At 38.9% G+C, this 66,389-nt stretch overlaps 2 protein-coding genes across 7 annotated transcripts in view; both read left to right on the top strand.

Moving 5' to 3' along the window:
* Nucleotides 1-7,486: 7,486 nt before the first annotated feature.
* Nucleotides 7,487-60,369, top strand: ATP13A3 (ATPase 13A3). 6 transcript variants are annotated; one of them, XM_064666272.1, is made up of 34 exons: nt 7,487-7,624; nt 8,737-8,790; nt 26,068-26,161; nt 28,060-28,233; nt 28,997-29,167; nt 29,482-29,552; nt 32,177-32,257; nt 34,020-34,089; nt 34,942-35,076; nt 35,883-35,955; nt 36,691-36,822; nt 37,815-37,994; nt 40,957-41,114; nt 41,778-41,966; nt 42,865-42,926; nt 43,528-43,678; nt 43,767-43,883; nt 44,905-44,922; nt 45,012-45,165; nt 45,251-45,371; nt 46,570-46,694; nt 47,534-47,712; nt 48,175-48,297; nt 48,380-48,459; nt 49,122-49,164; nt 49,257-49,366; nt 50,223-50,319; nt 51,007-51,079; nt 51,896-52,073; nt 52,735-52,922; nt 53,361-53,449; nt 53,623-53,703; nt 57,414-57,503; nt 58,961-60,369. In XM_064666272.1, exons 2-34 carry the CDS (start codon nt 8,753-8,755, stop codon nt 59,156-59,158), a joined length of 3,843 nt encoding a protein of 1,280 aa, XP_064522342.1. In that variant the 5' UTR covers nt 7,487-7,624; nt 8,737-8,752; the 3' UTR covers nt 59,159-60,369. The 6 variants fall into 6 exon arrangements, with proteins under 6 accessions (XP_064522342.1, XP_064522345.1, XP_064522347.1 ...); XM_064666274.1 differs by lacking the exon at nt 7,487-7,624 and adding an exon at nt 7,648-7,663; XM_064666275.1 differs by lacking the exon at nt 8,737-8,790.
* Nucleotides 60,370-64,711: 4,342 nt separating this feature from the next.
* The window catches only part of LOC135419647 (platelet glycoprotein V-like), a 4,751-nt gene continuing 3,073 nt past the window's right edge, over nt 64,712-66,389 (top strand). Inside the window, exon 1 of the mRNA XM_064666280.1 lies at nt 64,712-64,817. The gene's annotated coding sequence lies outside the window, so the exon portion shown is untranslated. The remainder of the gene's footprint in view (nt 64,818-66,389) is intronic.

Below are 66,389 nucleotides of genomic sequence, written 5' to 3'. Positions count from 1 at the left end.
GATGGTGGGCCAAATGACCAGACAGTGTAACCTGCCTCATTCTCCAAGGCGCCATTTCAGGGGAAAGAGCTGAACACAGGCCTCAGCCCCTGTCCTGTCTGAAAGCAAGGCACAGCCCAGCCTTGCTCTGGAGAGTATGAAGCAGAAGAAAGGCTTCCCAGCACTCTGTTTTGTTGTAACAGCAGCGACCGCTGGTCTGCCAGTGGTTTCCCAGGAGGTGCTGTGAGAACAAGGTTGCATAAGTCACTTCACCAATAACTCTTGGTCTTGATCTGCTCTGGATCACACTGTTAAAACTGTGTCCAGTCTCCAGGCACAGCAAGGTATAAGAGTTGTTCCTTAACAGGGCAGGACAGGGGCATCTTGTTTTGGGATCTGTGATGAAGACCTGGAGAAGCTGTGGATACCAAACGCCTCCTGTCCTGCCCATATTGCAGTCCCCAGTGGTGCAGCAGTAATAGGAAGATTTGTGTTTGGATCTCTGATCACAGAATCTCAGAATATTCTGAGTTAGAAGGGGCCCACAAGGATCATCAAGTCCAACTCTGAAGTGAATGGCCTGTATGGGGATTAAACCCATGACCTTGGCCCAGGATGGCTGCAAGATCTGCTTCTTCTCTGCACGTGATGTTGAAGGACATAAGGTGAGATCAAGAGTTCCATATGCTATAAAAATCAAATCTAGGATTTTTATTTTGGTTCAATAGGGGAACTTTGTTATGATAAATATGTCTCAGAAACTGGGAACCCAAACAGCAATAGTTCAAAGACATTTTTCCAGTGCCACACATCTGAAGCTGCTCATCACAGCACAGCTTTGCTGGGTGAAGTGTTACAGGGATTGTATCCTCACTTCCTAGCAAGGGTATAAGAGCAAGACACTAAATTGCAGGTCTTGAAGAATGTGACAGTGGTATTTCAGCAGCTCTAATGCTCTGCAGCCTGTGAAGACTGCACAGTAACTGAAAGGAAATATCTTTGTTTTTATTCACTTGGCTTTATTCCTAATTCACTCTTTGATGCCATCAGCCTGGGATAATATGTTTTCAGAGATAGGCTTGAAATTAAGGAAATGAGTCTGATTAAGTCCTTTAAACATACTTTGAGGGAGAAATATACAACAATAGAGATATTAAAGGCCTTATTTTCAAGCAATTCTATCACAAAATCAAAACATTGTGCTGCTAGATGGTGAGATCCATTAGCAGTGTGTGTGCTTTCTTCAGTTGGAGAGGATATCGCCTTCTTCAGCTAGGAAAGGTGCCAGAGAGCTTGAATCTGTCCTCTGTGCTGGGTGGGCAGTGAGAGGCAGATTAATTTCACAGTAAAATACTTACAGCCAAATAATAAACGCACAAGCACTTGCCCTTTGCCAGTTGTGCTCTGATGGGTAGAACTGACAGCTTCTCAAGAGTCTCACATTCAAGGTTTGCGTGTGTGTTTTTTTTAGCTCTGTTTAGATAGTTGCTTTAATCTTTTTTAACTGTCTTGGGGTAGTTTAGGTTACCCAGTATAAGGTTTATGCTGTCTATTGGTGTGAGTGGAACTCCCTTCATCTAGAGTACTTCCCCGTGAAGTTATCAGCTTTGCAAGTACCTACTGGGTCCCCTTGGCAATTTTTCCCTGTGGCTGGGACAACTGCTACCAAACTCAACTCTCCTTCATGGTGTGGCAGCCTTTTTTCTGCTGTTACCATCACCAGTGCTGATGTGGTGCCCGAGGATTTCAGTCCAGTCCACAGACTGGATGTGACAAACCCTGTGCAAGCCACAGGAGACTGGTGTGTCCTTGGTGTGGACAATCCATCAGTGAGATTCTGTGTGTGTGCTGCATGGCAGCATTAAGAAATAATATGGTGGAGGAGTGAAAGCAGGTAAAGGCACTCAGATCCCACTTTTCTTTAAGTATGATGTGGGCTACGTAAAGGCTGACAGTCCTACTGACTGGAAGACTTCTGCATTATTTAAAAAAAAAAAGAAAGGAGAGGGGAAAGGGACAAGTAGCAACAAAAAGGGTGCACTGAGTAGCTGCACAGTCATTCTGTTACAGCTTTGTGGCATCAGGGAGCCAGGAGAGTAGAGTGGAAGATAACTTCTGGGGAGGGATAGTCTTTAAAGGACCTAAGAAGTAATCTGGAGAGTTCTTCCCATGGCAGTTGTTGAGCTAGCAAGTGCAATGGGAAAGCACAGTATTATTTATTTCATTACTATAAGAAATGACATTTTATGATCTTGTTCAAGTAAATGGAGCAATGAATTCTCCTTTCCCTCTGCTGCTGAAGACGTGACATATTAGACATGTTGCTGTTGTAATGGAAATTACTAGCCAGGCTATTTTAAACTGAGAAGAACTGGATATCTGGGAAATGGGAAAAAGGATTGGGTGGCACAAGAGAAAAGAAACTTAATCTGTGACAATCTTGGGCACTTTGTACAATTTGCCCTTTAAGCTGTTTCACAAGCTCATCTGGCAGAGAAGTGATAATAAATTGTTCAGCAACTCAGGCTTGCCAAAGTAGTTTAAGGAGCTTTCAAAGAAGACTTCTAAACACTTAAATGGCTTTCAACTGCACGTGAATCATCTTGAAGAGAGAAACTGTAATTGCAAATTGCTAAGCGCCGTTTAGTGGGTCACCATATACCTGTCTGTGTGTTCATGTGGTCTGGCACTCAGTTCAAGAGTCAGATGTTCCTGTGCAGATCCCATGCCATGTCTGAGAGCCCAGCACGGCAGGGATGCCACTGCTGTTGCCAGCCTACTGAACTTGAAAATCTCAGCTGGCAGAGCCTGCAAGCAACTTAGGTCAGGGAAAAGAAATAAAGGGAGGAGGAGGAATGTCATGTCCACACACAGCCAAGGCATGGAGCTTTATCCACTCTCAACCCCTTTTCTTATGAGGCTCTTTTTGTTTGCCTAAGGATATATGGGGATTAGAGAGAGTGGGCCACAGGGATTTCATCCCCTAAGCATGTAACACCCTTGCCAAGAAAGTCAAACATACAGGGCCAGAGGTGTCCCACAGTAGGCCCCACAGCTGTCTCCAGGAAGGGCTTGGTGGCACAGGGCTGGCAGGGGTGTGCTTGCAGCATTTGGGACCAGATGTGGCCAGCTGGGCACCTCTGCACTGCAGAGGTGGGTCCCGTAACCTCCTCTGAGCTAAGGCACATATTTATACAGCCCTACCAGAAAAGGCAGGGTGGAACACGCTAATATATACACATTAAAGAGACTGAATAAATAAACAGTAGGTTTTGATTTATTTTCTCTGCTACTTGGATATCTTAGTTTTGGCACAAGATAGATTTCATACACAAACGTGATCTCCAGATAGGTTCTTGTCCTGGCTGATTTAGAAACCATGTGCAAAGGAGAAAATCTTAGCAAATGTTCTCAGAGCAAAATTATATTTATGCTGTTTATTGCCAAAGTACATAAAATCCTTGGCTCCCATCAGCAAGTAATATACAACTGGTAACAACTGTTCTCTGCCCTAAAGGATTTACAGTTATAGATGAGAGATAACAGTGGGTACAGTCAGACAGGGAAACCACATAAAATGTGATTAGTCAGTCTGAGACTCACTAAATGCTGTACACTTAATGAGCACTGTTCAGCCTCACCTGGGAGAGCGCAGGGTTTGGTGGGGCAAAGCTGGATGCGGAAAATGCGGCGTACGCCCTGGACACTGGGGAAAAGGTTGTGGGAGAGAGCACTCGAGAAATGTCATGGGTAAAAAATGTTCTGGTGACAGAAAGTTGTAAAGGAGTTGTAAGTTTTATTGTGGGACTTGTACCCAGATCAGGTTCAGGTGGAATACATGTAATTGTGCAATCAAAATAGTCATGGGAAGCCTGTTAAGAAAGGCTGCAGGACTTACTGCTCCTTCTGTCTTCAAGCCCCAAGCTGCTTACCTCCTCCCACAGTACTGAGCAAAGTCTTGAGGAATTACACTGGCTGTGAATGGCCATAGCATTTCCAGAAGCAGTGACAATGCTGGATTGCGTTGCCTGCCTCATTGCCTGCTAACCAGTCTCACTAAGGTCAACTAAACAGAGAAAAACTGTTGTTTCTCTTGTAATTTCTCTTGCAATTTATTTTCTTTCCTTGTTTCTACCAGGTTAAACACCTGATGCTTTAAAAGCACTGTGATTTCTTAGTGTATACCTGGAAATAACTCATGATGCCCTGTGACCCATCCCTTCCCTGGGGAAGCTGCAGCCAGTGATGCTGCAGGAGAGCAGAGGTTGCCAGGCGCTTCCAGCAGAACAAACCAGAGTGACGCCAAGAGAGCTGGAAAGCAGGGAACGTGCCAACCACAAAAATTAATCTCTGAGTTAATAAAAGCCTGCATGGTTTGAGGTTTGTGAAGCAATAAACGAGTTCAAATTTGCCAGTGACTGAAAAAGAAAAGCAATTAGGTGTTAAGGGGAAACCTTCTAATGGGGATAAAGATAATACACTAGAATATGCAGTGGGTTGAAAAATGTGATGAGAAATTAATCTTTAATTGAAAATTACTAAAGGAATTTTGATGAAGAACATAGAAATGGATGTATCAAAGCAAACCTTTTAACTCTTTTTACTAATAGGGAACAGCAGAATAAGAGCTTCTGTTTAATAGCACTAATAACTTAATATTTTTTCTTTGAGTCATATGGTAGGCTCTTTTTACCAGTCAATTCTTCACTCAGAAAAAAAAAATCTCCTTGGCTTCTTCTCATCATAGTCATTTCTAGGTCTGTATGACCTAGAAAGCTATTTCTGCTTATGTGTTTTACCCCTGTTTTTCCACCAATGTCCGGGTGGAACAGTATCAATTTCAATCTCCCTGCCTTCCTATGTCTCTACTGGGGACACTGCAAGTTTGCAAGGCTAAAAGCAGTTGAGAGCAGAAGTGAGCTTAAGGAAATACCTCATTGTGATCCAAATGGAAACTGGGGGAGTCCTTCATCAATGTGTTGTCAGATGTCTCAAATGGTCACAATCTTAATGACATCAAAGGAGGTTTTTTTGATTTTAAAATGATACATCCTGCTCAAAAGGGTAGGAATAGGCCACAATAAAGACATATATAGATGGGAATTTGGCAAGCTGATAGCAATGGGTAGTTTAGCTGTTTGTAAAAGGGGTAATTAATTAGGGAAATTCAGTGAAGAGGTATTGGCCAGTACCATTCATTACCACCCAGTGACATTTCCTTGAGGTACAAAGAAAACTCTAGCAGTGATTTAGGTTGGATGTTGGACGGTGACAATTACAATTCAATGAAAAAAAAAGCGCTGAAATTATTCAGTATTTTTTTCTGTTCTTTGTTTGGAAAATGGACAAAACAATGTCCCCACATTTAATTGGAGGTATTTTTGTCCTCCACATGTAACCAGAGTGAATAAAAACCACTGCTAAGTACCCATCTTTAAAATTGCATGCAAAAGTATTTTAAAAGTTGCCTAAGAAGATCACCAAACACTTAGTACTGATTTCTCCACAAATACTGTATCACTGAATTTCCAGAGAATCAGAGGAAGTAACTGTTGAGTCATTATATAAAAACCAGTAACTGACGTGTCCCGGGTAAGCAGGGACAGAGGCTTGGCCAGGCTGACACCAGCCTTTGGCAAGAGTGGTGAGGAGGTCAATGAAGTGTGCACTCAACAGAAAATTGAACTGTGACAGTCCTAGAGTTAGCACATTAACAGAAAATAGATGGTTAGAATTTTTTTTTGAGCAGAAGGCGGCGACCATTCTGATTTGAGTCACAGCAGCCCAGTATTATGCCTGATCTGTGGGTGGCTGCTAAAAGGGGCAGTTTTGTTTCTCATTTTCTTTTCCTCTCATTCCTTTAAATAGTGGTTACATGCCTGCCCAGTGAATCAGTTCTCAGTGGGCCAACAGAAAAATATCTATTTTCTTTTCTTTTTTTTTATTGTCAGAATTTCCTGCTGGGTCCCTGTGCTGGGCTGACTCACTCCTGAGCTGTGGGATCACTGGAGCTGGCACAGGAAGCTGACAGTGCTGCTGGGGATGTGATGCTCTGACAGGTGGATATAACCCCTGTTCAGTCACTGCTGGGGTTGGATGCAATGAGATGTAACAGTCAATGGCTCCCTTCATCTGCAATGGAGGAGAACTACTGGAAAAAATAGTAGTGTGTGAAAATAAATATAATCCCTACCTACTGTGGTTTACAGATCCCCTAAATTCATTATGGTGCTCTTCAAAATATTTAACTGATGCATCTGAAAACTTAACCCATCATCTGTCTGAGGGCATGTTTAGTGAAGTCACACAAGTGTCCCTTCTTGCCCTTACAATATTGATTATCTTTATATGTCACCTGAAAGTAGTAGAATTTCTGTCACAGTGGCTGTGGAGGTGTGTGAGTAGGTGGGACAGTGAAGGAGTGGGCAGTTGGCAACGCCACCCCCATTGGCTTTCTTGGCCAGGCACTTCTCAGCTATGCAAATTTTATAAATTTAAACCCTGGCTTCTGGGCACTGAGAGCAAAGTGCACAGAGGTCCCAGCTGAGCACCCCGTGGAGCACAGTGAGACAAGAGAGGCAAACAGCTGGTAGCTGAGCGCTGGGCACATTCCTGGGCACTGCTACATTTCCAGAGAAGTGTCTCTTTAATGGGTGGCAAAGGCAGTTGACAGAAGCAGGGATGGGTTATGAAAAGCAGGTGTAGACTGGACAATAGGAAAGACCCCTTGGCACTTCTGTCAGGCTGAGGGGAGGAGGAGCTGAGTGACCCACTGGCTTTTTTAACCTGGGGCAACTGGGTCGTGTCCCACAGCTCAGCTGGGTGGTGCCTCTGCCCAAGGCGCTCATCCCTTACAGGGTTTTCCATGACCTGATGCCACCCTCTCTCACCACAACATATGCAGTGGTCACATTTATTACACAGTGTCCTGCTCCTCTGGCACCTTGGTTGGCTGTCAATCCCACCATGGTGAGTATGCCTGTGCTGGGTGGAGCACATTTCTCCAACAGTGGCTGTTAAAGTCTTGGCCCGGTGCTGTTCCCCATCCCATGGCAATGGAAGCCTAGAGGTAACTCTGGAGGGTAACTGGAGCAGTGGCCCTGATTCCACAGGGATGTCTTCCCTGCCGCTTTTAGGGGCAACATCCAGACCCCAGTGCCTGCAGGACACGCCAATATCCATGTTCCCCATACCCAAGTCCCGATATCCATATCCTCATATCCATGTTCCTCATAGCCCTGTCCCCCCCACAGCCAAGTCCCCATATTCCTGTCCCTATACCCCTCTCCCCCCATACCCCTGTCCACCCCATGTCTCCCCATGTCCCCCCATCGCCCCCCCGCCTCCTCGCAAGCTCCGCCCCCTCCCCGCTCAGGCCCCGCCCCCTCCCCGCGCGACACCCGCTCTTCCGGCGCGGGGCGGGGCTGGCGCGTGCCGCTCCGCCGTCACTTCCGCGCGCGCCCCGCCCCGCCCCGCCCGGCCCCGCCCAGCGCGGCCGGCGCGTGCAGCCGGTTGGCGGCGGATCCGCGCGCGCCCCGCGAGGCAGCGGCACCGCGCGCGCGGCGGGCGGGGTGGGGGGGGAGCGCCGGTCCCGCGCCGGTCCCGCGCCCGCCCCGCCGGCGATGGGGCTGCGCTGAGGCCGCCGGTGAGTGGGGGCCGCGGGGCCGCGGGCACGGCCCGTCAGGTGAGGGAGGGTCCGCGGGGCCTCCAGCGGTGCCCGCGGCCCCCACCGGGTCGCGGCGGGGCCGCTGCTGGGTCGCGGGTCCCGCGGCCGGGGTAGCCCCGCCGCCCGGGGATCGGAGGGGGCGCGGGGCCGGGGCAGGGGAGCGGGCGCCCGGCGAGTCCCGGACACGTGCGCGCCGGCCCGGCTGCCCCGCGCCGCCCCGGGGCCGCCCCGGGCTTTGGGGCTCCCTCCGGGCAGTCTCCAGCCCTCGGGCAGCGCTCCCGTGGCGCTCCCTCCGTGCCCTCAGCCCAGCTCCCGGCGGGGCCCGCGGTCCCGGGCGCCGAGCGCGTTCCGCTGGCCGGGCACACGTCAGCGTGTGCTGCAGTGCCGGGGCCGGTGCGGAATGTCGGTGCTCCTGCACCACAGAAAAACTTTCCCAGCACAGGATGAGGACTCAGTGTGTCTCGTCCTTTTTTCGGCACATGAGTCAATGCGTTCTGCTGCTGCTGACAGAGGTTACCGGGTGCTTTTCTGTCAGCGGAGCTCTGGAGATGGGGATCTCGCACTGCAAGCACCTCTGACAGCCACTGCGTCATCCCAAAGAGGAGGCCTGTTTATGCTTGTTCAGGGGTAAACAGCTAGTGGGTGAATTAAACACTGAGAACTGAAATGGAATTGGTACTTAAGGTGAAGAAGAACTTGATGAGTATCTGCAGTATTGGCTCTAAAAGCTTGCTGCTACCACCAGTGCTCTGGCTTGCCTGCTGGGATCAGTGTGTCCCTGCAGGTGCTGTGGTTGGAAGGCAGTTTTGGAGCCCTTCAAGAAGCTGAGATAACACAGCCTCCAGCAGTGGGAGATGGTGAACTCCAAACTGTTCTAACATGAGTGCTGAGGGTTGTCTGGCCGTGCTGGCTGGTTGCTTCCTCTTTGTTTGACGTTGCTGAGAGTTTTATTCCAGCTTTAGAGTTGGTTAATGTGGTTTTTTTTCAGTGTGCACTCATTAGGACTGTACGGTATTTTCTTAGCAAGGGCAATCAAGGTTACGTTTCATTTAGCCTATTCATTACCCTGACTGTTATTTTTTTTATTGTAGGTGACTCAGACGTTGTATGTATGAGATTTGTCCACACACTGGCTCTTCAGACAGGTTAGGGATGTTTTTCTGCCATCAGTTCCATCGTGTCTGAAATAATTGCTACTTTTACCTTTTCTTAAAGTAAAACTGACTTTTGTACAACACTGTTATGTCCTGTAGAATATTGATTTTCTTGAACCTGTGAAGAAACAGCTTTTTTTTTTAGCATTATTAAATTTACTCTGTGGTATAAGTCAGGCCCTCATAAACTTAATGTCTGTGTGACAGTGTAATGGGTGACAGCAATAGGTCTTTACTGAACATACACTGAAGGGATGTTTCTCTCGGTATGTGGCATGACAGTGAGGGCTACATACTGCTACTCTTGTAAGCTGCTTTTGCTTGTTGCCTAATTACAAATACGTTTTTACAAAGTTTAAAGAAAATATACTGTGTAAACTTTGAGCTCAGCATGGAGCCTTGCAGTGTGAGCACCTAGATCAGCAGGGAAAAACTCATGTGCTCCGAGGTTATCAGCTTGTAAAGTGCTTCAGAAAATGAGTGGGAGAGATCTTGTTAACTTTGTTTTTGGCCAAAGCTGACTATCCATGACACAGGGAGGCAAAAACAGTGAAAGGGATCTGAGCAGTTCTGCAGGCTCTTCTCTCCAGCAGAGGTGCTGGACAGCAGCTGCCACCTTCTTGAATACCTCCCAGGAGCAGTGGTGCCTCCAACAGTGCTTTCTAGACTTTGAGCTCATTATACTCTCAGCCCTTAATTTTTTTGTTGGTTGTCTTCTAGAATCAAGTGCCTATTCCTGTATTTCATTTGTTTCTGCTCTAGGGGGGACTTCATGACTTGGGCAGGCACTAATTCATCCCTAACACGGAGAGGGATGAAACGTCCATGCCCGGTCAGGCAGCTTGCAGTGCCTGGCAAGGGAGTGTGGGGGCTGCTGAGCAGGAAGGGAAATTGCATCACGATGGCTGAGTGATTGAGAAACTTTGTGATTCAGTCCTGTTCTGCTGGTGTCCCATGTGACAGGCATGGTGCATCAGACAAGCTATTTTGCTGTGGTCCTAATAAATTATTTTAAAAAACAAATTAACAAAAAAACCGTATTGATGTGGAACCCTCAGATTAATTTTTCTCGTTTGTCTTGAGGAGGTAGTATCCTCACTGTCTTCTGTGTGGACTATAAAACAGTCAACAAGACACAGATTTTCAGTCATAAGGAAACAAATTCCATTTGTTCTGTGCGAGTAAAATACCTTTTTATTGTTAAAGCCAAGTCCAAGTGGGTTGCCCAGGTCATAGAGGAAATCTGACATGGAAAGGTCAGGTTTTCCTCAAGCATTTTGACCATTGCACCCTTGTTCCTTTTTCTGGGAAGTTTCAGATACGGTTTGCTTTATTTCTGTAAGCAACAGAAATCTGGAACAAGGGATTACTTTGACTTAGCTTGTCCAAGGTCTGTTGTAGAAATTATTACTTCTGGTGTGATAAATGTCTGAGTTTAGTGCTGTGCAGGCCAGGCAGAATGGTTGTAACACTTTCCTTGTTTAATGTCTGTGTGGTATGAACCTGATGGTAACTGGCATGGAGAGAAGAGATTTCATTCCTTTCTTACCTTGTGAAACAAAGTCCTTCAGTTAATTATTCGAATACTTTGAGTTTTGGAAATTAGAAAAAAAAAGTTTCCTTAGATTTAATTTTCTCAGTGCCAAAACAATACCAATGTAATATGAAAATGCTTGTGCAGCGTGTGTTTAAACTCACGTTTCGAATGTCTGCAAGAATTGCGTTGGAGAGCAGAGCTTTTATTTAAGTGCATGCATTTTTGGGGCAGAGATTACTGGTCTCCACAGCATGGCATCTAGTATGGTCAAACCTGCTTTGGGTCTGGAGTTGTGCTGTTGTGCAGATGAGTAGGTTTTGTGTACTTCGAGTGGTGAAAAAAGCCCAACATTCTGACTAGTGCTTGGGTCTCATGTTTAGCATGTGAGAGTTTTCATACAAAACAAATCCTAGTCCAAAAATCCTAATTTCAAAATTAAGCATTGAAAAGAAATGTTTTAAATAACAGTAAAGCTAAAATGTTTCCCTTTCACTGTTACACAATAGGCTAAAAATAGTTTTCATTCATAAAAAAGCTGCTTCCTTTGTTAAATAATCTGTGTAGCAGAGAACGAAAGTTCATTTTCTAGTAAACTGTGATTGTATCATAGCTCCAAGCCTGACACCTTTATTCCTGATTGAAATAAGACTGTAAACTTTAATCTGTCATTGCTGAAAGGCAGGCTTAAATAAAAAAGGATGAGTGATTCACAGTTTCTGTTCAGGAGTTATGGATGTGTCTACACAAGAAGCTGAAGGACTGTATCTTGCTGCTCCTTTTCTAAAATGTACAACTTCAGCACCATCTTTGTGGAGCTCTGTGTGTGGGTTGGGATTGGGAAGGGGTCCTTCTGGCCATGGAATCTAGCAACGTGATCTGAAGTGGTGCAGTGTCAATGGCATTCGTAATCCTATCAGTCTTGCCAGAATTAGCTGCATTTTGCATTCATTCTGTATTTTCATTGTGTATTTCATTTGAAAGAATTTAGCCCTTTTTTTTTTTTTTGTGATTCTGGTTTATTAGAATTGTGGCGTTGCATCGTTCATCTTAAAGCAGCTCTTTGGAAGAGGACCAGGTACTGAAACTGGTAGCAAGTCCATTACTTTTTTTAATTGGATTGAGCTTTTTATGTGGTATTTAAGACTAAAAGACCATCCTTCAAAATCAAAATACCCAACTCTTTATTTTTTGACCTTTAGCAAAGTTATATGAAGGTGATATTTTCAGTTTAGAGGGTACATATAGCAACAAAAATGGGAACTCCTTTAATTTTTATTCTAGCTAGAAGATGTCAAAATGAAAGGTGATAAATGGCAAGGCCTGTGAAATCAAAGCTCTTGATTCTTTTAAAGGGTAGGAGATAGAACAGTGTAATGGAAGGGATTTTGAGAAGCAGAGAAAGTACCAGCTTATATTATGAACTTTTACTGACTTTGGATGCAAGATTGAAATATATATAGGGTGTGAAAGTAGGTCACATTATGAAGAACATGTATAACAGTCTAGTAGAGACAGATATTGCAAAGGCCAAAGTGCAAATGGAATGGCAACTAGCAAGAGGCATAAAAGCCTTTAAAAGTATGTTAACAGTAGGAGGAAGATTGGGAAATGTCTCACTTGGGAGGGTATGTATCTACAGAAGGTGCAGAACATTTGAAGTTCTTAGTGCCTGTTTTGCTTGTCTTCTTTCACACAGTGTCATGCAGGTGCTTAATCTTGTTAATACTTGTGATAAGGTAGTATTTTACACTGCAGTGTACTTCCCCAAGATGTTTCTCTGTCTGCTGGCCCTGATAAGCTGCACTGTACAATTCTCAAAACAGCTCAAAAATATTGTTTAGAAATACTCAGAAGTAGTAGAAGACTGGCAAAGGATGAGTCTTCAAACAGTTACAATGGAAGAGAGATGAGGAAGAGGAGTTGAAATCTGACAGTTTCCTTTGTCAGTCATGAGTTGAGATTAATAAATAAACATTCTATTTTCAAGTGCTTGGAAGATACAGCGGCATGAACTGATCTGTGGGAAAAGTAATTGTATCCAAAGTCTTAGTGTCTTTCTACTGCGAAGCAAAAGGCTCTGTGGCTATGGCAGAGGCAGTGGAGGTTCTGTCTCTTGATTGATTGATTTATTTATTTAATAAGATTTGCCTCATTTTAGTGGTCTCATAAGTAAATGGATGCATGATCTGGGGGTAGATAAACCTATTTGGAGAACTGTAATTAACAATTCGGTGTTAAAATGAGAGGTTATGTTGAAGGGTTCTGTCCTGGGTACAGTTGCCTTTAATGAAAACATCAGTCAGCTGGCTGATTAAATGTACTTATTAAATTCTCGGGACCTATGTGTTGGAGGCCATGATGAGAGTTCAAAATAACCTCAAAAATAGCATGGCATTCAATAGGGACAAATGCAGAGTACTGCACTTAGGCAGGAATTGCCAGCTGTGGAATTGCAGGGTGAGGAATAACTAGTTAGCTACTAGAAAAAGGACCTGGGGGTGTACTGGATCACAAGTTGAACATGAGTCAGTGTCATGCTGTTTGCAGAAAAGGCAAATATCTTCCTGGGATGTTTAAACAGGAGTATTGTCTGAGAGATGTAAAGTTTAAATCCGTTGGCTTTATTTGCTGTTGGTATACAGTCAGTGTGCAGACAGCATCTGTTTTGGATGCCAAAATTCAAGAAGAATTTGGACCACTTGGAAAGAGTTCAGAGTAGAGAAATGAAGTGATCACAGTTCGAGGAAACAACTTCATAAATGTGGAAGAAAATCCAAGTTATTTTGGCAAGAGATGAGGAGTTTAAGGGGAATGCAAGAGATTTCAAGTATTTAAAAGATTTGTAGGAAGGAAATGCTATTTTCAGTGACCGTGATGGGCAGGTTGAAGTGGGATTAAGTTCCATCAGGGAAAACATCGATTAAGCTTTTAACATTTCTCAGAGTAAAAATAGTGCTTGAAGAAGTCTTTTACTGGTGGCCATGAAGAACAGGTTTGTATTGAGAAAGACTGGTATATGGTTTAGGTTGGAGAATAGACTAAACTGACTACTGATGTCCCTTTCATCTCATTATATAAGATTCTAGTTTTAGTTGGCGTCAAGTTTGAGGCAAGGCGGGAGAAATATGCATGATTCCTTTTGTCCATCTCTTGGTTGTACCATTTGAGTTTAGACCTTATAGAGGTTCAAATGGTTAGAACCGTGGTGCTTGTATTGGTTTGGAAACATGTGGTGGTCTGGGTGTTACTGTCTTCTCTTGGATGCTGCCTCTTTCCAACGGAGCAAGTTTTCTTGTGCTGTCAGGATGTTCTACATCTCCATGGTGGAGTTACTGCGTGGTAGCAGTGTGTGTGTGAGTTAAGCATAGCAGAGAGCTGATGAATTTCCATTCATTTTAGTAGTCTTAGTAGCTTCAGATTACTGCTTTACACTCAGGTGATAATTCTATAATGCACAGTTACAGAAGTCCAGCTTTGGCTTTGCAGATCTTTTTGAAGTTCACATGCTTTGGTGTATTCACCAGTACCAGGACCCTAAGTGATGGACCCATTGCAAAGTGGAAGGTCCAACTGTGAGTATAGCCATGCTATTTTATATATTATTATTTTCATGCACTCTTATAATTGGTTTTGATTGTCTGCAGTTGTCTGCATGACAAAACAAAGGATCCAGCTATTCCTTCTATTTCAGCAATTGATTTGTAAGAAAACTGGAGTGTGTGAAAGCACATAATGCTGTGCTTTCATCCCACGTCTCCAGATCAATGAAGAAAAGTACAGTTACCCTTATGAACTCCGCCCTTTAGATCTGTCGTGGTGTTTAACGTCAGCAATAGCAAGAGCTTATCTTCTGGAGGCTACATTTAATGCAGCAGCAGATAGCAGGAGCTGAAAGTTCAGTGACGTGGGTAATGGTTGGCCTCCGATGTGGAGATCATACAGCGTGTGGGCAGTTACATTGCATTACCTGCCTGACTTTACCTTTACCCTGTAATAGTATTTATTGAACTGTATAACTTTTGGGCACAGATTCATTTCCTGAAAAGTCTTATTACTGTTGAATTACTAGAGAATTTTTTCTCTGAGGAGAGGGTTAATTTTTCTTACCTCTGTTTCTCAAACAGGGGGACTATTTTTATCTTAGAGGGTTCTTAACATATCTGCCATTGTCACTAGGTTGTGAAGGCTTGAAGGGTGTAGAATAAAAGCTGCTCAGGCATTTATTGCATGTGAAGTATTGTGGCAGTCATTAATGGTGCTTTAGGAAGCTGACCTCTGTTTTCACCCAACATTTATGAAAAAACAATGCTAATGGGGGAAATCTGAGTCAAGCATCTGGACCAGAGGTATCTAAGAAGAAACTACTTTTGAATATTTGGCTAGACAGTGGTGATATTTCAGTTAGTGAGGTCAATGCTTGAGGAAAAAGCGCTCCTTGATACATTTAATGTACTTGAAACATTTGTCTTGCTTTTAAGAAAGCTAACTTTCCTCCTTACAGCAGAGAAGATGGATATAGTTACATCTCTTAGTACTGTTATAAAAAATTTTGTTGGCTAGGAAAGAAAGAAAAATTCTAAAAAAGGTATTTCAAATGCAGACATAAATAGTGTTCTAGACATGACATGTTAAGGGAGAATTTCTCCTTTAAGGTAAGCCTGTGGGATGAAAGTTAACTATAAGTTGAGTGATAAGCAAAAGCTATTACTTATAGAAGCAGCAAGACTTGAGACCTTTACTGATGGTCATCAGTGCTGAGAAGATTGCAGGAGTTGAAGGGAGATCTTGTATCAGATTTTTGGAGTCTGTTTCTGTTATACAGGAGATGTCTCCCACTGCTGATGCTGTGGAGGTCATTCCCAGGAGGCACAAAAGCACTGCAAAGCATCCTTTAAGTGGAACTATTTGAGGTAATGATGAAATGTATTGTAGTAGGTTGCAGGGAGGTCATTTAATTTCATGGATTGTAGAAGCCCTTCTCCAAAATATAACAGTTTACTAAATCTCTCAAGCTCTTCTGGGTTTGTAGGACTGTTCTGAATGAACTGGGATGTAGTAGCTGGATGGATATGGGCCAAAGTTTACATTGCAGGCACGGAGGCATTGAGTTAAATGTTACAGTCCTGTATATCTGTTCTCTTCTTGTCTTTGTCAACCTTCTCTTCATGGAAGGAAAGAGTGGAACTTTTCCTCCTTGGTTTTCTCATGTTACCTCATATGGTAGTTGTGAGAGTAAATTCGTTATGTTCAGGAGCTGAGCTGTCAGGTTGTATAAATTCCTGTGCATAAGGAAATTGTCTTCTACAGCAGTCTAATCTCTGAATGGACCTGGTCTGCAGATTTTTCTGTTACTTATTTCAGTCACTGTAAATTTGAGATCAAGGCAAATACATTGTAATATGTGACATCTTAAATTTTATTAAATTCTTCTATACAACCTTGTAACTTTTATTTTTTTGTGTTATATGATATTTAGAATTTTAGCAGTTTCTGTCACGCGTAGTATTTTATTGATTGATGGATTGGTTGCACACAAGAACAACTCTTTCCCAGAAGTGTTTTTGATCTAAGTAAAGTGAATGTGCAACATACTTGAGACTCTTTGTAAATTTATTATGACTATTTAAAAAAGTGGTGTTTTCAGAAAACATTAGAAACCCCAGACTCAATGGATAGATTTTCTTATAGAATAAATTTTTAGAAATGAGTACAATTTGGTGCTGTTTCTCTTATTCTAGAAAATACTCTTGTGTGTGCGTTTAGCAGTTACATAGTTGAACTTAACAATCTTTAAGTTTTACATTGTGACTTCAGGAAACTGGAGAAATACTGCTGCTTTGTCTGAGAAGGATTGGCTGAAAGCAGTGAAAGGTATTAAGTCATACTAAGGATGGGAAAGAAAGATGCTAAAGCCGATTGCTTGCTTATGATGAGTATGACTGCATGTGCCTCTGAGGAAACAAAAGTTAAATGTCTAAACTTTAGAGGAAAGTTCATCTCTTGTGATTAGTCTGCTTGTACTTGATGATCTGCCTGAAGGCGAAGAGAAATTTGATTCAAATGTTCTTATGTTAACCTCAAAAATATTTTCCAAGAATTTAGAGGAAGAGGAAAAAAAGTCATTGCCTCCTTTTATTGAGCATCCATACTACAAAAGCAAATATATCCCAGGAAGCAGATACTCTACATCGCACAATAAGGCGGCAGCCACACAGGAAAGGTTGGGCTCTTGGCACAGCCCCTGAGGGGAAATGCTTCCTTGAAAGGACCTATTGTTGCTGGGTCTGGGTCTTCGGACTCCCAGTTCTCCCCTAGAATGGTTGTGGGTCTCTTGGTGCTGGCATGGGGCATGTTTGCCATCTCCATTATCTGGCCATAGTAGTGTTGGTTATTTAATCCGATAGAAGGACCGAGTAAAGTTCACGCCTCGTGTGAGAAAGGAATGTTTTTTTGGAAACAGCTTCAATGCTCAGCTATTGAAAGCTCATGCTGGGTGTAATGGCACCATGCCTTGCCCAAGGTATTTGAAACAGCTTAACTTTCTCTTCCAAGAATAAATAAAACATTTCATTGTCCCAGTTGTCAGTCTGTGAATTCTAACCCAAATGTCTGGAATACTCTTCCAAGAGAGAAAAGAAACAATAAGCATCCAAAATAAATGTATGCTTTGTTGTATTCCCTGACTGTGGGACAGGTCTTCTTTCCCTCATGGCAGCTAGGTAGAAGATCTGGAAACCTGAAAAGGAAACAAGGAAAGACTGTATTTCTGTGAGCTTGAGAGTGGGAACAAGCTTTGGGCAATTTTGGCTTTTGGTGCTTGATTTATCAGTTTAAAATTTTCATTAATGTGAGTAGCTGCTGCCTGAAGTCAGATAAATGAGATACTGGAAAGGTTAGGTGGTAAAATCTTGTGTAATTGTCCTTGAGATGAGCAACAGCTCTCCTAAGTTCTCTTCTAACATATCTTCAACTTGTGCATGTGGTGCTACATTAATAACACATTTCTAAGTGGTCTGAGAATAGTGATGTGAAGACCAGGTAGAAAGTAAGTTTTGAGTATAGTATTGGCTATAGTACTTCGTTATCATGATGAATTGTGTTTATTGTTAGATGTAGAATTATCTTTCCGCAATGTAGCATGTACTCTACTATAAACATTGCAATTGCTATTACAGCCTGCAAAAAATATACTTTACAAAGAATACACTCTACAAATGTAAATACAGTTTTGGTTTGGTGATTGTTGGATACAATGGTCTTCCTTAAGCCTAAACACAGAAACAAAAGCTTGTATTATAACAGAAAGCCCAAGATGGGAAGTGATAAAATAGGTATTGAGTGGAGGGCTTTGTTAAAATTTAGCTGGTGTACTTGTAAAATTTCCATGTATTCATTAAACTATTATGTCATTCTTATTGTTAGAGCTTGGTTAGTTGACTAAAGTGTTAAGCTTTTGTTTGTAGTACAAATTATAACCTTAACTCCTTTCAAAATACATTTGGAGGATTTTTAATCTTCCATAGTTCTTTTAGTTTGTATGTCTTACCCAAGCATCTGTTGTCCATGATGTGGATAACTTTGTATTTAAGGGCTCATCTGCAAGGTACTGGAGAATTGTAAACTGCATCAGCTTCCATTTTTGTAAGGTGCATTTGTCAGGGTTAGGGTACCTCTCAAGGAGAGTATCTCTTGAGTTTGTAATGTTAACCACATGCTTGTAAAAATACAGATACGTTCAAATAATACTGAAAGCTTTACAAATGCGTTTAAACTACACGTGTAAGCTCATGGTAGTACACGTTGAAGTAAATGTGATAACCTTTTGTTTTTTGTGGACACAAAAACATGATAGCCCCAGACCTTTGGCTAAGTTGTATATCACCTGTAGAGGGCTGTGTTTCAGTTTCAAGGTGGTTTTTGGGTGACATGGGTTTTGTGTTTTGGAAACAGGCAAAGAGACTCTCCCACATGGTGTCAGAATTGCCAGGTGGTGTGAGAAGTCTCTAGCATTGTGCTGCAGCTCAGACATACGGATCAGTCCAAGTCCAGACTGTAGCATAATCCCATCTGCCACAAACCATGGTTGTGGTCCTGGGTACAAAGTGGGAGTTGTCACTGCAACAGTGGCACACACCAGAGCAGCAAAAATGCCGAGTGCCGGCACACAGAAGCTCCTTGGAGACTGAGAATCTATAAAAAAGAACTTGGAAACTCATTCTTTTAAGGAGGTCACGAGACTAATGATGAATCCTGATAACACACTGTTTGGTGACGTCATAATGTGCATTTTAGCAGAGCTTTCTTATAGCCTTTTAAATAGACTCTTAGCTTTTTAATTGCAAGTCTATTAAAAATGGTCCTTTTTTCATTCTGAGTGGCTGCAGGTTTTGCCCATCTGTTTCAAAAGCCACCAGTAGAGAAATTTTAGGGAATAGTACATTATTTTTATAGATGCTGAAATAGGATATTTTGGGATATAAAGGAGAAGGACTGGAAAGTAAATATGGGACTTATGTCCAAGACACTGTGGGCAAAAATTTTGTTTTCGTCTCTTGAAAACTTGAAATGTGTTCAAAATTGCTTTTGGGGGATCAATTTTTAGCTTGTGCAGCATATTATATGCTACATTTTGAGAAGAATGTGCTTGTGAATATTTTTTAATCTTCATTTTTTTCTGGTCCTTTCTTTTTCTTAGCCTTGTGTCGTTGTCAATTTATTTATTGTTACAGCACGCTTTAAATGAAGCCAGTGTTTTAGATTCAGCTTTTCAGGTATTGTATGTGGAACTCATTGGCAGTTGGCATGGGCAGGAGCTGCAAGCTCAAGTAGCAATAGCTGATAAGACTTTTCCTTCTATTTTTATAGCTCCACTTAAAAGTGCACTTTTTCTGGAGCGTGTTCTCCTAAGTTATACCTAGAACTTTTTTCCTTGCCTGCTGGCAATTCTGACATGAGGATAAATACTAAAGATGTGTTGAAGGTGGATGTATTGAATGCAGCTTTGCATGGCCAGTGCTGCCAAGTTTGTACAGCCCAGGAGGTCTCATTAAGTAAGATGCAAAAGAGATCTCGGGTCAAGAGCAGATTTTTTTTTTTGTGTCTGCTGAGAAATGTTTCCATGGTGTGGGGGAAAGGTGTTCTTAATCTTTCTGGAATAATTTTGAAGAATTATTTTCATTGCTTTTTACTGCAGTACTTAGATAAGAGATACTGTGTTTTGTATGCATATGGGCATATTATAGCATTCAAATTTGAAATACATTTAATATTCAGAGCATCTTTTGGCATTTGACCTGAGTGCAGAACTGTCTTCCAAAGCACCATTCTCCATGGATGTTTCAAATGGCCCTGTGCAACACCTGATGCACAGCCCTTGTAAGGTGATGTGGAAAGGTGGCTTCTATGTCAGGACAAAAGAATCAGTCTTTTTCAGTCACTTTGGAAAATGAACTGCCATCCTCTTCTGTTAATGGTTGACTGTAGCCCAGGCTGAGTCTTCATCTTTCCCAAGAAGTTGTGTGTAGTTTGAAATGGAATATATTCTCAGAAGATACTTCATTCCTCTCCCTGGCCTGTTATGGCTCTTCTTGCTTGAGTATTTCTTCATGTTTAGTTTCATAACTGCCAGTATGGCAGAGATCGAGCATTAGCTGATGTTTTGTGTACATAAGGCAATTCTCTTATCTCCATTGTAGGTCCATTGCATGAATCCAGAAAACCTTTACTATAATGCTTGGAAAAAGTGGACTATTTGGTAACTGCTTTCAGTGTGTGGGAATCTCATGTAACTAGAACAAGAATAAGCCCTGGTGATAAATATTGCCTTTGTAAGGTCTGTTACCTTGTGAGGTTGATTCCTTATTGGGGTAAAGTGCAGAAATGTTTAATTTCTGCATGACCTAAATAACGTTTGGCTTTCTAGTTTAAAAAAACCCAACTTTTTTCCTGTGTTTTGGCACCTAGTCAGGATACAGTTGAAGATTACTTCCAAAATATTTTTTAATTCAGAAATCTTAAAGGCTTTTATTGGCATTGAGCTATTTAGAAACTTAATTTTCAGCTCCAGAGCTGTAAGGTGTCTCTTAGTGTAGGATGCATTTATTGTAAATAAGTTCTGAAAGAGGAGGTTTAGCCTTTTCAGTAGCCCTTTTGGATCCAGGAGAGCCAGGCAGGTCACTTGCTGAGACAATAGATCAGGATGTCAGTGATATGAATCATGTTTGATCTGCACCAGGATTGTTTTCTAGACAGGTCAGTCAGGGGGTTTTTGTCTTAATTTTCTTCCTGTATTAGTTTACAGTGTTGGCTTTATTTAATGACAGTGATTACATTGAGAGCTGGGTAAGATTTACTCATATTAATCTTTGCACATAGGTGGATTTGAAGTTTGGCCTGTCTCATGCACGTCTCCTGCTTTTTCTGTCTACCTTGCTACGTCTGTGTTTGCCCTTCATGTTCTTGCCAAAGCAGAGCAGGTTGAGCCTTGTCTTGTACAGAAAAGTAACTTCTTTCTGTGATATTCAGGTAGTGACCAACTTTCCTCTCTTAGCTTTGTAGCACTTGATCTCTAAAGGTCGTCTCATTTGGTGTGTCTGCTTCATTTATGCTCTGTGATAAACTGTAAAATGCTGAGAGTGAGAAATGTGTGTATTTCTGCAGTGCCGCCTTTGCCATCGATCAGCTCCTCAAAATGAATGTTGTTGTCTTCACTCACAACCCCTGTAAATACAAGGAAGGGTTTGGTCCAAAGCACACATGCTTTTAGCTGGACAGATAGTATCAGGGCTCGTGCATGGACCTGCAACTGTCTGCAGGCTCCTGGTGAGGCATTTGTCCTTTGAATAGAAGGAGCTGGACCGGGAGGCTGATGCCTGGAAGCACAGCCTCCGCGCCAGCCCGGCCACAGTCTTGCAATTGTTTGGCCACACTGGAGGGAAGAGGAAAAAAAAAAAAGCATTCCAAGCAGTGCCAAATTTTCTTTGATATGTTAATCTTTTGATAACAGTTTGAAAAGCCCTTGGAGACTTTTTTTAGATTTTAGACAAAATAGTTCATTTGTCAGGACTTCCCTTGTAGATAGGGTCTCCGTTATTAAGAACTGCCTCGCTAACTCATGGTAACAAAAGCAAGTGGAGAAGACAGCTGCTGGACTGCTTGGTGGTAAGAGAAACTCTTAGTTATCACAGGATTTTTTACAAATATCTGAAAAGAATAAATAGGGAGTGTTTAAGATACAAATGTGTTAGTTTATTTACTCGTGTATTTTAAGCAGACAGGTGATAACATAGCATAAGCAAATGTAATAACTTGATAATTTTTTGTGAATATCCACACATGGATTTTACTAGACTTCAGCTTTAAAAATTATATTTTAATCTGAGAAACTTGGGTTTTAAATTACCCACTGATTGCAGGAAATATCAAAAGTTTCTTTTGAAGCTGTAGTTTTTCCAGACCTTGAAATTTTTCTCTTGAAATTTCCACTTATAATGAAAAACTGGAAGAATAAACTGATGGCAGCAGTGTGTATATAAATGAGTTAGGGTATTATTATATGTAAGGATTGTGGAATTGGGACAAATGAATAGAACAGAAGGAAGATATCTTTGCTTCGTACCTCCCAAATCAAACTTTAAGGGTAAAATTTGCACTGAAGTAGTTTACTAATTATGCCAACTGTTAGAAAACTGACTTAAGGTAAGCCAATAGTCCTCTGAAAGTGTTACTTGCAGAACTCTTTAGATGTACTGATCGAGACTTGCCGTGGTGTTTTTAGAACAATTTCTTTAATAGACATGCCATAAAGTCACTTGTATCTTTTATACTGTTGCTACAAATATAAATATTTGCCTATATAAATATGCCTATAAATATTTTGGTAAAATTGCTTGGTATCTTGGTTGTTTAGTCAGGATAGAACAACAAATACCTATTGGTGTAGTAATTCAGAAAAGGTGCACCATTTTCTTCACTCTAGGGGATGCATTTAGTTTTAGGCTCTGTACACTGCTGTAATTTCTTCAGTGGTCCAATTTGTGATTTACTTTAGCTCCAAAATAGTATCAAATCTGAAGCTGCAGATGCTGTCCTACTCACAGCTTCATACTCTTTAGGATGGAGACAAATAGGAAATGCTGTTTAACTTCGTTTTGATGTACTGTATTTTGCAAAGTTGCAGATTTACTGCTTAAGCTTGTGACTCAAATGTATGCTCTTAGAAGTACTTGCAGTTCAGACACTGTTCACCTGATCTCTAGACCATATGTTAAATTTATATAAGTCCCTAAGTTGTTCTAAAACGTTAGAAATGATTTCATTCTCTTGATCTTGGTGGCAAGCAGCATTTCTTTTACAAACATTTTTGATATTTCCTATCTCTGTCTCTCGAGTATGCTTAGCTATACAATAGCTCCATAAGTAAAAATTATGTGAATGGAGTGACAGTAACTTTCACCATTTCCATTGGTTTTAGCCCCTCTTTTTTAAAGGTTTCTATTTTCAGTTTGTTAAAGGGGGAGAGGATTTCTCCAGCTATTCACTCCAGGGAACTTGGACTGGAGAGAAATTGAGCAGCAGTGTATACTGTGCATCAGAGACACATTATATTTGGATATTCCTATGTCCATGTTGCTTATTGCAAGTGGATTTCAACCTCACTTCAATTTGAGTACTAGTAAAATATCATACTCTGTCATGGTCTGAAAAGTCCAAGGCTCATATTTAAATCGTTGATTAAAGATTTAAATGTTTAATTTTTCCCCCATATTATAGAAGAAAGTAAAGATAAGAAGCAGATTGCTGAAGTCTTTTCTGAATTGGTGACATTCCTTCAGCCTGAAGTCACCAAAGGAGGGCAGCCCTGTGGAGTCCCTGTGGTGGTGTTCAACCCCAATTTTCAGCAGGGCAGTGAGAGACAAACAAAGCAGTTACCTGTTTGAACTCTTGATGATGAGCTTGTGCTGATGGTGTGCTGGAAGGGATACAATTGGAGAAAGAGTGCTGTTCTTCGTTGTGGAAATTATTTTCATGACCCATCAACTAAGAAAATATCTCTAATGTTTTCTACATATAAAGATTAGAATCTGAGTTTAATTTGGAAAATTACTGGCAGTATGTGCAATGTTGAGAATGTGTGTGTTAGTTGAAGGTTGCTCAGTAGATGAGTATAAAATAATGCAGATGGAGCTAATGATGCGAGTCAGAAATAGCCTCCTAATGCTCCTCATGGATTCCCTGTTTGATTCTACCCAGGTGTTCATAGAACTCATTGAATCACAGGAATTATTGCTGGTGTTCTCAGTGCTGAGATTTCCCCTTGTGCTTCTTCAGACCCACAACTTGATGCTCCTTCATTGTACTGGAACAGCCCCAAATGAAGGCAACTGCACTTCTCTCTTGTGCTGCCGTGGTGTTCCATAATGTGCCTGTGCTGATGTGTTGGCCATATGGAAATTCCAGTTGAGATCAATTGATCTGAAATCTGTTTGCAGATATTTTGCTCACTGGTGCTTTCCTGTATCAAGTTGTTGCTCGGTGTGTCTGTCAAGTTGGAGTGTTGCCTGCAGGCATTGTTTTTGGTGTTACCATATATTATAGGGGGAAAGTGCATGTTTGTTTAAGAGCACATTAGTTCAAGTATGATTAATCTAATAATTCTCTTCTGGAACTATGAACTCTATTAGAAGTATAATTCTGTAAATACACAGAACTTTTTTTGGCTGCGTGACTTCTTGATTGAAAATGTGATTTTATGGTGTACATAAAATTTTTTTATGTGATTAATTCAAAGATTGTCCTCAGGAGCTTTCTTAGCAATCCCGTGTAGATTTAGGACAGATTTTTAACTGGTTTCATATATACCTATATCTTTCCCAGAATAAAAAGCTGCTTAGTGAAGAAAAGGGGCAATTTAAGCAAAAGTGTGGTTTAGAATTTGCATGACTTGTGTGGTTTAATTTCCAAATAAATCTGCAGTAAGATTATAGATTACTGTTGGAATAGCAATAGAAAATTTTCAGTTTAATAAGGCAAGAAACAAGTGAGCTGGTGTTTCTATCAAACGAGACAGTTGTTGCCAAGTTAGCTTCCTTCCATTCAGAACAAAATGCCAACTGTATCAAGCACTCAATTTATGAAGTGCTGAGCTGCTTCTCACCTGAGACTGAGCTCTGTGTCGTGATGCACTTCTCTGCTTTGAGCGTGTGTTTCTTCTACTAGGACCTTATTCAACAGTGGGAGTGGATTTCTGAGGAGACCTAGATTTGGGCAGCGAAAGAAACCTTTTCTGTTGGGTTCCTGCTTCATTTGTAGGGTTAACTGGAAAGGAGGTGGTAGGTTGCAGAAAACACGTGAGGATGTGATGATGTTGATAAACTGCAGGAGTTGGGAGGAAGGACCCCTTGAAGTTGGCACTGCTGATGAACGTAAGTGCGTGGATCTGAGGGCTGGAGTTGAGGAGACCTGACTTGGAGTCTGGTGATTTGGTTTGTGAAAATGTTGGGGAGTTAACGACAGCAAATAAGTTGGTAATGGTTGTGCTACCTAATACTAATAACAGCCTGAAAAAGCACAATTACAATAACTACTTGTGCTATGACTTAATACTTGAGGACTGGTTACATGCTGTGATAATAAGTGCTGTTTTCTGAGAGATTTATGTAAGTGCAGTAAATAAAATCAAAGGCTGTACCATGTCAGTGTAGAGAATTATAGTTAATCCGTGTCTTGGCAGGTGAGCACTGGCTGTTCAGTGGTTTTAACTGTGGTAGTTGGTCCTGTGGAAATATGATATGGGTGCATTAATTAGACATTGTACACAATTATCAGGACAGGGGTGCCCAAATGAAGGTTAGATGCAGTTTTAATTTCAAAAATGTACCTTTTTGACATGGTACTTTTGATTTTACTTGTTTATGTGATGCTGAAAATTGTGATGAGCCTCACAGTATGGTGTAGCCTTTGTAGTTTTCCCCTATTGCAATAAGGATCTCTGTGGCCTATATTCTTCTTGTAGACAGCTTCATATTTTTTCATATCTTTCCCTATTCATGAAACTTGTGATTATAATCTGTCCTCAAAGCACCTCAAGATCAGCAACTGTGAGAGATTTACAAAGAGAAATGAACCTTTTGATACAAATTGAATACTGAAAGAAGGGGAAAGACTGACCATTGAGCATGTCCTGATTTAGAAATACTAAGCTGGGGACCAAACCTTTTTTAGCACGTACCTATTTTTCTGCTCGGATGAGAAATGCACATCTCAGGGGTACAGTACCTTTCCTCTCGAAGGATAGCCCAGCTTCTGAAAGCATCTGATTGGTGCTATTACATATAGAGTGATATAAATGTGTAATATTGACCTACTTTTAAGATTTTTTTTACAAGTTTAATTTACATTTCCCTCATGAAGCTTGTAGAATGTACCAAAAACTGCTTACTACGTGTAGAATGTTAGTGAAATTGATACAAGCTTCCTCCCCCTATTTCCAAGCCTGCTGTTTCTGCAGTATTTCACTTATATTCATCCTGTGTTCAATTTTAAAGCTTTATAGAGCTTCTTGGATCATTACTTCTGGAAACTAGTAACAGTGCAAATTTAAGATCTGTATTAATATTTGGCAGTGTTTTATATATGTGTATGCACTTACAGAAAGTTAACTTGAAACAACCTCAAACTTAGGAATAAAATCAGTGATGTTGCATCAATTTTTAATTCTTTTGTTGTTGAAGGTCTTCCATATCTCAAGTTGAGAAGTTCCATATCATACTAAACATGGAGAAAGAAGAAAAGAAATATGTCAATAAAGCAGAGGAAGATGAGATGGTAATGAATTCTGTACATCTATTTTTATACAATGAAAGAAACGCATTTTCAGAGTTTTCTGTCTAAAGTGGGCATATTACATCAGGAAATGGACTGTCTCAGTATAAATAATTTATCAATTTTATAAGGTTATCTGTGATAATATTTTTTGTTATTAAGAAATCTAGTCTTAGGATAGGACAGGTTTTTGTTGAAAGGCTTTGCAAAGGTTTTGGATGCTGGTTGAGGTCACTAGTCCAATAGATAACACATTTTGGTACTTAACATTTCTTCTTTAAAATGAAAATGGAAAAGAAGTGGGTCGTGGGGTTTTTTGGTGGTGGTTGGTTGGTTTTGTTTGTTTGTTTGTTTTTTTAATCTCCAAATCCTGGAGCTTTTTTCTTATCATTTAAAACAGGCTAATGCTTCATAACATGACTGTACTTTGCATACTCTTGCATATTTTTAATTATGCAGATAAGACCCACTTCTGAGCACCTGACAAGAACTTTTGTGGGTATTTGGTAGCATGTAAACTTTGCTTCCTACTGGAGCGGTGATACCTCTTACCGTTTGTCCTGGAAGATGCAGCAATAGGCTTTGACAGGAAAATACCAGAAGCTGACTTTTAAATTTCTAGTCCATTTGAGTATATAGGGATTATTTTTTTTTTTTTTTTAAGAAATGATAGGTTTCTGTGAATTAGAGTCTTTATTCCATCCTTGTGCACACAGCTGGGAAAAGCTGCTCTTCACCAGACAGCTCTAATACAGAGAGTAGGCAAATACATCGTAAACAGGAGATGCTTATGGCCTGATCACTCAAATAATTGCTTTTTGGAGGAAATAATTTAATTTTGCTCTAAAAAGAGGCATTAACTTCTCCCACTGTCTTTCACCCTCCTATTTTTATTGCTAAGAATTGTTTTGGGGGTAACAGAGAATGGGGTTTCTCTCTGCTTTTTTGTCAGCTGAGAAGGTGGCAAAACAAATTTTTTGAAAAGCCTTTTGTTAGGGAAGGAGTTTAAACAACTTCTAATACTGTTTAATGAAAAGTAAAAAAAAAATTTGCAAAAAAGTTGATGTCAGTGTGAACAATGGGTGGGACTCAATGGGAAACTTCATTGCCCTTTTACAGCAGGAAATATAATCTAATGATGTAATGTGAAACTCAGGAATGTAACACAGCATCCAGTAAGTCACTAAATTATTTTCTTTTCCTGGCTGTCATCAAGTTAAGTTGGTGCTTGCACACTGAATACTTTGAGTTTTTTTAGTGGGAGAAGAGGATTTTTGTAGCTGGTGAAAGTTACAGAACCTTTGAGTGTGACTTGCAGTTTATAATGTAGCATTTCTTGTTAAATGGTAGGCAAAATAAACCACTAAAAATAGTGTTTGATAAATGTATTTACAGGTTTGTTTAGAAAGTATGAAATTCAGCCTGCAGCAGTAATTAAAAAGTGTATATGATAGCTAATCAAATGCTAATGTTGTAAAATCAGCATTTGACAAAACCACATGCTTTTGCTCTTAAATGCTTAGTGACCTGTGCTGTGTCATAGTCAAACATGTCGTTCACTGAGAGTTAAGGCAGGTTGTGTTGCAGCCTCAGTCCTTAGGGAACAGTGCAGAGGAGCCAGGTCCCGCAGTGAAATGTTTTGCACAGTGTGGGTGATCTGCCTCTGTCAGGCTTTTACTGATGTTTGTATTTTTAACCCAGCAAAACAGTGTTCCTTTTTGCTGCCACTCCATCATGTACTAAATGTTTTTAAATCTTTCCTTCCCCCAGAAAAGCAAGAAGAGAAAATGGCTTTGAAATTTGATTTTCTTTAAACACTGCATGCTATGAAAAATTAGTGTTGGCATCCCGAGCCAGAGTAGTTAAGAGGGTCATTGTTACTTGTTTCTGCTTCCATGCAGGAGATCTATGGCTATGATCTATGTCGCTGGAAGTTGGTGCTAGTTACTGTAGGAGTGATCTGTTCTGGTGGATTTCTCCTCCTCCTCCTCTACTGGATGCCTCAGTGGCGTGTGAAAGCAACGTGCAAAAGGACTACGCTCAAGGACTGTGAAGTGGTTCTGCTGAGAACAACTGTAAGTCTGCTTCTCCTGGTTTGCAGTTCTTTGGCATCCCTCTTCCTGCTTGCTGGAATACACAAATCCTTGCCTGCAGTGTAGACATGGTTGTGTTTTACAGCAGGGCAGAATTGTTGCTCCTTGGTGCTGTATGTAGGTTTGCTGCCTGTATGGGAAGACTGACAGCTGTTTGCAGCTGACATAGCACAAAGAAAGTCTTTAGCTTTCCATTTTAAGAATTAAATACATGAATGCTGTTGTCATCAAAAGTTACAGAACAGATACCTTTTTCATATAAGCTGATAATGTGGTTTGCAGGTTTCCCCTCCCTTGTTCAGCAAAGATATATTTGTTGAAATAAGGTGTAACTGTTGACCCCAGTGTGGTTTGATTTCAAGACATTTTTTTCCCTGCACAATTGCTATGTGTAGTCCCTGGTTATGATCTTGTGTTTAGTCCTCAGTTATCAGAAGGTGTGGGGTGGGTGCAGCAATCTCATAGTTCCTCCTACTACAGAGTAATTGTGAAGGCCCGAATATGTCAACCTTCAGGTACCAAGACTCATTGCTTACAAAAAGAGATCTTTTGTTGCAAAAAATATGCTTTTAGAATTGTGGAAAGAAAATTGTTCTTAAGGTAGCTGATACTGGGGATATGTTCTGTAATTATGGGTGGGCTCTGCTAATCTTTTGTCTGCAGTTGACACATTTTGCTACAGCTGTTGTAGTAAAATGCTGTTTAAATGCTGTTTCAACTAACTCATTTCCCCCCTCTTTTTAAGGATGAATTCAAGATATGGTTTTGTGCAAAGGTTCGCGTTATGCCTTCTTTGGGAGCCAATCCTTTACAGAATCCTAACCCTATAGTACACAAGGTTTCAAATGGCCATGCTGTTCATTTCTGTGAATCTGCTGCAGAAGAGAATAAAAACGATTTGAAAAAATATTTGCCTGTAAGTACACCTGCAATACTGTGCTTGCTAATTATCGAGTGTCTCAAGTACTGCTGAGAGTAAACACAGTACAGCACACGTGAGCTCCTACTTTTGTCTAGAAGGCTAACTCATTCTTTGGGTGGAACACAAATCTTCTCAATAACCTTTTACTGGAAACTCTGGAATGCTTGAAAGATTATGTTGAAAGAAAAGTATTTGCTTTTCAGTGAAGCTTTTCTACATTCACTTACTGTCTCTGCCCAGAATAAAGTCAGTCAGAAGAGAGGTGTTAAGTGGTGCCAGTTTAATATCTGTGTCTGTTGCCTTTGCAGATTCGTTATTTCACGCATCACAGTGTGAAGTATTTTTGGAATGATTCAGTTCAAAATTTTGATGTTGTACGGTAAGAATACTTTTTGCTTTTGTGTTGTGCTTCAAACATTTTTTAAAAGGTACAATAGAACATGCTGAAAATTGGTGTCATATTCTGAGCAGCTGTTTTAGGTCACTGAATCTTTGTCTGAACCAGAGTGAGCACAGGGAGATTTTAAGTCGGTGTGAGTTTGGAAGAAAGGTGTTCGTTTGATCTGCCTTGATCAAGCATGATTCCTGCAGGGTGACAGGCTGCATGCCTCTGCAGGCTTTTTGCCTGTTCTTGGAGTGCTATTTGAAAATCAGAGCACCTGTTTATAGTAGTAGTAGTTGTACTTCTATAAACTCTCAAAAAGTTTGCTTCTGAAAATTACATTACAAAAAAAAATTACATTTTTTGTGTTGCTGCTGAGCTGGACCCAAAGGGAGAAGGGGAATTCACCAAATATGTTGTTGCTCATCTTGGTGTAGGTCTGCTGCAAATGAAATGGAAAGTTATCAGCAATTAAAACAATTTAAAGAAATGATCATAATACAAGCATTTACAAAACTGAGCAATCCTCCTCTAGGAGGGTGGAAATGTCTCAGTTCATGTGTAAATAGTTAAAAGCTTTGTATGCATTTTTTATGTTAAGGTTCCCATGAATTACAGTGGTGCAGGTAGTGACACTTGTCATTTTGCATTACAAAGTCCTGTTTTCATGCCTATAGTGTTCCTAAATTAAACTATTCAAAGGGAACATTTCCCACAGATGAGATTAAGAAACTTTACTTGTCTGTTAAGAACAGGTATTGGAAAAAAATCATATGACTCCATGTGTTTAGAAAAAAATATTGTTCCTTAGCATTAAAGCACTGACTTGAAACTTGGCATTTGTTGGCTGTTTGACTGTGCCTTTTGATGTTCTTGTGATAACTCAGTCAATTTATAAGCCCCGGAAAAAAATCTCAGATATGCCTGTGAAGTTATGTGAGCATTTATTCAATCACATTCTTGCTGATAAGCCAAACTTTCATTTGTTTGATGTATTAGCCATGGCTGAGCCTGACCACTTGTTTAGTCAGGTACAGTAGCTGAGCTGGACATCGTTATTTAGCTATTGAATAATAAAGAGGAGAAAGAGCTGGATCTGAGACACTCTGGATATTGTTAGAGCACTAAATCACTTTTTCACAAGGTCAGATAAAAGTGCCAGTTTCCTACAACTTTTCTCTAAAGTGAATGGTCATTTAGTGAAGTACTGGATACCACATGCAAAATAATAGCTGAGCTTATGAATGATAAATAATCTGAAAAGAAGTCTTAAAAATTTATCCTTTGCCAAGATACATTTTCCTATTCTGCTCTTCAGTTTATTTGTATAAACCAAGAGTTGGTATTACCTAATAACATGGTAGAGAATCAAGTTAATACTTGAGAAGAGAGAGTATATGAGACAAAAGCCTTTAAAGTAAAATCTGTAAGGCAGGCAACACACTTGTACTTGTGATCTAAGCACAGTCCTGCATCATGGAGAGGATTCACTCTCTGCAGCTGCTTATACAAGTACCCAGGGACAGAACAGTTTGATTACATAATGAAAGATGTAGCACAACACAGAAGGGAGGCAAATTAAGATTTCTTGGGCAACTAATTCAGTTATGAGAGCTTGAGTTTCATATAATTGTTTTTATATTACCATCATATTAAGATCACTGTTTTAAACACAGGAAATGCAAGTGTAATTGTTCTTAAACTAAATCAGACTTGGTCACACAGCCAAAGAGGATGCAACTCTGACCTTGGATGTCTGTTTTGTTTTAGCTAGTGTCAACTGAGTCTCTGAGTGGGTTGATGAGTGCTTTATGTAATAAACTGTGTGCACACAGGGATTTCTTTTTTTTTAATGCCCTGGGAATTCAGTCTGTACCAGTACTGTAAAAAGCAGAGAACATTCTGCTAGAAGGTAATATTTTCCTGTGCATCCAAAGTATGTCCATGAGAAAATGGCTGGATATTGGGCATGATACTGTCTGATTTACTGAGTTTGGTAGTTAAAATGATCCCATAAGTGCAAACATAATGATGTTTCAGATGTGCTTGCTTATCTGCAGATCTTCTAAAGTACAGCATTCGCTTTCACAGCATGTAGAAAAGTCCTGTGAAGATGAGTCTTCTGGTGTTAAGAAAGAACTGAAAATGTAGACTGTACTTTTCCTGGTCATGGACAGCATTTTGATAGCAAGATGCTGCAAAGTAGCTGTGGTACAGATTTATTTAATAAATTGACTAATAATTATTTCTAAAATACTTCCATTACTGCTTAGAATCAAATGAAGATAATTTAAAGAAATACTAATGCATATTGATTGCTCACTTTTTAGAGGTCTTTGAGTACTAGTTATGCAAGTATTTTACTTCATTTTTTTAAGTGTGTCTCATTTTTGCTTGAAATAGGTATGACTATCCTACAGAGTAAGACATGCCAACAAAAAATCTGCTGATAATGTTTCATTGGTAACTGCAGTTCTGACAAAACCAGCTTAAAACGTAGACTTGGTTGTTTTATAATACAGTCCACCTCTTGGCAAAGACCTAACTCTTTTGAGTTACTGAAGACTTACTTATAAATATCAGGTTTCTTAAATAACTCATTGACTTTTTCCTTTACTCAGAGGTCTAGATGAGTCTACATTCTGCTCTGCAATTCACAATGAACACAGCACAGGACTGACAAAGGAAATGCATGATTACAGGTAATATTACAGTATTTGAGCTAAGAATTGTTTTTGTTCCATTACGTGTGCTCAGAGTACTAACAAGACTAGAAGGCAATAGAGTGAGCAGTGTTTGCAGATGGGCTGCTACACTTCTTCAAAGAAGGCTGTTATAAGTATGAAATCATTGTTTTTCTTACCTGTAGATTAAGTAGGAACTAGACTCTGATATTACATTGACTTACTTTTCTCAAGCAACACTGACCATGGGAATTGGATTGATTAAAGTAATTCAGAATATATTTCTGAAATTTTATTTAGTGCTTAACATTTTGAAATGGGATGATGGTACAAAAAGATTAGCTAACATTCTGTTTTCAACCACTTTGACAGGTGTACAGTGAAATTTGGCAGTTGATATAAAACAATGTAGTTATTTTTTCCACATAACTCACCTTTAAGCAGCATAAATGTTACCACAACATACTGTCATTGTTGAAGGGTGTGTATGGGTTCAGGGGCAAACAGACTGATGCCCAGTGGAAAAGTCCATCAGGAGTTGTTTAGCTGGAAAGGTTCTTGCTTGCCTCAAGCTGCAGATTGTTGACAGCTTGAAGGGAAAGCTGAGCAAGATCACTCTGCTGCTGCTTGGTTTCTTCTAGTGGTCATTGTGAAATAGGGGATGGTGTGCTAGATGGCTAATAAGGATTATCGGATGCCAGGAAGTAGCAAACCTGGCCTCAACTGCAACTAATTCCTGATTATTAGGAAGAGCAGGCTGAAGCTTCCCAGGTCTTAGGACTTTGAAGTGTGTCCCATAGCTTACATGGCTCTGTCTCTGGTTGGTTGGAGCTAAATGCATTTTCCACTTTTTCTTTAAATTATGATTGTCAAGAAATAACTTGGGGGAAAAGAATTACTGTTTTAATATGCTGCTTTAGACTAATGGTGTAAATATGCCTGTCAAGTAACGCAGATGAAGTGCATAGGCAGAGAAGAACCTAGTCTAGAAGAAAGGTCTTAAAATGTAATTTAATGGCATGTAGTTCAGGGATTTCTTAGTTCTTAATTGTGAACAGCAAGCTGGATTGTATGTTGTGATATTTATTGTTAGTATTCTAATTCATCGATACGCTACCACAACTAGAATAGTTTGGGTTCTGTTGCATTCCTGGCTGATTTTTTTGCAAATGAGACCTTCTTGGAGGTTAAAATATGGAAGCATCTGCTTGCTCATCATTTCATTTTCTGGCAGTTTGTGTCTTTTGCTACAGTAAAAGCCTTTCCCCTAAGATCATATTTTAAGGGCTTTTTCACATCACTGAGATTTAACCATCTTGGATCCCATCAGTGCTTAGTTTCTTGCTCCTCCTTTCATGATTTGCCTTTCTTCATTCTAAGAATAAAAGTAAGATACAGGACCTTGAAAACTGTGTCTAACTGTAGGGTAAGAGATAGCACTCGTTTGAGCTTAGTTTAATGAGAATCACACACTGGCTTTCAGAATGACATATTTAATAACATTGGACCTATACACAGCTTACAGGAAAGTCTTGTTATGAAAGAACCTAGAATTAAGTTACAGCTTAAATTGAAGTATAAAATAATTATCTTTGTATTGGAACGTCTCACTGTGTGAATGTTTTCTGATAAACACCTTTTGAAACAATATGATACATTAAAGGTGCCACAGATTTAGCAATATGTTATACTTTCCCATATTAGTGGAATTACTTTCACATCAGTAAGACTCCTAATAAAAATCTCACCTTTTTTTTTCTATTTTTCTTTTTTAATACAGAAAAGCATTCTATGGAATAAATGAAATTGCTGTGAAAGTGCCTTCCATTTTTAAGCTTCTGGTTAAGGAGGTAAGATCTTTTCTTTAACAAATTAAAGAAAAGAACTATATCATTGAAAAGTTACTGTAAGTGCAGTGACTATTGACTATTGGAAACCTTTCCTCAGAGCCCAGCACTGTAGAGCAAAATTATATGGATGATTTTTATTGAGCTCTTCATCCCTCCTTTGAGCTGAGGCTCTAAGAGACCTTAGCTGTAAACTCTTCAGAGTTCACAACCTGATGCCTTAGCAAGGACATTAGAAAACGTGTCAGAATTCTTGGAAAGGGTCAGCACCTTATTTAATTTTTTTAGTTAATTTAAGACATTAAATGACAGTGTTCTCCATGAGGAGCCCAGGTATCATATATTACAACATATGTGGTGTTGTTTATACTTCTGTTGGATTGGTTCCATTGTCTTTGTATTAGGTGGATTTGAATAACTGGCTTGTTATCTATGTGCTGTAATAATGCACAATAGAATTTTGAACAAAGAAACTCTCCAACCTGAAATAACAGAGTAAGAACTTGAGGTATCAGTGCATTCATGAATAAGAAATAGAAAATAACATCTCAATTCATTTAAGAATTATCACTGAAAGTGCATCAGGTGTTCCTGTCATTTTGCTTTGAAGTGTAGGGGAAAATGCATACAGTCTTCAAAATCTGCATTTGTGTGTATTATTTTAGTGAGAACTGTGCTTTCAAGAGGTCAAGGAAGTAGTGGAAAAGTGGGATCAGCTTGGCAGAACAGACAAAAATTATGTATAAAGAATTGAAATGTTTGTCTGCTTCATGGAGGATGATAATTCTGACTTTCTTCTGATGGAGAACCCATGTGATCTTTTGGTATAACTTCAGTGTTCTGTCACTCTTCTAGGTTCTCAACCCTTTTTACATTTTCCAGTTGTTCAGTGTGATATTGTGGATCACTGATGAGTATCACTACTATGCATTAGCAATTGTGATCATGTCTGTAATATCCATTGTTAGCTCACTCTACACCATTAGAAAGGTAAGTTCAAAGAAGAAAGATGCATCTTTTTGGATTTTTACTGATTTCCTTATTTTACTGTGAAATTGCCTACAAATCTTAAAGAATTTTTCAGAGTTATACAGGTAGAATATTGTTACACGTTTTCCCTTTTTGAGCTGAAAGAATTTGGATTTACAGTTTTCTTTGAGAGTGTTGCTAACTTTTCATGGTGATGAATCAGCAGGTTGGCCTCAGGTAACAGAAACACCACCCTACTTAAATAAAACCTGGACACAAGTTTATGTACTAAATTGTATTTGACAGAGGATTCTGTCTTGCATTGTTTGCTTCTGTTTGAAAAAGCCCAACAGAGCTGAGCACCGCTGTAACGTGTGGATGTGTTAAATTGGTCATTCAGTTTTCTTTGTAGACTTAGCTGTAGCTGATGGAAATCAAAGTAGTAATCATCCTTAAACTGCAATCTCTGAATTCAGACCAGAGGGGGGAAAAAAGCCCTCTTACCTTAATTCAAGTTCATACAACTACTGCAGCTTTCTCTTTTGTATGTGAATGACCAAATGTTTTTATAACATTTTGCATGACAGCATATATTTGCTTCCAGAGTGCTGTTTGAAGTAGGAGCCTGTACAGGTTGATGCACTCAAATTTTATTTGCCCATAAGTTTTCTAAATTATGTTCAAGAGAATGTTTTGAGTAACATTTTGTTGTTAAAGAATGTTATTACAGAATCTCATCGCTTCTACTTGTAGAGCTAGAATGTACATTTAGAAGAAGAAGACGACAAGCTATGCTTTTCAATAACAATCTTTTCTTCCCTTTGCAGCAATATGTTATGTTACATGACATGGTAGCAGCTCACAGCATTGTAAGGGTTTCTGTCTGCAGAGGAAACCAAGGTAAATTTCACGGGTGGTTTGAAAGGTTGAATTTAAGTTGTTCATAAAGTGTGAGTGTAAAGTGAGCGTGCATCTGTTCTTTCTTTGACCAGATTGAAATGCATGAGTTTCTTAGCAAAATTGCATGGGAAAAGGAGAAGTTGCAGAGTGGAATGTAGATAGCATAATCTGTTTGGGATTAGCCTTCTGGATGGTATTTTTAGTGAGCATCAGGTTTGTTCTAGATTAGGTGCTTGTCCTCTTCCTGTTTCTCGTTCTCTACCATTCCACTTACGTAACAACTTTCATTGTAGTTTTTTTCTTGACTTAAAGATGTGCATGCATTGGGTCTCCATTACAGTTTATTACCCAGCAAGGGCTGCACGTTAGTTTCTGGACTTCTGCTCATTTGGATACCACAGCAGTTAAAGTTGGTTGGTTTGTGGTGTGTGATACTGCTTTGTAAGACATACATTTGTGTTGGACTCGTGTCTTTTTACTGAAGTGACACTAGTTAATTGTTAATATCTCTTGTACAAGCTTGATTCCTTTCATTTGTTATGATGAACTATAGTCGTGTTTGTGATGGAATTGGGCTTATCAATGGCTTTTTCTGTATATTTTTAAAATCATTTCATGCCATTAATGAAATGTAGTCTTAATTGTCACCACCTGGATCTTGGCTGTGAGGATCTTTATCAGATTTTGTAGATGGTGGCTATTTTCAAGTAAACTTTTTTGCGTTTTAATTCTCAGAAATAGAAGAAATCCTTTCCACCGACCTAGTGCCTGGAGATACCATGTTGATTCCATCTAATGGGACAATTATGCCCTGTGATGCAGTACTTCTCAGTGGTACTTGCATTGTAAATGAAAGTATGCTAACAGGTAAAGTAAGCTTGCATGGCTAAATGTATTAGTTTATACTTGTGTTCATGCTTTACTTGCAGTATGTACTAGCAGAAGTGGATATGTTTATTTTGCTTGAAATGTGTCTGTTCTTGCAATTATACATACTCCTAAATACGTATATACTTGTGTTCTGCTTATCTGCAACAGCAACCTGGTGCTGTTTGGCAGTCCAAGTATGGTTTCTTATTGAAAAGATGTCTTTGTGATAGTTTGCCTTCCTGCCTTTTCACCTGATGTAATCAGTGCAGTTTGAATTCTACAGCATTGCTTCTTCAGAAAATTTTTGCCCAAACTTTTTAGCTTCTTCCAAGAATGAGGGTAGTGAATAGAATTATATTTAAAACCACAAATCATTATCTCGAGTTGTGCCTGCATACGCTGAAACCAGGGACCTGATGTGTTTGAAGAACACATCAGCGAGTAGGATGGACTTTGTATTATTCCTAGGATAATCTGCCCAAACTGACAGCCTTTAGAGGACTGTAGTTCAGAGATTGTGTTTTATCATGTTCAATTTTTTTGAATATACTTGAACCTCTTGCTGCTGCTAGCAACTGATAAAAATGGATTGCAGCCCTAGCTTGAGTGCACTTGGTCACCGAAGGAGCCGAGAGTAATTTTCTTCAGCTTCTAATTTTTCTGAGTAAAGATGCCGTGATGCTTTTCAGCAAGATAAGGAAGCTTGTCCTGTTTCTTTCAATGAACTGTATTTTACACCTATGTGATTTGAAGAGGCACAAAAGCTGTATTGATGAATAAGGAATAGAGTTAAATAAATAGCATTTGGGTAAGAAATCCGGTGAGCTGAGGCTAAGAGGTGAGAGACTACCTAATAAAATACTGGAAGGAAGATTGCTCCCATAATCTGCCTCTGTGCTGGCGAAGTGAGATTATATTGTGTTACTTGTAGTTGTGAAGGATAAAATGTCCTTCTTTGATCTTGCTTAGAGACTCTTCTTCCATTTAAGGTGAAAGTGTTCCTGTCACAAAGATTAATCTGCCGAATCCTTCAGAATATCCAAAAGCAATGGGAGATGAACTCTACAGTCCTGAAGTGCACAAACGGCACACTCTGTTCTGTGGAACCAATGTCATTCAAACCCGGTTCTACACTGGAGAGTTGGTCAAGGCTCTGGTAGTGAGAACAGGTACTGATTGCTAAGTTTGTCACTTGTTAATGTACTACTCCCTTTTGTAGGTGTATGTCAACTGGCTGATACTGCTAAGCTTGGATAAAGGAGTATGCCCCAAATAATTTGATAAATGTCTTAAAACAGTGATGGAACTAGATGGTCTGGAGAGTATCAGTGACAAGCAAGAAAGGGATCAGTCTTCATCAATTTAAAATGTATTTGAATGCATTTTCAGGCCCTTTAGATGTCTTCTGTGGTGTGTTGGTTGAACTACGCGGAAAAGGTTTGACATACCATTAGATTGGGGGGTAGTGGGGAACAGCTGATTTTAGTGGAGTCTTCGACAGTGCCAAATGTTCTTCTTTACCCACAGTTTTGTCAAAGCACATGGCATTTGTGTAGAAAAATTAGTTTCATCTCTCTGTCTACAGAAATGCTTATTCATACTAATATGTAAGGGATTTGGGGTTAAATAATACAGATGTTTTATTAAAAACAATTGCACAGGCTAACACAGTTGTGGGATTCTGCTTTACAAAGATCATCTTAAGAAAATTAGTACAACATAAATGAACGCCAGCTACAATCCAAGATACAATAGAATTGGATAGAAGAAAATGTTGACTAGACTGCTACTTAAAGCAAGTTTTCCACCAGATTACTTCATCCTAATTAACCTCTTCTTTCTCTGGTGTCTTTTCTTGACCTTCTGTTAGTCTATTTTAGCAGTAAATATTCTGATTATTTTTTTTTTTACACTGAACTCATTGATATATTTCTAGGGGCTTTTATTAGTCTTTTTTTTCAAAGAAATATTTCTCTTCCCTTGAACACATCTGCCCTTTAATAATGTCCATCTCAACTTGTTTTGTTTCTTAAATAAGAAATTTCATGAGCGCAGCCTGAAGTGCAGGTACAGCTGGGTGATCCCCAACAGCAACAGAAATGAACTGAGCTGCTGGAGGTGTATTCCTTCTGCTCTGCAGGAAGGATAACACTTTGTTTTTGAAGTTTGATACCATGGTCTGTAACCCTTACAAGGAGAATTGTAGCTGCTTCCAACATGCTGAGTCCTAGTCCCCTGACATCTGAAGTCATGTTTTTAGTCTGCTCTTTGCCTGTGACAGTGAGTTGGCTCCTGTTGTAAACAGGATGAATTGAGCTCTGTGGACTTTGTTCGGGTTTTACATATGGACAAGTATGCTTTTCCTGCTATGACTGTATATAGAGAGAGGAGCAAAGTGATATAAAATCCTTTGTTCTTCTGTCTGGTTTGCAGGGACAGCTTTTAGGTAAGTAGGGAATTTCCCTCTCCACAGAGCTGGATAGATGTCACAGCACTTGTAGCTTCTTGTTCCTAAGATATTTGATAGTAAGAACAAAAGTAACCCTTGCATAGTGACATGCAAGTAAAGATCCTTTTATCTGAGGGAGGGCGATGACTCAAATTGAAGATAATAGAAAATGTAGTCCTTAAAAGAATTCTGGGAGAGCAGAACTCCATCTGCTTGTGTGCAAAGGCATGTAGTCCTAATCTTGTCATAAACCAGGATATATGATGGATCTGCTGGGCCTGTACTCACAGTACTCTTCAAGTTAAGCCTTTAACATGACATGTTTGATGTTACAGCTGAAATACACATAAAATACTGATGAGCTAAATGTATTCATTTTTTTCGTTCTGAAACTCAGTTCATGAATATGTTAGTATGTATGTCATTGTGGCTTAAAATGTAAATAATTTAAAATTGGTTATTTTGTTTTAGAGAACAGAATTGTTCACTGTATGTCCAATGTGTTCTCAAGGACACCACATTTTTCTTTTCTTTTACTGTTTTACCCTGATGTGTTGTAGCCTATGTGGCTACAGAACCTTCTGCAAAACCATTAAAAAAATCAGAAGTAGTTCTTATTTTTTTGTTGAGTACTATTAAATTACAAAGCATTTATGACTAAGTACATACAGACATGCTGAACTTCTCTGAACAGGCCTGTGGTTTGCGTTCTGCGGTAGCAAATTCAAAGCCTGGAGGCTTCATGCCTTGTTCCTCTTGCAATGAGCTGATCCACCTTAAGACTGATGCAGTAGATGCTTTGTTCTTACAAATCAAGCCTTCAGAACAAAAGATAGTGTTTTTCCCTTGCTTTTTGCTGGCAACTAAGTTCCAGCAGAACTTAGTAGAATCTAAGTTCTACTTAGAATCTTGTATGCCACATATCGGGGTGGAGGGCTCAGCCTTTGCTGTGGTGGCTTGCAGACTGAGTAGCTGTCACTAATGCCAGAAGACCTGACATTGATGTTGAGGTTGTAATAATAGACTTTGAAGTCTAAGCAGATGGAGAATGTTTCGGGCATACAAAATTGGGCCCTGGCGTTGGCTTCTTCACAGGTTGAGGCGAAGGTTCAAGGAAGATCTTGGAGTATCTATTGGTTGTTTGACTGTAAGACCCTTAGAAGGGTAGTCACCTAGTTTAGGTGTCAAAATGTGATCAAGAGGTGGATTTCTCCAAAAGATGACTCTCTGCACTGCAGTTTGTTTCTGAATCTTTCATTCTGGCTGTCAAGGAAATTACAGCGACTTTCCATTTACGTATGTGATGTTGGACTCCAAAAATAACTTCATTTTCTTTTTGCAAGAACTGGCTTAATTAGACAATAAATATACCAACTGTGAGGGACAAAATGCAGTACAACAAACTCTGCCATGCCAAACCATGTGAGGGTTTACTGCTGCTGCAGAAAAAGGGTTTGTTTGCATCAGCTCATGTCCTTGCCATAGGAGAAAAGCACTTAGTATGATGTGCACGTACATTTTTGAAGCACCTTAATTACAGTATTGCAAAACATCTGTTACTGGATATTGAGAAACAGTCATAATGAAATTAGTAGCTTAAGGGTTTTATTGAGGTTTTTAGTGTATTTGAATAGCTTTGCTGTTGTTTATACTTTTAGTAACTAACTGCTTTTTATTTCTAGGCTTTAGTACTGCTAAAGGACAGCTTGTTCGTTCCATACTTTATCCAAAGCCAACTGATTTTAAGCTCTACAGAGATGCCTATTTGTTTCTTCTGTCTCTGGTGGTGGTGGCAGGCATTGGATTTCTTTACACAGTTGTCAATAGCATCTTAAATGAGGTATGTTTTAATTTCTGGTCCAGAACTGCCTTATTTTAGAAAAGGGTTGACTATGACTTCCAACACACTTCAGATGCTGAGAAACAATTTGATTAAGTGGAAATTTCTTTGCTTTATTTTGTATCAATAGAATGAGAAAAACAGGGTTACTGAGAACAAAATGCATCACAGAAGCAGAATTTGTATATATTACAGAGAAACTTGAGTTTACCTCAATTTCTGTTGACCCAGCTACTAGATTTTTATCTTTGTTATACGTAAGATTGCCATCTGACTGATATTTAGTTGGAAGAAATAGGATACAGCACATCTAAAGCATGCTGCAAGCAAAAAAATCCTTGTCAAGAAATTGGTAACTGGTAACCTGATAACTGTAAGTTTTTTGGTTTGTTGGGTTTTTGTTCCCCTCTCAAAGTTCGTCATTGTTCAGTTACTATTTTAAAGTAATATATTTTCAGAGGGAAAAGTGGAAATGTGAAGTTATGGGCTGTGGATAATTTAGGACCGGATTAGTGTGGTTGCTGATGGTGGGTGAAGATTGTGCGAAATGTCTGGGCAATCCAGAACACGCTGTACTGGGCTTTGCTCTTGGTGACACTTCAGTGGCATAGTGAATCTTTTAAGCAGTGAGATCTTGTTCATTAACTCTGAGCTTTGTTGCAGGTTCCAGCCCATACCATCATCATCGAGTCTCTTGACATTATCACTATCACGGTGCCTCCAGCACTCCCTGCTGCCATGACTGCTGGCATCGTTTATGCACAAAGAAGGCTGAAGAAAATTGGCATCTTCTGCATCAGCCCACAGAGGATAAATATTTGTGGCCAGCTGAATCTTGTGTGTTTTGATAAGGTTAGGTAAACTTTGGAACTTTGCCATGTCTTACAAATGGGAATTTGTATAGACAAAAAAGGAAAATTACTTTTCGTATAAGTTAGGTCATTTTTTATCTCTTAGCTTCCAGGTATTCAGTGTTTGCCCTCTAGTAACTCTCTTAATTTATTCTTCTCTAAAAAGTTGTTATAATAGAGATGCTTTCTTATCTCAAGACTCCCAACTCCCAGCTTACTACTGGCACCCCAGAAATGTGGGAGTTGAGGTTTCTTAAGAGCTTTATTTAGTACACAAGCTTCTGAAAAATTGAAGTGTGAAGTCAGACTTGTTTCTTGATTTCATTCATTTCAATGAAAAGCCAAGACAGCATACTTTGTTAGTATTCCTTAATAAAAACATGAGTGAAAGACAGTAATGTCTCTAGCCAGAATTCTTTGCTTTTGGTTATTTCCTAAATAAAATTTATTCCTCCTTAGATTTTATCTCAAATAATAAGTACCCACACTAAATTTATTATTTCCCTTGTAAATACATTCCAGTTACTGGTTTAGCTATGTAAGAAAGTACTACTAAGGGTCAGTACCTATTTTCCTTTGTTCCTGGTCTCTGAATATTGAGATATTGAGCTATCATCTTTGGATTTTAAGGATCTGTTTCATTGTCCTGTCTCTAGCAAGGGGCATGATTGCCTTGAATGTTTTTTTGAAGTTATTTAGTGGATTTGGAACTTAGTTGCCAGCAAAAAGCAAGGGAGATACACTATCTTTTGTCCTGAAGGCTTGATTTGTAAGTGAATTTGAAAGAAAATATGTTGTTCAGGTGTAATTTGGCTAAATAGCTGTTAATTTTTGCTTTACCTGAGGATCATTTGTTTCTGAAGGCTTTTTCTTACCATGCCCCTTGGTCTGTTTTGCAGACTGGCACACTCACTGAGGATGGCTTGGATCTTTGGGGAATTCAACGGGTGGAAAATGCTCGGTAAGGGTGAGCTCAGAGCTGATAGCAAATGTGATACTCAGTTGTGCTGTAATGGCTTCAGAATAGAATAGAATAGAAAATTAAGTGTGATCTGATATGTGCTTGTGTTTCTGTAATGAGCTGTAGGAATGACACTGAAACTATGGCTTAGGTGTAATTCAAGTTGTAACTCCCTTAGGAAGCTGAGGAGGAATTTTCTTTGTTAAAGTCTGAGACCTCATTAGGTTCATACAGCAAAACTGTTGCAGTTCAACTGTTGCATGTTTCCTTAATCCTGTCCTTCTAAGTGATGACTTTTTGGTCTGCTAAAATGAATGAGCTTAGCTAATTGAGTTAATGACAAAGTGATAAGAGGCCTTTTTATGAGGTATCAAACTAGATAGTGAATGAGTATTTGAAGTGGAGTGTTTGAAGGAGGAAGAAGTTGTGATGGTTTCTGAAGATTCCAGCCCAGAGTCTTAATTTGTTTTCTGTGATGTGTGAAAACATGAGTGAAGAGACTTATGCAGTCAATTTTCTTCTGTTAATCTAAACAAACCTTTTGAATTGGCTCATAATAAATAATTATAGTGCTAAGTATATTATTACTTCATTGTTTCAGTTTCCTTTTGCCGGAAGAGAGGGCTTGCAGTGAGAGCTTGCAGAAGTCCGAGTTTGTTGCTTGCATGGCAACTTGTCATTCCCTTACAAAAATTGAAGGGGTACTTTCTGGGGATCCACTTGATTTGAAGATGTTTGAAGCAATAGGATGGGTAAGTGCCATTTTTTTCCCTGAAAATCACATTACGAGAAAGTAAAAGTTAATGAGTGTATGAATTAGTTGATTTTTTTTAAATACAGATTTTAGAAGAAGCAACTGAAGAGGAAACAGCCCTTCATAATCGAATCATGCCAACAGTGGTTCGACCTTCAAAACAACTTTCCCCAGAATCCAAACAAGCAACAGATCAAGAAATGGTATAAAAATTCAAAACAATTGGTTTGAGTTAATGTTAAGCAAATACATTTTGCTGTATGTTGTGGTTCTGGCTGACAAAATTGAAATGGGATCAGAACTGATAGATAGAAGAAACATGTTTAAACTGTTGTTGAAGGTAGTGGTTCAGTATAGGCCAGTTTCAAGGTGAGCAAACTGAGTGTCAGCATTACTGGCTTATAAACTGGTTATAAAGTACAATAATGCTTTTTGAGCTTATGCCTTTTAATATTAGTATTGTTACCAAATTCTTACTGTGCTAGTGAAGTGCCTTAGGTTTGCTCACCTTGCAGTTTCAGTTAAAACAATGGTTTGTTAATGTCACTGCATGGCATGGAATTCTTGCCACTGTTGTACCTTAGAGATCTGTTAAATTCTGAGTTAAAAACAAGACGTACTTGGCAGATTTAAAAGTTTGTTCTACCTGTATTTTTAGTGTTTTTTAATACTTCAGGAAGGGAAATTCAAGCATATGACTGATTGTATATCCAGATTACCACAGAGCAGGGTAGTGGGAGGGTATAACAAGTCAGTTCATCTGTATGAGTTGTAACATGTAGTAGATAGAAGTGTCTTTATTTTGTTCAGAACTCAGTGTACATGCACAGCAGTAATTACTGTGCAATAGTTGACATGTGAATGCTCTTGAAACTTATTACATGAAATTTTGGAGATATACTCAATAACTGTGGTCTCATTCTGAAACACTGTAGTACTTTAGTCATTTACATAGGCTAAACAGACACAGGTTGGACTGTGAGAGGTCTTGCAAATTCTAGTCAAGAAATCAAGGCCTAAAGTTCTACTGTGTCTCACTTAAAGAGTACTAAACAGATGCAGTATATTTATATTCAGCTTTTATGATATCCATTGAAAATACAGTGGGACAATATCAAGAATACTGTGCAGGTTCATTTACTGATTTATGTTGAAATAGTTTGTAGCTGAAGAAATACTTTAAAATTAATATTTACAGTGAATGTGTTTTTTCTTTTTTTTCAGGAATTGTTTGAGCTTTCGGTAAGTGTGTTTTTTCAATTAAGCACCTGCCTATTTTTGTTAGAATGTCTGTGGATGTAACTCTTTTCCTTCCTTCCTGTGTGACACAGACTGGTTATGAGATTGGAATCGTGCGCCAATTCCCATTTTCCTCAGTTTTGCAGCGTATGTGTGTAATAGCAAGAGTTCTAGGGGAGAAGAGGATGGATGCTTACATGAAAGGTGCCCCAGAAGTGATTGCCAGCTTGTGTAAGCAGGAAACAGGTAAAGGAACAAACTATTTTTATTTCTTGTGTAGCTCAGCTGTAATATGAATATTTTAATAACTCTAAACTTGACCTTTTTAAAGTTCCTGTTGACTTTGAGCATGTCCTGGAAGAATACACTAAGCAAGGCTTCCGAGTTATTGCTCTTGCTCACAGAAAATTGGAGTCTAAGCTTACATGGCACAAAGTCCAGACTATTAATAGGTAAGAATGACTTCACTTTTTTAATAAGTAACAGGCTTTAAAAGCTGCATGCTTTGGATTAATATGTAATGTGTATTTTTGTTTAAATCAATTACTACTCTTCTTTAGCTTTCTTCTATCTTGACATATATAGTTCTGCGCAGCCTTTAATTGTGCCCTGGACAATAAACAGAAATTTAGGATAAAGAAGTGTTTTCTGCAGGGAAGTGAATTCAGAGGCACATCTTTAAAGCTGGAAACAAACTGTAATGTTATTTTTTGTGGTGTTTTATTTACACTATCGTGGTAGAAAATCTCGTCTGATTTCTTTGTTTCTTGCACAGACTTATATCATCTGTGTCTATTAAAGATAAGGACATGTAGTGGAAACCCTCCTGTACATGTTTGATGCAGTTTCTTCGTCTCCTAAAGTCAGCATGTCTATTTTGTCATTGCAGGACTTGTCAGAAAGGTTTGGAAGGTAGAAAGGTTTCTTCTTTTTCAGCTAGTCTTAGTTTTGTGGACAGTGCTATCTTTCCCACAGTGTTTGAAAGTGTAGCATAGCTATGAAAATGCCAGCTTTGACTGTTCTTTTGTATCAGCTTTGTGTACAAAGATGAAGAGTTTGCAAAGCATACACACACAAAGCAGAGAAAGGTGTTTTCCAATTTCAAGTGTGAAAATCTACAGTAGCAGTAGAATACCCAAGACCTGTAAATACACTGACTTTTTCATGTAAACCAAGGTTAATTAGTTTCTTTACTTAATTAGCTAGTGTCTATTAGTCTTACTAGCTTTGATAACATAATTTGGTAGCTTTTATGTTAAGGCTCAGCTAATTCAGAAAATAGAGATGTGAACTCTAAACATATCTTAAAATTTGGCTGTCAACGCAGTTAGCTTCAGAGGATGTTTTCTAGCAATAGCCTTTTCGAGACTGTAATTTCCTTTTAAAAGAGTTCATGTGGAAGAAACTAAAAATTGTGCTTGAGATGAAACAACATTTTCTCATACTGGTTTTCAACTAAAACAAGGGGAATAAGTATAAATGATTGTGATGATACATCTCAGGTCACTTTTTATAAAGCAAATTATTCACTTCATGGTTAAAAATACACATTTCCCTTTTCTTTCCCTTTTTCAGAAAATCAGGCTTTTAAAGCTACATCTAATAATTGTAACTCTTCTAATGTTTTCTTCCTTATCTCCTTTTCGTCAGAGATGCTATTGAAAGCAACATGGATTTTATGGGGTTAATTATAATGCAAAACAAGTTAAAGCAAGAAACCCCTGCTGTACTTGAAGATTTGCATAAAGCCAACATTCGCACTGTCATGGTTACAGGTTAGCATGTAAACATTCATACTTCTTTAATTATAGTGTATGAGGTCAAATAGTGTCAGTAGGCTGGGATTACACTGTGTTTGTAGCAAGGGGGAAGTTTAGAAACTTGTTCAAGTTGCTTTGGTAAGTCGGAGATCAGAAACCAGAAGAGGCTTTAGTTCTGCTTCGTAGCTTCCTCTCCCTAGCTCCATACACAAGCTGCTTTATACTGAATTGAAGGGTGAAAACCTTTAGAGGTCTTTCAAATCAGACTAAGGGAAAGTCCTGGTCTAATTTTATGACTGATCCTCCTTTGAGCAGGAGGTTGAACTAGATGTCCTGACAGTCCTTACCATTTTGATTTATATTATGAAAAGTCACTTTGTATTGAATTTTTTGGGGGAGAAAGAGTTATGTCCCCGTAGGTGTGCAAAGCGTCTGTGCTCAGTGTTCCACACAATACATGTGTTTGTTTTTTAAATCACAAGTATTGCAGCTTTGGAATGTTGTACTAGGCTAGCAATACAACTCTGTGTTTGCATGTTCTGTGACTGTTTAAAAACCAGTATTTTAAATGGCCACATGTTTTCTGCCTGATTTTCCCCATATACTAAGATTTGATTAGTAAGAGATCTTTATGGCTCAAAGCAGCACACAAAGTTTATAGAGGAGGGGTTTACTGAGCTAGGCTTTGAATGTTGTCTGTAGGCTTGGTTTGTCCTCAGGTTGCCCCCTGGTACATTAGGCAGTCCTGCTCCTAGTTCTAAACCATCTTTGTTAGCTTTTCTCTTACGTGGAATATCACTGTATGATATTGATTATTTTCTAACTGAAACCCTCTAAATGCAATTGTTTAACAGGGGATAACATGTTAACTGCTATCTCTGTGGCCAGAGACTGTGGAATGATTCTACCTCAGGATAAGGTCATTATTGCTGAAGCACTACCTCCAAAGGATGGGCAGGCTGCCAGGATCAACTGGCATTATGCAGATACCCTCGCAAAATGCACTAGTTCATCACCAGCCATAAACTCAGAGGTAACATGACCCTTATTATGCCTTTAGAGTGTAAGCAGTTAGTTTTACTGTTGAGTTGCTTTTTATGTTATTCCGTTTAATAGTAAATCTGCTGTTAAGGTCAAATCAGAATAGATGTGCTAGTTAACTTTCAGATCTTCAAGTACCAAAGAGCAGTAAAGCAGCAGAGGGAGTAGTTTCTCAACTGTGATATTTTGGACATTTTAGTTGTGCAGAAGACAGGTTTTTTTCCCAACATTTCAATCTGTTAAAGACTGCTCTAGCTGCTTGTAGTTGAAACATTAAACCACATTTTCTTATTGCTAAGTAAATGTTTTCATTGTATGACGTTTTCTTTCAAGTAACATTCATAGAAACCCCCTCTTGTGTGGGATCTCTAGGAATACTCCTGAGTTGTAGTTTGAAATGACAAGGTATCTGTGTAAATACATTACAGCTGGAGTATTAAACTACTTTTGATAGGATATTCCAGTTAAATTGGTCCATGAAAGCCTTGAGGATCTCCAGATGACAAAATACCATTTTGCAATGAATGGGAAGTCATTTGCAGTGATTTTGGAGCATTTTCAGGACCTGGTACCCAAGGTGAGCATTTTACTTGAGTGTGGGCACTTTTGATGGTGAGCAGACTTTGCCCTGTGAGATTAAGAAATCTTCTGTCTTCCAGCTTGTGTTACACGGCACTGTGTTTGCCCGCATGGCGCCTGATCAGAAAACTCAGTTGGTGGAAGCTTTACAAAATGTAGAGTAAGTATTTGCTTAAGCATAGAAAGTGGGAGGGTTGACAGTGTTTGGTGTGATAGGAGACAAAAGTTGTGCATGCTGCTAGCTGTTCTGCCAGAAGAAAAAGGTTGGGCTAATAGAACTAACAGAACTTCCTTGTGTTGGTAAATCAGCCTGTTAGCTGAGCAGGAATGAGAGTAGTACCATCTGCTGGCTAGTTGGGAAAGTTTTACGCTGTTCATTAAGTTTTAAATGAGGAATATGTTCATAAACTGACTAACATTTTGTAAATGCAGTTGCTTGGTTTAATAAACCCATCAAATGTCTCCTGTGTATTACAGAAGTATTATCGGGATGACTTCCGTTCACATTGGTCAGTATGTGACTGTGTTGGTGTTGGGCCTTGCAGTTCTGAAGTGCCTTTGCCTAGAGCAAAGATGCTTTAGACCACCTCGGGATGATAGAGGGCTAATTAAGCCATTATTGGTTTGACTGGCCTGCCATAGTCATGTTACTTTTCTGTCTACTTCCTTTTATTTATAATGGCAACAGTAGTTGTTTTCAGCATTAATGATCGCCCATTGTTGTGCAAACCTTGAATAACTCACAATAATATAGAAATATTTAATGAAATAAGCTAAAGGTACCATGGTTAGGAAATGCTGATGTCTGTTTGGTTTTTACAGTTACTATGTGGGCATGTGTGGAGATGGAGCAAATGACTGTGGCGTAAGTATATTTTCATTTTCCATACAATTCAGTTAAACTGTACAGCTGAAAGCAAGTTTTATAATGGTCTCTATTTCAATGTTAACTGGCAGGCGCTGAAGAGGGCACATGGTGGTATATCTCTGTCTGAACTTGAGGCTTCTGTGGCATCACCATTCACTTCCAGGACACCCAGTATTTCCTGCGTGCCAAAGCTGATCAGGTAATGCCTCTTACTGTGAACTTAAATGCATCTGTGTAACTCATTTTGCGTGCCCTAGATTAGTACATGTTTGATGCTGTAGGAGGCCAGTTTGAATTAAAGAACAAGCCACACATTTGTAGTGGTTCTGTTTCTTTACTGAAAGTACTCTGAGCAAAGGCTTGCCATAGCGTGATTTAATATTTTGTTATAAACTCCTTTGTCCATGTAAAGTTAATATTTCGGAGCATGAGTGAGCTTCTACACATTAGTCTTTAATTTAATGTCTTAGTGACTACACTAGTTTCCATAAAGGCTGTGTGTAATTGCAGCAGTAAAATTCTTCGGATAATTGCTCAGCACTATACAAAGTAGAATACTAATTTTCTAAATAGAGTTTGACCAATTTTTGACTTTAGAATTGGAAGTTAGGTAATGATTTCAGATAAAGGTCAGCCAAAGAAAAACCTAGAAGTCTGTGTGGAACTAATGAAGTAATGCATTATCAGAAACATTTCTGAAATCAGCAACTCTGTGGCTGACTGCATGTTCATTCAGTCCATGTAGTAAACTAATGCTTCATAAATGCTTTTGCAAACAAACCTTTTTAAAACCTTAATTTTAAAACCTCTGTTGGAAAACCACATGAAGTCCAAAGAAGACTGAGGTAAGGTGGTGGCTCAGTTCAGAGGACGTGCTCACAACTTTGATGTTGATGGGAGTGTACTTACTGTTCTGACTCCAGTTTCTCTGTATTTCTGCAACCTAATGTCCCTCAAAGGGTTTGCTGGTGTGTTTAATTGCAGCTAACATTTTGCTGGACTTAACTGCTTGCACAGAAAGCTTTGTAGTTACATGATTGCATCTGTTTTGACAGGGAAGGCCGTGCTGCTTTAATAACTTCCTTCTGTGTGTTTAAATTCATGGCATTATACAGCATTATCCAGTACATCAGTGTTACTCTGCTATATTCTGTAAGTATTCTCTAAGTGCTTAAGCAGTGTCAGCATAATTCAGAGATTTGAAATTGATAGATACTTCATACAAATTGTTGCGGGTCTCTTTGAGTACAACACATGCATTCTAAAACTATATTTGGACTAAAAGTATTGTTAGTATTTTGAGGTTTTTTGTATTAACTGTACAAAGTATATTGTAGTATATATTTAGGAAAGAAATTGCAAGTATTGAATTAGGAAGGGAGAAAAGTGAAATGGAGTATTTCCTGTTAATATGATTGGATTCAGAATATAGCATGCAGTAGAAATCCTGAATTTTAATTGTATTCTGGGTAAATTAAAGGCACAGGGTACTAAGGGACCTTTGAGGTGGAAATTTTGACAGCTACATGACTACATAGTAATGTTATGATGTTTAGAGAACTGCAAGCCTAAGTTATCGTTTCTTTGTAAGATTCACTAATATGATTACAAACAAATTGCAATTACAAATAACTTGTGCATCTTGAAAAGGAAATTGGTTCATACCTTGATAGTTCAGGAATTGTTCTGTGAATTTCCTGCAGGTAAAGGAAGCCAGTTTGACAGGGGACTGTCTTGTTTATAGAGTGAAATTTAAAGAATTAAGGCTGTAAGAGTGTCACTGTAAATTTTTCTAGGTGTGAAGCAGTTACCAATATTTCACTTGTGATTTCTCTCTAGATCCTGAGCAATTTGGGAGACTTCCAGTTTCTCTTCATTGATTTAGCAATCATTTTGGTGGTTGTCTTCACTAGTAAGTATTGTGCTGAATTACCATTGCTGGCTTCTGTGAACCAGTTTTTGCTTGGTCAGATTTTTTTCAATATCTAATTACATGTTTGAGTGAGCACTGTGACATACAGTGAAGATGTTATGACTACTACAGTATATGCATTAAAAAAACCCAAACCACCACTGTATACTGAGCTAGATTAATCTGAAATTTGTGAAATGTCCTCATACAAGAAGTAGGTTGTGGGCATGACCTTAGAGAAGTAATTCTTCACAGTACAGGAAGTCATTAATCTTTACTGATATGATGAAGCTGTTTTTGGAATCAAGCCAGGAGATGTTCCAATATCATCTTTCTCAAAAGTTTAGATTTCTTGCATTTTTAGTTGAACTTCTGTCCACAAAATGTTAAAGTATTACCTAGTGAAGCATTTGATTCCATGTATGAGCCTTGCACTCAGTTCACTGTCTAACAGTAGAATTCCATTTTCAAGTTTAATAGAAATCTATTCTTTGAAGCAATGGCAGTCCAAAAGTGAGAAGATGAGTTGTAAGTCCTTGTGCCAGACAAAGGGAATTTGGCCAGACACTACTAATTCCTTAAGTCTCATGGCTGCTATTGTCCCCTGCTATGCTGTGCTGCTGGGGAACCAGCCTGTAGAAGGCACTGTGGTATTATTCTAGGGCTGCATAATCTTTTCAAGGTGGTTTCGCGTTTGCAGTTCTGAACTAATTTTTGAAGTGATGTCATGAGCAAGCCATTCTAATTCCACAGAATATGAACAGGGTAACTCTTGAAAACCATAATGATGTCATTTGTTTTTCATTCTCTTTACAGTGAGTCTGAACCCTGCTTGGACAGAACTTGTTGCCCGAAGGCCTCCATCAGGTCTTATCTCAGGTCCACTTCTGTGTTCCGTTTTGTCTCAGATCATCATCTGCCTTGCTTTCCAAACCATTGGGTTCTTTTGGGTCAAACAGCAGTCCTGGTATGAACCTTGGACAGAGGACTCTGAGTAAGTGTTTCAGTGGCTCTGAAGGATACAGTAGTGATTGGAAAGCTATAAGCAATAGTTACTCTCCCTCGCCCCACTTTGGGGACTTTGTAAATAAAGCTTCTCTGTGGCAGCTTGTTAGTCTGCTGATTTTTTTGTGAAAAGCATACTGATAACATGGGAGTTGCCCAGTGGCTGAAAAGCAAAATTATGTCAGAGCCATACAGCAGGGTCTAAAGACTCCTCAACTTTGAGACTGTTGAGACAGAAATGTGAAATTAATGGTTCAGATCTATTTTAACTGTTTTATATTATAAAACTTTGTTTTCCTGTTAGAGTTACCATAAATCAAGTTTATGTTTTTGAAAATGAAGAGGTATTTTAATGTTTTTTAAGATAGCAATGTTTTCTTACCCGTCTTTAAAGACTATCTATGGTAATAGTTCTAAACAGTTAATGTAGTAAATGTACAAGCTGGCAGCATGAAAGAATTCGAAGCTCTGAATTTACAAAAATTGCTGCCTCCCTGCCACAGTTTTGAGTCTCAATACCTGTAATATGTTCTCAGGGATAAGCTTTTTTTGCCACTGTTGCAATTTGTTCTGTCATTTTACCTTTGTAAGTAAGTAGGCCTTTTTGCATCTTCTCCATAACTCAGTATTTAACTTTTTTTATATTGTAGTGCATGTAATGTACTGGACATCATGAACAACAGCTCTGCACGCCATGGGAATGAGACTCTTCATGATGAACATTACATTAAAAATTACGAAAACACAACTTTGTTTTTTATATCCAGCTTTCAGTACCTCATAGTGGCAATTGTCTTTTCTAAAGGAAAGCCCTTCAGACAACCATGCTACAAAAATTGTAAGTCCTTTCTTAGTATATACAGTTCCAAATAAAACTCTCAAGTGACTGTGCTGTTGTTTACAGTTCTGTTTTGACACTTCATTAGCAGTAGTGTTGCTAAGAGAATATAATGCAGTTATCCTCTGATAATCAGAGCTAGAAATAGGGAAATATTAAACTGTAGGGAGGAATTTGTGTTAATACTTGCTTTCTTTGTAGTAATATATGTGTATATACATTTCAACTCCACAAGTGAGCCAGTGAGAGAGTGAGGCCTTCTGTCTCTTTATGGCTATCGAAATGACTAGTATATTGCCAAAATTTGCCTGGAAGGGGTTTAGAGGGAGAAAAGAGGTTATTTCCAGGAAGTAATGAACCCATGATACATGGAAAAACTGCCTAAAACTCTGATTATGGGATGGTCCAATTAAAATATTTTTTTTTCTTCTTTTACAGTTCTGTTTGTTATATCTGTGATAGTTCTTTATGTCTTCATATTTTTCATCATGTTGCATCCTGTAGACTCTATTGACGCATTTCTTGAGGTAAGAGTCTGCTTCCTAGGATAACTGGCTGCTTTTGGGACAAGCGTGACTCCTTTAGAGCTGTAACTTCACGTCACTGGGTGGGGAGGGGAGAATTTATAACTCTGAACCTGTTGTGAATGAGTGTTTACTTGGCATGTGATTTACTAACCTCTGGCAACTTCTTTTCTCAGCTCGTGTGTGTGCCAAATGAGTGGCGCCTAAAAATTCTCAGCATCGTTATCATCAATGCAATTGTATCTGTGCTGGTGGAGGTAAGAAATTCAAATGGAGGAAATGCTTTTCTGCTAAGTGTGCATGTATATCTTTTGTTTAGAAGATCTCTCTTCACAGTATGCCAGTGTAAGTGGCTGCTGTGTGTATATATCTAAAAATGGCCTCGTAGGCTAGATTTAAGGTGTCAAGGTTTTCTGTGTTAAAAGCATAATTTTAAAACCTTTTTTGTTAATTAGAAAAAAGGGGGAGAGGAGTTGAAATACTTAAGAGTTCAACTATTTCATAGAAAAATATTAATTTCATAGAAAATTATTTATTTATTTCATTTATTTGCTGTGTTACTTCAGAATAATAACATACTAAAGGATTACATAAAATCCTTAGGGCAACCCACCTTCATTCATTTAGATCATACACATAGCTTATTATTCAGAATAATGCATATCTGTGTAACTTGTTCATCTGATATGATCAAAATTCAGAAGTAGAGATATTCATGCAGATCTCCTTTTTCCATCCCCAAGCTTGTCCAAAGCCAGTCACTCTGGATGTTGACCTCTGCTGTAATTCAGTAGTGTGCAGAAACATGCCCTACCCTTCATCCAGGACCCCATTGTTGTTTCCAAGAATCAAAGTTTGACAGATAAATATTCCAAGAGAAGTCTGGATTCCCAGTCAGTCATTTATTCCTGTGTTCTTCTCCCTGTTACACTGATGTGTCATTTCCAACCTGAATACGTTTGGGTTTTGGTTGCAATCATTAGTCACTTTCTTCCCTGCAAGATGACAAAGGTTTCCAACAATATCTAGTGCTTGCACACCTCAATTACCTGTTTTTATTGTATAATATTTTCTGCAGTTTCTAGTCAGTGCTTCCATTACTGTGTGAGGGATTGCTGTCAAGGTAACCAGCATAATGTTTGCTTGGATCATATAATTTTGGCCTTTGAAGAGTACTACAGCATTAATATTCTTTCCAATTCACACTTTTTTCCCCTTTTATTTGTTAAGTTAAATCAAACAAGGGTTTTTTGGGATAATTGAATCAAAATTATCATAGCTTTGTGTTTAAAATGTTGTTCCAAATAGAATTTGCAATATATGCTATTATGTTGCTGCCTATTGGAACATATTTCTCAGTGTTTTCATGTGACAGGTGACACCTTGTCTTTTCCAAAACATGGCAGTAGTTATTAATTTTCTTGGCCTTTTTCTTGTTAACAAGTTTATCCACTCCTACAGCCCCTGTCCCTTTCTTACATTGTCCTGTAGCTGCTCTAACCCTGCTTGTGATGTTTTCCTTTATGCCTTTTCATTCTTTCTTTTTTCTTTATTAGTAAACTCTCAGTAGTTTTCTTTTTTTTGTCCTCCTTCTTATTTGTGAAAAGTTAAATTTTGTGTATATTGCTGTCTTTGCCACTGAAACAAAATATATTCTGAAGCTGCAGAAGCATGGCTTTTTTCATCTTCTAGTAAATTTAGAACAAGCCTCCTAGATAGAAATATCTTTTCCTATTCAATTTCAATTTTCAGTGCAGTGATGAATATTACTGAGAGAAGTAAACTTACCTTCTGCTGAAAAATTCGTTTGTTCTGTAGATGATCTTTCTAACTTTTATAGAACTTGGTGTTGTTTCTGTTCTGGAAGTGTAAGGGCTCCAGTAGAAAGTCTGTACAGTGTGTCAATCCATGTATCAGCACGTGCCTCTTGAGGACAAATCGTTCTCCTCTGGTTTAAATAAATGTTCTTAAGGTTGCACTCCTCAGCCTTGTTGGTTGCCACATCAATCTGTAAACTTGTGAATTTCTACTAAGCATCAAGTAACCAATGTAATTATTGCAGAGTGTTTGCTTTCACCCAGTATTCGAAACCACATCCCACTCTTTTTCCTATGCAGGTCTGGGTTAGCATCTTTCAATTTTAATCACTTAACTCATAACCAAACTCCTGGGGTGATTTGTCACATTCCTTTTTTAAACAGACTTGCCTATTTATCTTGTTGCTGGTACTTCAGTAATAAAATAGAAGTACCTAGAGTTTTCTTGACATGAAGCGTTTGAGCTGTTACGCTTTGTCTTAAAATCAGTTTCTTCCGCTTTCACTGTGAGTTGAATGCTTTGTTCAGGCAGATGAGTTGTCTTATTGTACAGCACGTGTCCAACAGTGTTGTCTCGTGATTCTCAAATCCCAAGCCTTGTTTTACGATACACACTTCACCTTCCATAACTTCAGTCCACCTCTTTGAACTGCATTTGCTCAACTCCAGCAGTATTACTCAGGCTCCCTGGAGCTTTTTCATGTGCCAGCTCACTGGGTCCTGTGTGTTGTGTAGAAATCGCAGGCAGTTTCATTCCTTCACTTCCAGTATAGTTCCTTGTCTTTCCCTGTGTGCCTGGCTGGATTTTCTGCTCCCTACACTTTTCACTACAGACTTACCTGGGTACCACAGGTCATATTCTGAGTATCTGGGAGAGGCCACTGGTGACATCTCCTTCCATCTCTTAACAAGGTACTCTGTGTATATATATCACATAGAGTTTGTTTTGCTGAGACGAATCTCTTAGTAATTGCCTCTTTAAGTGTCTCATAATTATGAGATACATGAGGGATTGTATCTGTCCTCTTTGGTCACACTTGCCAGTTTCACACTTTTGTGTCACACTACAGTCATATCTAGTTTCTTCATTGCTTCTACAACAGGAATAAATTCTAACTGTGGTTGTCCCAGATGTGTTTTCTGAAATGCTCTGTAAAGCTTTGCTCCTTCCATGTGGGTGCCAGACTAGGTTCACAAAGTATGCAGATTTTTTCTACCAGATGACAGAAAATATTGCACAACAAAGGCAGATCCTAGCAGCTGTTCCTCCTTACCCCTGATGCCTAGTGTAGACATACTTTAACCAGACTGGCTTCAAAAATGAACATCTAACAAGCTGAAGATTTGTTGGCAAATGCTTTATAAAAGCACTGTCAAATTCTGGTATATTACAAAATCATAAGCACCATAAAATCTGTTATAAAAGTCTGGGTAATCAGCTCCCCATTTTCATTGGCAGAGGTTAGTCAGATGTTAGAAATGGAATCTGTCCCAGGATCAGAGTTGTAGGCTCAAGGCTATGGAAAGTACAGGTTCACACCTGTGTTGTCAGATTTGCTCGAAGCTCTTGAGTCCACCCATGCAGCTGGATGAGAATAACCAAATGTACTGAACATACTGTTCAAGTTCTGCCCTCTTAAAATCTGGAATGACGCCTACTGAATTCCTTCTTTCCCGCTGGTGTCTCAGCTTTGCCACCCCACTGCAGCTTTTCTGGGAATGTCACTGCTTTTAAAACAGACTACGAACAAAGCATAGCTCCAGCATGAAGTACACAGTAATGTTAAAGATGGTTTATGGGGAAACTGCTTTAAACACTCATGTCTGTGATGTTTCACAGGTTTTTTAGAGTATTGAAACACATTAAGAGTGTGTATTTGTGGTTTTTACCATGTTTTTTACCAGAAGTTTTGATCATTGTTGCTATTGATTTAAAGTACATGTTCATATTCTTAAATCTCACGCGAGCACTTTAAGAATGAAAATGTTTATCACATAAGTACCAACAAGTAGTGCAGACTCTCCATTTTGCTTGGCACTGAATTAGTTATGCCTAACACACTATTTCAGGTTTTATTTGTAATGTGCACACTAACAACAAATGATCATTAGTTTCTTTAATTCTTCCCGCTCGCTGTAATGTCTCACAGAATGTCCTCCTTGATATGATCCTTTGGAAGGTTGTGTTCAATCGAGACAAACAAGGAGAATATCGCCTCACCATACCCCAGCCGCCCCAGGTTGGAGACGAGTATTTTGCTGTCATCATTTGAGTGCATGTGGATTAATTTGGTTTTGTCTCTTAATGATCTATAAGTGTCTGTTGCCTTATTTTAAGATTAAGTCTGCTTAAATTAGATTTCTGTTACTAGAGTATTAAAAGTAAAGGCTTCTGGGTTTATATTTTTCTCCTTAATGACACTTACAGTTTAGTCTGTGTACAAGAACTGTGAAGCAAACCTAGAGGGTTGCTTTTAAGACTTTTCTCACTTTATCTTCAGTTTGCCCATTAGCAGATTTTATTTGCATTGTCACAAATTAGTGTGCTAGGACTGGGAACATCTTGATTTGTTTGAAGCAATTAAATTGAATTAAAATTAATTTGGTTTAGAGCTTTAGATCATTGTCTGAGAGCAGTAACTGCTAGCATATACAAATGAAACAAAACAAGATGGGAAATGAAAGTACGTTATTACTACTTCAGGTGGTTTAGGAGACTGAAAGATTTTTCAGGTGACCATGAATTTTGCTCTGGTCTGCCTCTCTGCTGTTAGTGCATGAAGGAAATCTATGTGAATCCCATAAAAACTAGCTTTACTTTAAGCCTGTTGGCTTATTACTGTTGTCTGATTGTACATTTGTGCTTGCTAGAATTACAATGGTTTATTTCTCAGCACTAAATTTTATTTAATGTATTCAGATTTACATTTGTCCTTTTGAGGGTGTTGAAGAACAAATTGCTTTATATTCACTGAAGAATGGAAACTGCGCTTAAGGCTCATGTTCACAAATTGATAGAAATTTAGCATGATGAAAACTATAGAATATACCTCCATTAAAATGTCGCCCTGCAGTCTGTAGGTGCTCTCTGAGACATGAGAGGGGTTCACTCTCAGGAATGAGGAATGGTGTTTCTCTTCCCCAGCTGACTGAGTTACACACATTTAAGACTGGGAGAGGAAAAATAGGAAGGAAGACTTAAGTCCAGTAATTTGTGTAATTTAATACCTGCAGTGCTTGAGTTTCAGAGTATCAGCAAGTTAAATTCTGCTACTTTTGGCTGGCTGGCTGCTTTCTGTTTAAAAATTCATTGCTGAAGAAGTGTCTTGAGACTCTGGGAATTTGCTTTTTCTAGACCAGACTTCTATTCTTCAGTAGTAAAATCATTTAATGTTCCCTGTTCTATCTGTGATTATTGAAACTGTTATAAAGTATGCATAAAAGCTGTTGGTGGTCTTAGATGTTATGATAATGCAGAATACTTGTTTTTTCTTAACATTTTTTAAATGTCATGGCTACCATACTGTAGAAGAGATGACACAAAAGAAGAGTTTCTGTACTACAGGTCCAATGTGACAATGAAATAGTAAATTAGAGACTGAAATAAATGTTTTTCTTTTAGTGATTTACTGTATTGTTAGTTGTTTGGTTTTTTTTCCTACTGTAATCCAATTTTCAAATCTGTTCACTTCTGCAGGAGGCTGTGGACCGTTGTGGAGTCTGTTTCCTCTCTTCCCTGTTTGGCTGTAGAGAGAAGACACCAAAAGCGAAGTATATGCACCTAGCTCAGGAACTGCTGTTTGATCCAGAATGGCCACCAAAACCCAGGACAACAACAGAAGCGAAAGTACCATCCCAAGAAAATGGTTCATATCAAATCATCACTGTAACATAGCAGTGGATCTTGGTGGCATGTATTTTTAGTAGTATGCAGAAGAATGTAATTTTAAGGCTTTATTTGAAATTGCAGTGTGCTAAATGTCAAATTCTAATGCAGATATTTCCAACTGTTTTGTCTCTCTGAATACAAAATTCAGAGCCAGACATCTTATGGCTATACATTTTAAAAATGTAGGTTACCTTAGGCAGAACAAAAATGATTGTTTCCTTCCACCTTCTTTCAAATTTCATTGTTCCTAAATGAGGTGCATTTGAAGGTTTAAACTGCAGGGCAGTTAAAACAGATTCACATTATTTGCCTGGAGTATCTTAATCATTGTTCTAACCTGCTTACCTGGGCATGTGTTCATGTAAACCCTATGATATAATGGTTTCATGGTTGTACTAGAGGTGCTTTGTCATGCTTTTGTTTTTTCGGTGTTTGTTTTTTGTTTGGTTGGTTTTTTGTTGTTGGGTTGCTTTTTTTTATCCTGACTGAAGAAAAGCTTTGTGCCTCAGAATGGTTCTAAAGTTTAGGTGTGTGTACCTCTAAGTTTGTCCCTACTAGTAAGGAGTGTTTCCAGGTGTAATGTTTGGGTTTTAAGTTCAGTTCTTTAGTCTGCCACAGCAGAATTCAGAATGCTGTAGAAGCAATATGCTCTGTCCTTAAGAAGAAAGCACACTGCTTTCAAGTGGGTTCTTGACTGTTCTAGCTAACCCCAAGGAAGGGCTTAGGTGGCCTCTAGAGGAGGAGGCATTTGGCTACACCCTAAAGTTTTTGGAGAAGGAAGGCTGGAGAATCTAAATACTTTCCTCTATGTCATATTTTATTACATTAGCTATGCATTTTTCCTTAGACCTTGCTTTTTCTAGCAGAAGGGTTGGATTATCCCTTTGTGGACCATGTTTTATTTGTAAATCTCAAGATATAATGTTCCTATGTACCTTGAAGTAGTAAGGCCAGAGTTACTGCTGCAGGGGAAATGGGAGTAGGGGGGAGGTGGATTTTCACATGCCCATGCCTGGGATTTGTGCACGTTAAGAACACGGGCACTTCAAAGAGTCTGCCAGTGTCTTCAGTGCTATATGTAGCTGTATGAAAGAAAATTAAAAGAAAATTGAGCTAAAATCTGTCTTGCTGCAGAACTATAAGGCTTAAGCGGATTTTATTTATTTAAAAAAAAAAAAAAGAAAAGAAAAGCTTGCATCACCACTAATGCTGCTTAAGCACTTGGGGTAGCCATGCATCATTTTGCCATGAGGCAGTATCAGAACACAAGACCACTAGAAAAATAGGTCTGCAAAGATGTAGAGGCAGGCGTCGTTTTCACTTGCAAGGCTTAAAACTTTTGGTTTGTTTTTTTTTTTTTAAATCACAAATTACTTTTCCAAACCATGGACAACTTTGTAAACGTTTAGAAAAGTCTTCTTTAGTATCTTTGGGAAGATGATAAATATTGAGTCTTGATCATTTGTTTTGACCAGATACAACTGACTGGTCCAGACACCACCAAGCTTTGGGAGGGGATCTGCGATCTGAAGAAGTCACAATTCTGTAGAGATCCTTTAGAGAAGGAAGTCAGGTTCTTTAGAGTAGTCATGGAATGAGGGCTCCAAACTCACTGGCTGGCTGGGATTGTTTTGAAATGTGTGTATTCTGATGATGGAATTTGAGGTTTTTATGTTAGGGATTTTTTTCTCCTTGGGTTGTCTTGTTGGTTTTTGGATTATTTTTTTTTTAAATTCCTGTGGAGACAATTCCATTCCAGCCTTGTTTTAATGAGTGGAATTTTTCGGATAATGCCTAATTCCCTTGTGCTGTTCTGTAAGGCAGTATGGACAGTGTCCCTGCTGCTCTTAGAATCATTAAGGTTGGAAAAGACCTTTAAGATCATCAAGTCCAGCTGTAAACCATGTTATTGTCAGTTGTCAATCATGTTATGGTTTCTGCAGTGTTGAACATACTGTGCCAACAGGGAATTTAAAAGTGGTGCTAAATGGTTTGGAAGACCTTTTCCTAGAACTTGGAGGTTGAAGTTATTAGAACTTGCTCCTCAGAAATAGTATGCATATGGTGTACTATCTCCAGTCCAGCTGTCAACTCTTCCTGATTTTTTTATTGTTGTTGTTTGTTTTTGAGGAGTGGAGCGGGAGTAAAGGGGAAGTGGTTTTCTTAGCATTCATTCAACAGGACAATGTTCTTATTATCCTGGCTTCTTGGTCGTAAACATTGAACAACATTGGTAGCTTTTAAGGAGTCTGCTATTGTGGACTTGGATAAACTTATTAGTCATGAACTTGAATCATTTGACTAATTTCTGCCGATGTTGATTTTACAAAATCTTTGTAGCATGGAATAACTGATGAAGAATAACTCTTAGCTGCATAAGTAGTATTCAGATTTAAAGAAAAATAATATTTTAGTTCAAAAATGTTGTGAAGCTATGCATCTTGGACCTGGGAGCTGTGACTTACCCTTAAACGCATAAGCTTCTGCTTTCCATTTCATTGACCATTTTAGATTTGCTGTTCCATGAGAAGTCAAAGAAAATATTTGTGTCTTTCCCTTTTATATGCTTTTGCTTAATACTTTCTCTAATCTGATAATTTCTCTCAGCTTATTTGGTTTCTGAAGGTAGTTTTCCAGTCTTATTCTAGTTTATTAGACTTACCTAGAAAGTGAGGAAGAAACAGCTTGTTAAGGTAGGCTGATCTTCAGAGAACATTTTAGGGAACTCTTACTAAAACTGAAATTGCCAAGTGTCTCTCAATTGAGTGACTAATGGGTCATGAGCACAGTAAACTTGAGTATTTTGCAAATGGGAGCTGTTTTCCTCAAGGTCTGCGTTCAGGGTTGGTAAATGTTCCTGAGGTTGCATGCTTGAGCTCTGACGCTTGATCAAAAATAATAAATCAGCTTTTCTGAGAATCCTTCTTGTTGTTGCAAGTTCAGCCACAAAATAAGCTTTTGCATTTTCTGCAATTATTGGGATTTATGCCTTCCTGCCCAAGAGCTGAGTTTGACCACCTATAATTTTTCTCATTTTGAGCAGTTTAGTTTTTCTGGTTTTCAGAAATGCAGCAAACTAGATCTGCACTAGTGTATTCAGTTTTTGTTTTGAAGTAAGATGAAATTCGTTCTGTAGTGAAAAAATCTCTTCTAGTGTTCATCTTGGAAGTCTAAATTCAGGTGAACAGACCAATTTAGTGAGCTCCACTAGATACTGGGTAGACATTTTCTTCCTGCTGTATATTTTGGCCTTATGTTGAGGAGTTTGATTTATTATTAAATTATTTGTGTATGCAGACTTTAATCTGTACGTATTTTATTTTGATGTATTAGGATTTGTAAATATTACTGATTTTTAAATATTATTTATGCACATACTTAAAGGACTGGTCTATCCAGAAGAGCAATTGCTAAATAATAAATGTTACTTTTTAGAAATAAATTGCAAGATCATGAAATTGTATATCCCTCAGGGTTATTTTTAAAGTTTTTTTTTCTCTTTTCCCTTCAGATTCAATTAGCAGTAACTCTAGTTTCATGTACTATAGAACTAAATCTACTGTAAAAAGAAAGTGCTGCAAATAATGCTTGAGTTGAAGCAGCTAAAACACCCACAGAACTGACTGTCCATATTCATCGTAACTTCAAATTGGAAACTCTTACTGTTGCACTTTTAAAAAGTTGTTGGATTTTTAATTCTATTTATTTTTTTTCTTTCTTCATGAAGGTTGTGCTGAACGGTCATCCCAAATTGGGTAAATAATCCTGTGCTGTATATGTATATACAGTATAATACTAAGCAGATGTGGAGTCCTTTTTATGCTGCAAATTTTTAACGCTTATGTTGGTCATCGCAAAATGAGAGAGCTCAAGTTCTGTAGGATTTCTCCCCTGAAATTCTGAATTGTAAACTTAGGTTTTTGTATGTCTAAGGGAAAGCTGTGGGTTTTTGACAATTTTTAGAGTCTTGAATATGTTAATTTTATACAGTAAAGCTTCAGGTTTTTAAAACTATTTTCAACAAACTGCAGCTTGTTTAATAATTATGTGAATCAGAAACTACTCAGTTTGTCATTCCTCAAGCCTAACACAGATTAAAATGTTCATCATTACAGCACTCTCTAGAAACTCAGCTTCCTTTTTATTTTTAGATCTGAAATGATACTACATCTTTGTATTTAAAATATGTATTGCTGCTCTAGAATGGTACCCTGTTGTCAAGAGGCATACATAAATAACTGTACAATAGAATTGTAAATAGACTTGTAAATCATTTTTGTGACTGAAGCTCTTTGAAAATAAAATTAAAATGAACAGATATTTTAACTCCTTTCATTAGTTTCATGAAATTGTTTTTAATTATTCTGTATAGAATTAGACCTAAAGCTCATTGAAGAGCAGAGACTTATTCCCACTGACGTCATGGGTATCTTGATCAGCACCTCTGTATTTTTGAAGGTGGGGGTGGAGAAGTTTGCATACTGTGTGTCAGTGTTCTGCTCTGCAGTGGGATCATACTGACCATAGTTTTACCTGGTGGTTTATAAGAGCTGTTTTAAAGCCAGACCTTGTCCATGTGATAGCAACTTGTTTCCACCTTCCATTGTTCAGATGTTCCTTCTGTTCTTTGACACGTAGGAGGTGATCTTGAAAAGACTCTTGGGCAAATGCTCCTGTTTGTGAGCTGTCACTGTTGTCATGGTCATCTTCAGAAAAATCACATGGAAATGAAGAAATCTTTTCCATTTTTGGGCTCACCTTCCATTAAAACATTCATTGGCAGAGCACATTATTTTAAACTTGAAGACAAAATACTTGAAATAGCTGGTCACTTAATAACAGAAACTTAATCTTTCAATTTCAAGCTACTATTTTTGAAACTTAGCTTTTTGAAACTTCACTTTTCTCTTTCAGAATCTTTCAGGCTCTAGGTTTTGTTGTCATGTCACTCCAGAAGACTTTGAGTTAAAACCAGAAACCAAATGTGTTGACCTTGGAATGCTTAGCCAAAGCATTAAGTAAAAAAAAATTAGTTCCTTACTGAAATTTCTTTGACTCCAATCCTGCAAGAAAGTAAGTCAGAGCAGCTTTGTGAAGGTACAGTCGCTTGGTTGTTTAAAGTGGGTGTGTCCACTCCTTTAAAACCTAATGCACTGTGGTGAACCTGTCTAACAAATTTGAAATTTCTGATCACAGTTTGCATGGAAATGTAGATTTCTGACTTCACCAGATTTGCATTGGGTTGACTGAAGCCCATACTCCAATATCACTGTCAAAAGAAGCTCCAAGTGGTTTTTGTGCCGTTGTGCATGTGACTTAAAACTTTCTCCTGTTCTGTGAGTGGCCTCAAATTGTACTTTTGGAGTTTCATACAACCTATGGAAGTTGGTTGCTTGCATAAGTAATTGTAGGCAAAAATCTGCTCTGAAGCTTAAAATATTCTTTGGCCTTTCCCAGTAGTTGGGCAAATATGGGTAAAAGTGTTATCTAGAGGATGCGTTTTGCTGGTTTACTTCCCATTTAAAGTGCAGAGTCATGGTGAAGCCTGATTGCCTGCTATGCTCCCAGTAAGTTCCTCTAAAAAGCAGATAAGTTTCTAAGATACAGCTCAAAATTCCTTTCTCATGCTTCTGTGAGTTTAGGAACTTGGAAGAAAGTAAAAAAGGTAAGCACCCTCTGTAAGTGATACCTGTGCTCAGTGTTCTGTGAAACTAAGTTCAAAACTGATTTGAGACTTTTAATATAGTAACAGTATTCATGTGTTGCTTCTGGCATCCTTTTGTAGTCTTGAGAAACATTAAGGGCGTGGCAGAAAGGGAAAGAGGCTGTAGATCAGAACGTGGTAAATGACCAGCCAGGCTGGTGCCCTTTCTGGAATGCCAGGTGTCTCACGTGAGGGTTTGAGAAAATTCTCATACACGGGAATGTATAGTTATGACCTTTATTGGGGATATTACTGTATTCTGTACTGTTAAAATCTTCAGTTATGGAAATTTAAATATTTCTTCAAAAAACACCATCAGCAGCTCTCGATGTTTGAGACCCATAGGATTATCCAGTTGTTGTGCCAGTCACACATGTGTGTGGCCTTCATCTCTTGCAAAGAATTTCAACCATTTCATTGTTTGCATGTAAAAACAAGCACTTTCTGCACTTCCAAGCTCTAACCTTGTCTTGTTGTATACTCCTACCTTTTGTTATGAGACCAGGAAAACAGACATCAAGTGTTATCCTGTTTCTTATTTTACAGACTCTGGCCTGCAGTCATGCCCTCTGAGGGACCTACATTTGCAGTCTATAGCATAACAGTTTCAGGGGTTTTTTTCCGCTGTTTGGTTCTCTATATCCTTACTTCTCTTGTCTCACTGAATTTTGTAGTTCTGCTGTGGTCTTGGATTGAGTTGGTGCAGGTTGAGATGCCAGTCAGAGCTTGAAACAGAAATTTCTTAGTCTGTTTCTGCATGGAGGATGCCACTCATGGGGGATTGGCTGGATTACAAGTTTATTGAGGTAGAAGCATCACTGGTTTCTGAGAGAGAGTCAGTTTGGAGGGTGCAGATTACTAGGAGGGTGAGATCCTCTGAAAGATTCTTCTTTGACATGGAAAAAGAACTTTGGAAGAGTGACATCTTGTGCTCTCTTTGTGATGCATGTCTCATTCAGTGAGCTGTGGAAGGCCCAGTAAGATCTTGTTTTGTGGCACTGTGTTGCTGGTAGTTGATACCACTGGATGCCCTGTCCTTCCCTTCCCGAGGAAGGGATGCAGATTTTACCAGACCTCAGTAATCTGAACGTAAACAAAATTTTTTTAAGTTTGTTTTTTTCTTTTTAAGCACTCCCTTTTGATTTTTTTTTTTTTTTTTTTTAATGCAGCAGCTTGTTTGGATCTGCAGCTATTTCGGGTCTGTATGGTATGGTATGGTATGTTCTTGTCAGCAGTTCAGGTGCATGAGAAGCTCTGCTGTTCCTCTTGACTTAAATGATGGGAGTTGTACCCATGTCTGTCTGTGGGGTTGGTATAAAAGACCTTCGTCCTTGCCCCTGGAAAAAGGGTATGCTGGGATGAAATCCTCCTCTCACACAGTGTTCCTGATGCAGAAGACAGCTATTCCAGTTATGTCTGTGGAAGTTGTGTAGCTATTCCAGCTGTCCCAGCTGCTGCTTATCCTGCTGCTCAACCAGGTGTTTGACATCCAGGTTTATGATGCACTTGGACTTCTTGATTTCACTAAGGAAG

This window comes from Pseudopipra pipra, chromosome 10 (assembly GCF_036250125.1).
Source record: "Pseudopipra pipra isolate bDixPip1 chromosome 10, bDixPip1.hap1, whole genome shotgun sequence".
NCBI lineage: Eukaryota > Metazoa > Chordata > Aves > Passeriformes > Pipridae > Pseudopipra > Pseudopipra pipra.
Note: the sequence above shows the minus strand (reverse complement) of the source record. Positions and strands in the feature narration are given on the sequence as shown.

Bases quoted from the DNA above. Each gene is read 5' to 3' on its own strand.
- ATP13A3 (XM_064666272.1), top strand. From the start codon at position 8,753: ATGTATGAGATTTGTCCACACACTGGCTCTTCAGACAG. The intron at 29,168-29,481 runs GTAAGTACACCT...TTGCCTTTGCAG, and splicing joins ATTTGAAAAAATATTTGCCT to ATTCGTTATTTCACGCATCA. The intron at 48,298-48,379 runs GTGAGCATTTTA...TCTGTCTTCCAG, and splicing joins TTCAGGACCTGGTACCCAAG to CTTGTGTTACACGGCACTGT.